Raw genomic sequence first — 72,089 nt, 5'->3', positions numbered from 1 at the left:
TCCTACCTTCCTTTTGTAGATGCAACAAATATGCATCCACAAAAATATTTAAATATCTTGTAAATAGTTCGTCTGGTGAGAAACCTATGGCTTTCCAGGGGTTGATTGTTCCCAGGTGCCTAATTTTGAGGATACTGGATGGCATTATGTAGAATATTCTGAACACAAACTGTTTCTGGTACAGAACTGTTAATTTTGGGTGGTCTGTGCCCAAAGAGTGAAACAACCCTCTATTTTGATGTCTGTTAATTGAAATCTGCTTGTTCTAGTGGTTTGGGGGGTATGGGAAAAAGCAAGGGGACTACCTTGGCAAGAGTTTGTGTGACTATTGGCAGTAGCAGTGCAGGTTGAGAGACAAAGGAGATGGAGGGAGCACAGCAGGCCAATAGGATATGCCATCCTAGGAATCTGTCCCTTAATGCTGTAAGGCAGTGATCCCCAACCCCCGGTCCGCGGACCGGTGCCGGGCCGTGGAGTACCTGGCACCGGGCCGCGCAGCGGCCGGGGGCCATGATCGCTGCAGCGGCCGGGGGCCATGATCGCTGCAGCGGCCGGGGGCCATGATCGCTGCAGCGGCCGGGGGCCATGATCGCTGCAGTGGCCGGGGGCCATGATTGCTGCAGCGGCCGGGGGCCATGATCGCTGCAGCGGCCGGGGGCCATAGTTTCTTTCTGTATGCAAATTAGGGCTAACTGGCACAAGGGGTGTTACTGGACCGCTGGTGGCACTCTGACGTCACCAGCGGCCCACCGCCCCCCTGTGTCCAGCGCCACCCTTCTCATTCCTTTTCAGCGCTTCAGCGCTGGCCGATTCCTGAAAAAAACCTAAGAGCGCCTGCGCAGCTACGTAGGGCTAGCGTAGACAGCTCTAGTAGCGTAGCCTTGCACTTTATATTTATGTAATTGTATTTTATTTTGTAAGGCATGTTTAAATACAATAAAATAAAAGTTGTTTAATCAAAACAATCTGATATATAAACAATCAATGTGTCGTCGCGAACAACGCCCCCCCACCCCTGCGCGCGCTCAGCGGGCCACGGTAAAATTATCAAAGGCTGACTGGTCCGCGGCAATAAAAAGGTTGGGGACCACTGCTGTAAGGAACAACACATAGAACACTACATCTGTGGCAATATGTGGTTTTTACAAATATATTGCAAAAATAAAGAACCGAAGAAATCACATTTTCCTTTGCAGTGTGACTCATTTATGTCAGAAGTTTCACTTTAGTTTATAAAGTTCATTTCCAACAATTGTCTGAACTGAGAAGTGAAATAGAAAAGACTTGTTAAAAAAAGGCAGGAGGGGGTAATTAATTCTACATTATGTAACTTGGGTAGAATTTCCCTCTCTTCTTCCCATCATAATGTCTTCCTTATTTTGCTGCTGTAGTATTGTTTCTTTTTCTTTTGATAGCCATAGACAAAGAAGAGACTGAGTGACAGTCTCAAGTTCTAATAATAGCTATTAAGTTGTTTTAGTGTAGCATGCAATTGAATCTCTTCACCTTTTTGATACTTTTTAGATGTCACTTTTAGTAAGCAATTATCTCAGATATTTTGTTTACAGTATTTTAGATGCCACAATCAGTTGCAATGCTTGTTTCCCGATTCTTCTCATTTTTGTTTATCATAGAAAATCCGTAAGGAGAGAAAGGTAGAGTTGCTGCATTGTTATTTTTAATAGATAGTGCAAGGAGTTGTTCATTTTAAAGCACTTTTTGAATCTGAAAGTTTGAGGCTTTGACTGCTGTTTAAGAATAATCTTTACGCTGCTGCTTTACAGGTGTGTGCATACTACTTATTTATATGAAATTGTAATTGACTTGGTCTTCTGGGAATACTTTAAACAAAAATATCTCTACCAGAATGAAGACAAGATTCAGGGGCTTAAAATAGTTGTAACATATCTAAATCATGACTTCAAGTTTTGATAAAATTAAGGTTTTTTTAAAAACGTTCTTACAATTTTTTAGTTTAGTTTTTTTAGTTTTTCACTTTATTTGTATGCCGCCCTTTTCCCTGGGGGGACTCAGGGCGGCTCACAGTTCAAAGGGGGGGGGGGAAGGACAAACAATTTACAAACAATCCAGCTGTGGCACACAACTGAATTAGTCAAATGGACTTTCATCAAAATTACCATATTTTTCAAACTGTAAGATGCACCGGAGTATAAGACACACCAAGATTTTGAATAGGTAAATTTTAAAAAAAGGTTTTGCCCTCCCCAGACCCCAGGAGTTCTCTTTTGTGAAAAATGGGGCATACAGAGAGTTTGCGAGGCCTGCAAAGTATTCCTGGGTGCCAGGGAGGGCAAAAACATGATGCATTTGGGGGGGGGGGTTGGGGCTCGTTTTCTGCAAAAATGGGGTGTGCAGAGGGTTTGTGAGGCCTGTAAAGTGCTTCTGGGGGCTAGGGAGGGCAAAACACCCCCATTTTTGTAAAAAACATGTCTTTTTTCACTCATTTTTGCCCTCACCAGCCCCCAGGAACACTCTACAGATCTCCCAAACCCTCTGCACGTCCATTTTTGAGAAAAATGGGATGCGCTGATTTCAGGAGGCCAAAAATGCTGTATTCAGTGTTCAAGACACACCCAGATTTTCACCCTCTTTGGGGGGGGGGAGATGCATCTTATACTCCCCAAAACACGGTAACTAAAGTTGATGGATATATAATGTCAGAAGACAAGTATATCAGATAACCACAAGAAATTGCTTTTTAGTGAAACACATCCATACCATAACTAGTCTATCTTGTGCAGCTTTCCAACAGATTCTTTTCTTATTCTATCTGGAAAGATTGTGGGTTGAGTTTGGACCTTCTAATAAAAAAGTATCTGCTACACTACAGTTCTTCCCTAAGAATTTACAAGTAAAATGTTATAACTTTCAGGAAAGATTTGTCAGAATCCATGTGTGGTAAATATTTTGCAATATTATTATTGAAAGCATTCAGCTTTAACACAGAACTCAATAAATCAAAATCCTGTAATTACACACAGCCACCTAGAAATGCATTATCTGAGCTGTTCCAGAATACTGGATTATACTGTGGTTTATATCAATTCTCTTGTAGATCTTGCCATATTACTGTGTATACAAAATTGAATGGAATTCTTAGCCCTGTATGGTACCGGAACTTTTTAATGAAAAGCTGCACACTGTTCTCTACACTCAACACTGTTCATTGTACACTGTTCTCTACACTCAACAAACATTAATTTCAATGTTATTGTCAATACAGTAATATATATCTAAGTAACAGAATTTGCAGTAACTATGACTGAAGTAAAGCAAACAAACAACTAAAAATTAACACAGAAGTAGAACATATCATTGATTTACTTTTTTGCATCAGGTGGAATGACTTGCTATATATTTATTCCTTATATATTTCTTTCCTCATGAGCATTGTATCAACATGTCAAGGAAGGTTTGAAATTCCACAGAATTGGACCAGATGACTGCATGGAAAGAACGTGTATCATGTACTAGTCATAAGCTATTGGCCCATGGAATTGGGGTGGGGCAGAACAATACCAAAGAGTGATATATAAATAAGCTACAGCCCCAAGGTGATTTTTTTTCCAGGAAAACATTGGTTGTAGGATGGTTGGGCCTACAAAAGATGAAACTGTAGAAACAGTTTTGAAATTAATTTAACCTGGGAAAAATTGCTAAGGCAGCAGAGTAGTTCAGTATTACAAAGATAAGATTCTGCAAATGGATAGGATAGAATAGAATAGAATTCTTTATTGGCCAAATGTGATTGGACACACAAGGAATTTGTCTTTGATGCATATGCTCAGTGTACATAAAAGGAAAAAAAGAAGAAAGGGAAAAATACATTTATCAAGAATCATAAGATACAACATTTAGTGAAAGTCATAGGTTACTGTTAAGCAATCAAATCATACCAGGAAACAAACAGAACAATATAAATAGAAAAGATACAGGCAACATGGTTATAGTATGAGTGGGAAGAGATAGGTAATAGGAAGGATAATAAAAATAATGGTAATAAAGTCTTAGTAAATAGTTAACAGAGTTGTGGGAATTAGTTGTTTAGCAGAGTGTTGGCATTTGGGGAAAAAACTCCTTGTGTCTAGTTGTTCTGGTGTGCAGTGCCCTATAGCGTTGTTTTGAGGGTAGAAGTTGAAACAATTTATGTCCAGGATGTGAGGGGTCTGTAGATATTTTCTCAGCCCTCTTTTTGACTCCTGCAATATACAGGTCCTCAATGGTTGCAGAGTCAAACCAGACAGTTATAGAGGTGCAGATGACAGACTCAATAATTCCTCTGTAGAACTGAATCAGCAGCTCCTTGGGCAGTTTGAGCTTTCTGAGTTGGCGCAAAAAGAACATGCCATAATATACTATGGTATAGTATGGCATAGTATATATGCCATAGTAATCATAATTCATGTGATACAGCTCAGTGGATTCACAAATTTAACTATACAATGCATTGCCAAAAATCTGAGAATATAGTATGCCTCATTTGATTGATTGTCAAGGGCACACTTGGCTTTTCAGGAAAATAGGCCATTTAATTCAATCATGCTACCTAGCTTTAAAAAGAACAAATAAAGATTTGAGAATTAAAATTTGTACACATTTTAGCATAAATGGAATTAATTTTATTCAGTGATAATATGTAGCAAATGGGCAAATGCCTTTTATGAATGTGTTGAATATCATTATTAATCCCACCACCATGATACAATTAGAATCTGCTAGAAGAGATTCCTTGCTATACTTCTATCCTCACAAGTTAATATCACTGATAGAAAAGAAAATTTGTAGCTCAGGGTTGAACTGTGGAGTCCTTGGTGCTCTTTGGGTTTGGTTGTTTTCTTGCAGACATTTCATTACCATACTAGGTAATATAATTATTGCAGTTTAGTATCAGTTTAGTATCGACATTTCAGTGACAGGTGAGGATGGCCTAATCCTTGATCACTTTCTAGATATTATGGATGACATATTCCCTGATTTCAAGGACAATTGAGAATGATAGCCTTTAAGAAGTTGAACCTTTGCATTTAGCTTTCAAAGAATACTCAGCCTTTGAAATGGAAAAAAACCCATCAGTAATGCCCTTAAGAAGATCAAAAACTTAGATTAACAAAGATATAAATCTTTGTTATAAATAATATTTGGGATTGTAAAGTGAAGAGTACAATTGGATTCCTTTATTACCAGACTAGAGTTTATTATAAGAACATTTAAGAACATTGTTTCAAAGGATTAATATCCCATTTAAAATGAAACTAGATAATCCATGACTTGTTGGGTTATTGTTTCAGAGATATTTCCTAAATAGAATAACCATGAGTGGACAAAAAAGCAGTGGGACTGGGAGCAACTTCCTGCTGGCTTCCCAGTTGATTTTCCTTGTGGAAAGCTGGCAGGGAATATTGGAAGTGATGATCATGTGACTGAAATTTGCCAAAGTTCAGTCCCATGGGAAAAATGGGTCCTGGATTTTGGATGCATTCTTTAAATTAGTCCATTTCAGGTACATTGATTCAAAAATTGTTGTCCTATGACGCACCATTTTGCCCAATTAAAGGTTACAAACAGATAAACAGAGTTTTAGTAGTAGACAGACATCGATGGCCCAACTTCTATCTCTTATAGCTTCTATCTCTTTAGTGTAATTGAATTTTCAGTAACTGAATTTTCACTATAACTGTAGTGAATAAAATTTACAAATGGCTGGACATTTTTGCATTTTCATTTTGAAAGAGATTATGCGACATAGAATAAAACAGTTTCAAGTTTGGGGTGCATGACAGATGCTGAGAAATGTAATATAGCCTGGAGACGTGAAAAGATCTACTGTGACAAATTATGATTTCTCTGTTCTCACCTCCGTTCCTTCTAATTTGTAAGTCACAGGTGTGCTGATTTCCTTTCCAATAGCTCAGAGGGTTTTCATAGAAACCAACCAAGGAAGGCAAGCTATTTCTGTGTATGTTTTTGACCCACTATATTCTATTTATTAGGTACATGGAAACACTGTCAGCTTTCTTTTGAAAATATAGAACAGGTTCTCAATGTAAAGTGTGTATTTCCAGCAAGGTTCTGAGGAAATTTAATAGGAAATTTTTTAGCAGGAAAGTTAACTTGCATGAATGCCTTTTGTATGACACATGAAAAAAGCCAGACTTTTAAATTCAGCTCAGTTAGGATCAGGTAAACACCACACGGTTTGGAGAAATATTTTTTATGTTCTCCCAACTGACTCCAAAACAGATGTTTTATCACATAATTCTATATTGTCATCCAATATTTCCCAGGACAGAGGAGCCAAGCTTTACTTGGAAGAGGCAGTATTTAAAAACCTTCTGATGGAAAGAATAGGGGAGAGTGTTGTTTAACATAATAAGGAATTCCCAGAGTTAAAAGAGCTAATGAAACTTTAAAGCCATCTATCCTGGATTCCTTGGGGGGGGGAGGCATTGGGTAAACAAATCTACTGGAATGAAATTTTAGAAACTGGAGAAAGAACAGAAGGAATTATTCGTGGTTTGGGGACTTGGAAGTAGGCAGCAATTCAGATTTCCCCTGATTTAATAAAAATGAATAGGCGGAAACAAACTTATAAAATGCACTTTCCATTTTATTGTATGGAGAATACACAGCACACATACTACTACTGACAGCTGATTATTCTCTTCATAATATTCTTTCAACATAGGCAACCATCAGCTACATCAGTGTAAAAAAAATAAGTAGTGTTCCTAATGCCAATCTAAATCTAATATTTGATAATATGATGATCTTCCAGTTTCCGGCACATGCATATGGTCTTCTGGTTTCTAGCATGTATACGTCCGTGAAGTCCAGCTGGCCAGTGTGCATGTGGGTGCTGGAAACTGGAAGGGCAGACGCCCGGCACTCCAGAACCCGTAAGAGCAAAGGGTGACAGCTTGCATGCCCTTTCCGGCACGCATGCCATAGATTTGCCATCATGGACTTAGGGATTCCCTCTTGTCCCTAATCCAATGAAAAACTTGCTTAGTTCCCACAACATTATAGAACTTGTTGTTTCTGGGTATCTGCAACAAAAAAAAAATCTAATTATTTTAAAATAAATTTCATTACATTTTATTAAGGATTGCAATCACTATCCTTTTGACATTTGGCATAATGATTTAGATGGTTTGAAAGGGGATTATTAGACGTATTAATAAAAGATTAGGTGGACCATGATTACTAATAATTAGCATTGCATGTTATCTTCTAGAAGTACCAGATCTGAGCTGCCAAAATTCAGAAAATTACAGCTTGGCAGCAAAAAAATACATAAACTAACTCTTTGTGCTGTCTAATTGTCATTTGGATTTTTCAATCCAGATTTGTTAGCCTAACCTAAATTATTAGAGAGAACTGTCAAGCACAGAAAATCAGGAGTCCATGCAGTGCAAAAGAAAATAGGTTTATTGCATGCTAATGTTCTCTACAAGAATCTGAACTACTAACCGCTCTGGCAAATGGGTGGAAGATAAGAGTCAACAGAATTCAAGGTGGGCTGGACTTAAATTCTTGTTGGTAGAAAGGGACTTGAGATTGATGACACATTTGACCCCTCCCTCGGGCACAGCTGCTATTTCCTATATTAACATAACTGAATTACTGTTGGGAAGTATTAATAAAAGAAGGCTATTGCCCTCCTGTCCATGCATGTAAATTTGTGTGGAACTGCAGTATGCTAGATGAGATTTTATTGCACTTGAGGGACTCTCATGAGTTTATCTTTAAGCTCAGTGGATTTGCCCTTCTTAATTGAATTTCAAAACACTATCTTGTACAGTAATTTATATGACAGTTTCATATAAATATAAATGCCAATTACCTCCACACGACCTATTAGATCTCACCGACTAGGCCTCCTCCGAGTTCCATCTGCCGGTCAATGTCGACTGGCAACTACGCGGAGGAGAGCCTTCTCGGTAGCAGCTCCGACCCTGTGGAACGATCTCCCCGTGGAAATTCGTACCCTCACCACCCTCCAGACCTTCCGCACAGCCCTTAGAACTTGGCTATCCCGTCAGGCCTGGGGTTAAGACTACAACCCGCCCGAATAGTATGAATGTTGTGTTTTAATTATGTATTGTTTTATATGTTAAAAGTTTGTCTCCCCCACCCTTTTAAGTTGTGAGCCGCCCTGAGTCCCCCCAGGGAAAAGGGCGGCATATAAATAAACTTTAAATCTAAAAAATCTAAATAATATTTGATCATCAGCTGTAGGTATATGAATTTGGAAACCCAATCAATTGTTCTTAGTTTTTGATTTATAATTTCTATTTGTTTCTACACCCAGAATATAAAAGCACTTAAAAATTGAATTAATGTAATTAATTTCAAGACAATTCCATTGTTCTTTTTGTTTAAGGCAATGTAATTGTTGATGGTAACTTAGATCCATCTCCAATAGCATCACCTGAGATTCATTTCTTAAACGTAGTATTTTTCATTACAGCACTATGCACTGTAGCCTATGCAAAGAGATCAAGATAACAGATTTAAGCACAGCAAAGGAAAATAAGGGGGGGGGGGGCTACATGCTGTCAACCAGATGTTTGAAAATAAAGTTTAACCTGACACTACTAAGTTCTTAGAACTGTAGAATATACTGCATATTATATAATAAATTCTACAAAGCTACAAACTATTTCAGTTTTATTTTAAAACATCACTTACATATCCGGGCAAAACTTTCAAAACATCTAACGTGAGCAACAAATTAAAGCAATATGCCAAACATTCACATTCAAAAAATGAAACTATACATACTATACCAGCACCTCATATTCCTGATTAGTTATTGGAGATAGAGGTCGTTTTTAATATATTTCTCCTTAATTTATTAAATAATTTGAAGCAATTATGTTTGATACATTGTATCTGTGACATATTGTTTGTCTGTCACAGTGTGCACCACAATGGGTTCTACAGGATATTGTACAATATGATGAGATCTGCAGGAAAGGAAATGGGTAATACAGCAGGCCATAATAACTGGGTCAGCCCAGTAGTGCATCTAGGTCAGCTTCCTGTCTCCAGTGGTAACTAAAATCAAATTATTACAGGAAATATAAGTCAGCAGGCAAATAAGGAATGAGCTTTCGGCCAAGAAACCTGAGGCTAAAAATAATTTATCTGATATAAATTAGCTTGGGCAGTTCTCTGTCAAGGAGTTTGAGGGGATGGCAGCTATGATAGGAATGTCAATCACCATTAAAAAATATTGGGGTGCTTTTCAATTGCAATGAAATATTTTTACAGCTTTTCATTAATTAATTCTAACTTGCTGAATTGTTATTTAATTCTTGCACATTTTAGAAACTCCACATCAGTGGTGGGTTTCAATTTATTTTACTACCGGTTCGCTCATGGACATTCATGCGCAGAAGCTTCTGGGCAGGTGGGCGGAGCTTCCCACCACTGCCACTACCAGTTTGCTCGATCCACATCTGCCCCATATGACATCAGAAACAATATTTTGACAATCAAATTCATTATGTTCATTAATCTTCAATGTAACCTGAATTCTCCTGCACTTTCCTACAGTAAAAATGCATGAATCAAGATTTGGGTGTACGAAAAGCCAAGATAAAAACTAGTCATAATCAATGTTTGTAATGATTGAAATCATGCCGGGCTTCATGCCTCATGGGTGTAAATTCTCATTCATGTCATTACAAAACTTATTTAAAACATAATTTTTTGCACAGGAAGAATTAAATATGTTTGATTCTAATATGTATGTTTGCAGTGAAATAATAAACATGAACACGATTGTGCAATGATTTGGATTCAAATAAAAAAGCTGCATTGCAATGTGCAGAGGCCCAAACAGAGCACCTATCTGGAACTCCTGTAACTATAGCTGTTGGGCCATTTCCAGGGGTGGGTTTCAACCGGTTCGCACCGGTCCCTGCGATCCGGTTGGTCGCCGAACCCGGAAGTAAGTAACTTCCGGGAACGGCGAAGCCCCCCCCCCGCGCCCGCGCGTGCCCGCACACCCGCGCCCGCTCCTTACCCGGTTTTTACGAATTCTGCGCTTCCACGCATGCGCAGAATGCATACAGCGCCTGCGCGATCCTCCAGGAGCAGCTGGAGCATCGCGCAGACGCTAGTATGCATGCGTGCGCCGCGTGCGTGCGCGAGGATGCCGCACGCGTGCACGAGGACGCCGCCGGCCTCGTTCCAACCGAACCGGTTGGAATGGGGCGAGAAACCCACCCCTGGCCATTTCCTAGAGTCATATGACTGTTTCCTATAGTTGCTGCACAGTCCTGCGAAAAGGCATGATAAGCTGTTTGAAAAAAGAAAGCAAGGTCATGGCACATACTTGAAAGTAAACCAGAAAACTATAATTCTGGGGTCTTCTGGCAAGAACAAAGAATGCTTATCAACAGGAAATATGCATGTGTAAAACTTCTAGCAATTGTGGGTAGTTAGACAACTTGCAGACCTCAGCTAAAAGTTAGGGATGGCCTGCAGCAAATAAAATGTGTATTAGATAACTCCTGGGGCATTCATTAGCCAAGGCTTAGGAACAGGGACAGCTAGAGACAATAGAACAAATTGTATAATTATTACTAAAATGTTTATTAGATTATATTTGTTATCTCACCTTGTCCCACCTTCTCTTTTAGTGAAAAATGTTTAAAGCTTTCTTAATCCTTTGTTCTTGGTTCTTGGCATTTTGACCAGGAACCCTTTTCCTTGGAGTACTCCAATAAAAAGCAATCAGAAAGGTTGCACCTCATGTCTGGCGTCCTTCATTGGCTTCGGCACGAGGCTCAGACCCGAATTGGGTACAACAGGCATGTAATCTGAAGTGCTGCACATCTCCACTTGCAGTTATTGTTCATCACAATATACATGTTTGCAGAAATCTGCAAGAAGAATTTAAGAAATGTAACCCATTTAAAGTTGCACTAATTGAACGATGGTGTTATTTGTCTATTATGGTAGCCTGCTCCTACATTTAGTTCTGAGCAGTTGTATTTTTAGCCAGCTAGTTTTAGTCTATTCTAAAGTCTAGACTAAAACTATTCTATGGAGCCCATTTAGCTTCACTAGAACACAAAGTCCCAAGTTCATTATCAGGTGAAATTAAAATCAGAAGATCAGAGAGCCAGGAAGTCCATTAGAAAATTTAGATTATCTTTGGATATTTGTTTGCTGTTAAGTGAGAGCTGCTCTGCCATGGCTCCTCTAAGCTTTCAGCCTCATTAACATACAAAATTGCTGCAACAAAATTAATTACAACGCAGGAAGTCCCTTTTCCTGTTCTCATAATCATGGCACAGAAGTGACTAGAAGAACTGCTAGAGCATTCCAACCGCTTGTCTAAATGGCAATATGACACTTAATAAAAACTACAAGGCAGTTAAAATTGCAATTTCTGTCATATTTTGGAAAGGATCATGTGAGCAGTTACATCAAATGTTTTTTGGGGCAAGAATTATTTGGCATAAAAAGTATTTTAAAGGTCTCATTCAGACATGTGTACATCAGTCCCAAATTCAAACCAATGCAGGTATGTATGAATACATGGAAAATCAGCATTGGCCATGAACCTAGCAGGAGGAAAAAAGCAAGATATGATGTTAAGAAGCTAAAACTTCTTGTCTCTAATTCCAGAACTTAGGAGATATAAAATAAGCATCTTCATTATTGAGTATAAGGAAATCTCAATATTTGTTAGTTTATGATTAGTTAGTAAACCTGTTATAGAGTCACTTCAGGAAATAAGAAATGGGATTCCTTCTCCCCTCCATCCCTTTTTTTTGTTCATAGAAGAGTTCAAGGTAGCTAACAAAATTAAAATATTACTTCAATAAATATTACTATCCATAAATTTCAGGAAAAGTTATATCATTCAATTGCTGGTTAATTTTAAAAATTAGACAAATTTAAAATAGTATGTTATAGTCACACATCTGTATTTCTAAAATAATAGGCACTTACCAATTTTTAGGAAGTTAATAATGAAGATTTGTGAAAAAAGTTCCAGTGTATTTGCAACCCTTTTACTAAATGTAGTTTAAGCATCATTAACATGTAATAAAGCTTCTGAATATTATTTAAGTGGGTTAACTGACTGGGATAAGGAAAGAAAGTCCTTCAGATATTTGTGCTTTAAAACATGCAGGGCTTTAAACTTCATCATAGATTTTTCAATTACAACAGAAGACAAATAGGAAACCATTTTAAACATTTAATCAACTAAGGTAAAGATTTTCAAAGCTTGCATTCCTATAATGACCTAAAATGATACATTATTTTAGTGGTGGGATTCAATATTTTTTTACTACCAGTTCTGTGTGGTGTGGTTTTACATGGATACTGTAAAATCTCCTTTCCATCCCCACTCCAGGAGGAAAGTTACTGCAAAATCCCCATTCCCTCCTGATCAACTGGGACTCGGGAGGCAGAGAATAGATGGGGGTGGGGCCAGCCAGAGGTGGTATTTACTGGTTCTCTGAACTACTCAAAATTTCCACTACCAGTTCTCCAGAACTGGCCAGAACCTGCTGAATACCACCTCTGATTATTTAGTGTAGCCTCCCCATAAGTAGGATTACCATAATCACTCCATCTCTGATAGCTTTTATTTGACAGGATGGACAAAGTTTAAGAATTAAAATCACAATTCAAGGACCCTGTCAACATTATTAGGCTATCTGAAGAAAACCAAACCAGTCTTACTAGGTATAATTACCAAGAAGATAAGCTATTAAGTGCAGGTAGTCCCCCACTTATGACCACAATTAAGCTGTTGTTAAGTGAAACATTCATTAAGTGAATTTGTCCCATTTTATGACCTTCTAGCCACAGTTGTTAAGTGAATTCACTTAACTAAATTAGTGATTTGCTTAATTAAATTAGTAAATCAGTCAAACTGTTGTTAAGTGAATCTGGATTCCCTATTGACTTTGCTTGTCAGAAGGTTAGGAATACAAATTGAAATAGGGAAGAAAATGGTAAGTGAGCACCTGTCTACCCTAGACAAGTTCAAATCACCAGGACTGGATGGATTACACCCCAGGGTTCTGAAGGAACTGGCAGATGAGATCTCAGAACCACTGAACTATATCTTTCAGAGATCCTGGAGCACCGGGGAACTGCCAGAGGACTGGAAAAGAGCTGATGTGGTTCCCATCTTTAAAAAAGGAAAAAAAAAACAGATCAAGGAAACTACAGACCTATCAGCTTGACCTCAATACCAGGAAAGATTCTGGAAAAGATAATCAAGCAATGAATTAGCGAACACCTAGAAGTAAACAAAGTAATAGCCAAAAGCCAACATGGGTTTGTCAAAAACAGATCATGCCAGACTAATCTTATTGCATTCTTTGACAAAGTGGCAAAATTAGTGGATCAGAGGAATGCCGTCGATATAGTTTACTTGGACTTCAGTAAGGCATTTGATAAGGTAGACCATAACCTACTACTAGATAAAGTAGAAGAATGTGAGTTAGACAGCATCACCACCAGATGGATTCATAAATGGCTGACCAACCACACTCAATATGTAGTCCTCAATGGAACTGCATCTACATGAAGGGAAATATGCAGTGGAGTACATCTTCATCAATGATTTGGATGAGGGAATAAATGGGGAACTCATCAAATTTGCAGATGACACCAAGCTGGCAGGAATAGCCAACACTCCAGAAAACAGGCTTAAGATACAGAAGGATCTTGACAAACTTGAACATTAGACACTATCTAATAAAATGAAATTCAATGTTGAAAAGAGCAAGGTTCTACATTTAGGCAAGAAAAACAAAATGCACAGGTACAGTATAGGTGACACCTTGCTCAATAGTAGTAACTGTGAGGGGGATCTTGGAGTTCTAGTGGACAACCATTTAAATATGAGCCAGCAGTGTGCAGCAGCTGCCAAAAAAGCCAACACAGTAAGGCCACACTTGGGATACCACATTCAGTTTTGGTTGCCACAATGTAGAAAAGATGTGGAGACTCTAGAAAGAGTGCAGAGAAGAGCAACAAAGATGATTAGGGGACTCGAGGATAAAACATATGAAGAATCTGACTGTTCCCTTGGCAGTGTCTCTTTGCCAAATCACCCAGGTCATTCCCACATACAATTACAAATTGTGTACACTAGCCTGCTAGTTGAAGGCGGATTAAAATCCTAATAGGTTTTCCTTTTAGCATAAACCTGATCTGGTAGTAATCTGTACTTGACCAGGAAACTATATTAAGCTTCAGTGTTGGAGAGAAACAGGCCCAGGTTGTGTATAGCTGAACACATGAGCCAGACATTATCTGAAATGTGCAATGGTTGTCATGGCAACCATGAATAGCTCTAGGCAGGGCAAACAGGTTAGGGTTTCTGATGTTCATAATATAGAATTGGAGCAAGCTATTAATTTCACCCTAAAATATATCAATTATAATGCCCCTCTCATCAGTCTGCAGCTTTCAGAGATACTATTATGATTGTAGGTGAAAAAATGTGAAAATATGATGTACTCCACTAGAAGATTTGAAAAATTTGCATTTCCATACCGTTGTCACCACAGTCACCCTGAATATTCAGATATACCTTGAAATTGACCTGAATTTGTCCTTTCTAATGTACTCAGCTTAATCTGAATTAACTGAGGTGATCTATTCGGAACAACAGCTTTTATTTATCAACTATAACACGCTAGTCAGAACAGAACAGGAAACTCTGGTTTGACAGCTATTTATAGTGCGGCTGTCAAACCGGCAACCAATCAGAACAACGTTAGCTCCCGCTGATGACGCCTACATGAACCAGCCATTCCTGGCACCCGCTGGTACTAATTGACACCTTAACGGTTGCCTTGGTTCAGACACAACACCTCTTTCCCCCAAGCTTGCGCAGGCGCAGTCAGATAGATAGGCCGGACATCTCCGGATTTGCTCGGAATGACGCAGACCATGCGTTGGCGCTTATGGAGGAGAACCTGGTATTTCTTGGCACTCCGGAAAATGACGCTCTTCAGGTAGCCGTAATGACTCCAGCCCAGGAGGAGGTCGTCGTTCCACAGGTAAGTTAACCAGCGGCCGATCAACGGTCAGAAACGCACAGGGAATAAGAGTTGTAGCTGAGCTAGGCCAGCAGGCAGCGTGTAGTCTTTCGTTGTTGGGATGTAGCTCATCAGTACGCCATTCCCTTGGGGCCTTGTGGCGGCGCAGAGGATCAATATGACGCCGCCATTGCTGCCCATCGTTCAGAAGACTCTGTAAGAACAGGGTCTTGTTACTTCGATTACGGTAGCTGGAACCCACTTTGGTTGCCCCCCAAAATTATGTGCAAAAACCTTGTTACCACTAGTGAAATCTCTTGGTTGGTAAGCCCCTGGTAGCGCAGGGGTGCTGTTGTATTGTAGATGTAGCCTGTCAAGGGTGGTCCGGAGCTTCCTGCCCATCAAAAGTTTGGCAGGACTTTGATTTGTGACTGGGCACGGGTGGAATGTTGGTATATCAAGTATTGGCAGTTTTTGTCTTGTATGTTGCCAGAGGTCATCCTCCCCAAAGCTTCTTTAACCGAACGGACCACCCGTTCCACTTGGCCGTTGCTGGCTGGGTGGAAAGGAGCCGTTAGAACCTGCCGGATCCCCAAAACAGCTAAAAATGATTGGAAATTGGCCGAGGTCCACTACTATGTCCGGCAGCCCATGGCATGCAAAAAGCCGTTTCAGAACCCTAATAGAAGCCTCGGAGGTCATAGCAGTCATAAGTACTACCTCCACCCACTTTGAGTAAGCATCTACTATTACCATGATGTGAGTGCCCTGGATAGGGCCAGCAAAATCAAGGTGTAACCTCGACCAGGGCCACTTAGGAGTCTCCCATTCTCTGGGTTCCACAGTCGCCGGAGCTGGCAGGGTAGCCTGACATTCCCGACACCGCCCCACCCATACTTTAATGGCTTCATCCATTCCCAGCCACCACACATAACTGCGGCCAAGGGCCTTCATGTAAATGATCCCTGGGTGGCCCTCATGCAGCCATTGTAACACCTGGTTGCGAAGAGCTATAGGAATCATGACTCGATTCCCCCATAGCAAACATCCCTGAAGTATTGAAAGTTCCACCCGCTGCCTCCCATATGGAACAAACTTGTCATCCAAACCCTCAGCAGGCCATACCCTGCGAACCCAGTCTAAAACCTTGGTGAGGATCGGATCACGGTAGGTATGAGCTGTGATATCAGTGGATGTCAGTGGCAAGTTAAGCTCATCGACTGCCATAACACGATAAATCGGAGCCGGATTCTGGGCCTTTAACAGCAGTGGACAGCAGCTCAGTGCATCAGCGTGCCCTACCTGCTTACCTGGGCGATGCTCCAACCAATAGGAATAAGCAGCCAAAAATTCGGACCATCTCAGCATCCTTGGAAAAAGGATAGGGGGAGTAGGACGATCATCTGATAAAATCCCCAGTAGAGGCTTGTGATGTCACCAGGAGGAAGTGGCGGCTGTATAGGTAGTCATGAAAACGTTTAACCCCTGCTACAGACGCTAATGCCTCCTTATCAACCTGACTATAGTTACATTCAGTAGGCGATAAGGTTCGGGAAAAATAAGCAATAGGGGCTTCTTGACCGGAAGGTAGTAGATGAGCTAGAACAGCCCCAATCCCATAGGGGGAGGCATCACACATCAGTGTCAATGGAAGACTAGGGTTGTATTGTACTAGGGCAGCTGAGGAAGTGAGGAGACACTTAACGTTATCAAATGCCTTAGCTTCCCTCGGTCCCCATTGCCATGTAGCCGAGTTATCGAGGAGTCTATGCAAGGGTTCCGCCACAGAAGCTTTGTGCGGCAAAAACATTGCATAAAAATTCAGCAGACCCAAAAAAGCCTGCAGTTCAGTTTTTGATTGGGGGGTTGGAGCTTGATGGATAGCCTCAACTTTGCTAGGCGTGGGATGGATTCCCTCACCATCGTTCAAAATTCCCAAAAATTCAATGGAGGGAACTCCCAGATGGCATTTACTACACTTAAACTTAAGACCTGCTGCCCTAAATCTTAATAGGACATCCCGTACCTTGACGATGAGATCCGCCCTGCTATTGGCCGCAATCAATACATAATCAAAATACGGAACCACCCCATCCAGTCCATAAGACTTTGAAATAATCCCAGAGCTACAGAAATTCCAAATTATAGCCGGGTGCAATGAAAAGCACCTTTGTGACTAACAATAGTTTGGGCAGCAGGAGAAGTTTGATCTACAGGCAATTGGTGATAAGCCTGGGCTATATCTAATTTTGCAAAAATATACCCACGCCCCAGCGAGTGCAACAGGTGTTGCACTACCAGGACAGGATATGGGTGCGAATTCAGCGCTTTATTTACTGTTGACTTATAGTCCCCGCATTTTCGAATAGACCCACCGGGCTTAATAGGGGTAATGATAGGGGTTTCCCATTGCGAATGGTCAACCGGTTCAAGGATCCCTTGCACTACCAGTTTATCAAGCTCGGCCTTGACCTTGGCTTTCAGAGCAAAGGGAATCCTTCTGGGCTTCAACCTTATTGGGGAAATATTGGGGTCCAGATTCAGAGAACTAGGGGTGCCCTTGTAGTTACCCAAGGTATTGTCAAATACATCAGCAAATTCAACTGTCAAGTTTTCAAAGTCATTTGTGCTGGAAACAGAGTTCACGCCGTCAATGGACAGTCCAAGAGGTTGGAACCAGTCGACACCCAGTAGCATAGCCAGCGGTTTGGCTACCACAACAAGGGAAAGGCTTGCTTTAAAAGACTTGTATTTGATGAGGACCGATGCTAGTGCTAAAACGGAAATCAAGTTCCCTTGATAGTCGTGCAGGTGGCAGGTACAGCCTCGGAATTCAGTTTTGGAAATCGAAGGTAGTAATTGTTGCAGGAACGGCCAGGAGATAATTGACTTAGTGGAACTGGTGTTGATCTCCATTCGGCAAGGTCTCCCCTCAGTGCGAACAGTAATGAAAAATTTGGAGGTTTTTGGATTATTATTATTATTTATTAAATTTATAGGCCGCCCAATCCCGCAGGATATTGTTCGGATGCCGATTGGACGTTCCAGTCATCCGTGCTTTGTTCAATAGTCACAGCAGAGCAGTTAGGAGTAAAAGAATGTTGAGGCTTGGCTAATCTTTTGCCAGGAATCCAGTCACCCTGACAATTTTTATCAGACAAATTTGTATGGCAAACAACAGCTATGTGGCCGAAGTGGCCACAACGCCTGCACACAGCCTGTTTAAAACTGCAGGTAGAGTGGAGGTGTTTGCCTCTGCAACTCAGGCAGCTATCACCCTGTGTTTTGGTGATAGGTCCTGAGGTAAAATTTTGAGTGTACACGGCCAACTTGCTCATAATCACCTGAGTCATCATTTTCCTGGCCAATTTGTTGGGTAACCGAGGAAGGACTAAATGGTGGACTAGCACCATTAAATCTATTGTGAATCTGAGCAGTAGACTTCTCAGCCAGCTCCGCGGCTCTAGCCTCATCTCATTCATTTCATTTCATTTATTGAATTTCTATGCCGCCCAATCCCAAAGGACTCATCTACAACGGCTTGTAATGTTAACTTTGGTTTAGCCAAGAGCTGGTGCTGTAACCTAATATCTCTAACCCCGCACACAAATTGCTCTAACAGGACATTGTCTAGTTCTTTGAAATTGCAAGGAATTGCCTCTTGTCGAAAGGTAGCCATATATTGGCAGACCGACTCATCTTCTCGCTGCAAACATTGTCTGAAAGCCTGTCTTTGTGCTATTTTAGATGATGCGGGGGAATAATGGTGTTTTAATTTAGTTATCAGGACATTCCACAGAACGGTATTCACAGGCATGGGAGCTGATAGTGCCCTGGCCATACTGAACATTTCAGGTCCACAAGCACTGAGGAAAAACCCTCTCTTCCTATCTTCTGTCACCTCAGTGAAATCATGGGCCAGCAAAAAACATTCGAACCTCTCCAAAAAGGCTTCCCATGACTCCTTATGAGCGGAGAAGGGAGCGAAACTAGGAAGAGCAGACATTCTTTATCAGGAGATTAATTTTCTTTTGACAGAATATGAGGCGTGGAGGCTTTCCTACTCCTCGTCGCCAATATTATGTACTCAGCTTAATCTGAATTAACTGAGGTGATCTATTTGGAACAACAGCTTTTACTTATCAACTACAACATGGTAGTCAGAACAGAACAGAGAACTCCGGTTTGACAGCTATTTATAGTGCGGCTGTCAAACCAGCAACCAATCAGAACAATGTTAGCTCCTGCTGACAAAGCCTACGTGAACCAGCCAATCCTGGCACCCGCTAGTGCTGATTGACACCTTGTGGTTGCCTTGGTTCAGACACAACACTTTCTGTTGTTGATCTCAAAATGTTAGAATCATTACATAAGGTGATCCCAGTCACCAGCAGATAAGTGTAAAATATGTACCTCCTTCTGCATGCATTTATGTCTGTTTGGGTACTTTTTTTAAAAAGGACAATTCTAATCTGTTGGTTTAGAGTAATTTTAGCAAACTACTCCTGCTCAACTATTTTTACTATGCAAATTAAGATATTTGCAGTAAAAACAAAATGTAAAGGTACCTGCATGGTTGGGAGGGGGGTAGTACAGAACCAGGGAGGCAGGGAGGCTTTAATATTTCTGAGTATAAATTTGTATTACAGGTATTCCAGAAATAAATTGGTACGGCTGATCCAAAATCAACACAAATGCTACCATGTAGCTGTGTTGAGTTTATTTGAATCACTGATTGCTTTGAAATATAGATTTATACTTGATAAAACATTTCACATTGGGTCAACATTCCAGAGATATTTGCTTATCTGAACAGAGCAATAGAATGACAATGAGTGGCCAAAAGAAAAAAAAAACAGTGGTAGCTAGAGCAACGTCTAACTTTCTACTGGTTTCCCCAGTTTGAATTTGAGTTTCCTTGTGGGAAACTGGCATGAAGCATCAGAAAACTTTCCCCCTCCCTCCCGTCTACTAATGCTGGACTGATTGAGGAGACATGAGATGGTAAGTAGAACAGCGTTTATTTTAACAGAACCAGACAACAGATAACTATATACAAGATTCAGCACCTCACCCTGCTTGACAGCTATTTATGCTGGAGCTGTCGAGCAGGGCGACCAATGGGAACAAAGCAGACAGCCCATGCTTAGTCAGCCGCGCCTTAGCCAATCAGGCACGGCTGAGCTGTTGCCGGCTGTCAATCGTAAGTCGAGGACTTGCAGACAATCATAAGTCAAGGACTTAGCACCATCCTTCTTCCCCCTTCCTGTTCATTATATATTTGTAGAGTCCAAATTTGTACAGGAGGTAACTATAATCAAACACCATAGTTTTGAGACATCCTGGATATTATCTGATTATCCCAGATATAATCTTGAGTTATAATCTGCATCCCCTTCTTTCCCAATGTTGAGTTGATTTGGAAACTTCTAAAATCCTTTCTGACATAGACTAGGGTTTTTCAAATTGTCAAATCCCTGATATAGTCTACAGCTACAAATCAATCCCATTAAATATCTCAGTTGGAAGCAAAGCTACAGACAATAAACCAGTATGTGAAAGTAACAGAGAAAAAAACAGGTAAAAACTATATAAAAACCAGCAAAGAACAACAACAATGAAAGAATGAAGAGAATCTCTTCTCAGAGACCATTGAAATAATTAATGGCTTCAAATATAGTATATTTTCATTTTAAAAAGGACAACTGTGCAATTTTTAATGTACACACAAAAAAGTTAAGGACCAACTTTATAATTGCTATTAATTATATTTTAAAATTAATTCTGTTGATAATATGAAATAGGAAAGCTAATTCCCTATTTTTGGCTCTTATAGAAAACATCAAGAAAATTTGATATTTGGTTAATACTTTGTACAATAACAACTTCTCTTAATATAATTCAATAATTGCCTTTAACAAATTAATCAGCACACTGGTGAGTTCAGCATCCTCTGTCTGAGTTTGCACAACACATTGAACCACAAATGAGTCAAAGACCTTTTAACCTGGCATATTGAGCAAGCCCAGCCTGCCTTTATCATCTAGTGCGTTAGTGGTGTGTAAATCCAGAAAATGAACTTAATTGAATAAATCAATTAAGGTTTCATCTTTAACCGGACAAACGAACGAAGTAGGATCATTAGGCTATTTTCCATATTCCTTCAGGACATGAGAGCCACAAAAAGCAGACAGTGGAATAAGCATATTGTGTAGATACATAGGGTAGTCCCTGAGTTAGTCCAGTGCAAATATAGTCTAACAGGCATCTGAAACAGATTTTATATATATGATGTGATTTATATATATGAGGGTTTTTCACACTTATATGACCATTGCAGCATCTCCATGGTCCTGTGATCCAAATTTTGATACTTGGCAACTGACTCATATTTATGACGGTTGCAGTGTTTCAGGGTCATGTGATCCCCTTTTCTGACCTTCTGACAAGCAAAGTCAGTGGGAAAGCCAGATTCACTTAACAACTGTGTAACTAACTTTACAATTGCAGTGATTCACTTAACAATTGTGGCAAGAAAAGTAATAAAATGAAGCAAATTGTCTTGCTTAGCAACAAAAATTTTGGGCTCTGTGCATACATTGTGCATGCACAATTTGGAGCTTTTTCTTTTTCTTTTCTTTTTTTTACTTTTTTACAAGTCCTGTCATGAGATTATTTAGAGATCTCTTAGGTGCCTACAGGAAGCTCAGCCAGGCTACCTCACAAACAGCCATGGGATTTTCTGAAAATCTTCATATTTTGGATTTCCTTTCCTCATTGAAGAGTACAGTCTTTCAAAACAAGTGGTGATCCGTGCTGTATTAAATTTGCCTTTGCTATGGTTTAGGCAAGCAGCTGGAGGTGTAGGAAAAGGAAATTAGTCAGCAGAAGCAAAGATAGCTGGGCTTAAGGCCAGGGACTGACAGCACACACTTCTAAAATTAATGATGCACCCGGATATCAAGGTAATGGAATAATCATTTATGCATACAGAGAGAATCATGAACACACACAGCCAACCTTATGTACAAGGTTCTGTGAACTTCTCCATCATGGATTTTTGTGGAGTTACAAGATAAATAAAGTTCATTCAATTTCCTTGAAAAAATGTGCATTTTCTAGAAATATATATGTTATTATATAAAAGTAAAAAGTTGAAGTCTATTACTGCCTTATTCTACTGTATCAAAAGAAATTGGACGTCAATGCTTTTCTTTTTCTTTTCCTCTTACCCTACATTTTTGTCTCTTCTTTTTTTCTCCCCTATTTTTCTATTATTTTCATTTTTCTTTGTATTTTATATTTTGATAAACAATATAATATTTGAATAGTTGAAAAATGTGCAATACAAACTTCTTGTTTGACCGATACACTAATTCATATTTTATTTATATATGGTTTCCTGGTTCAAACCAGTTGTCTGTATTTGCACAATATATTGGCTGTGTTTTCCCAGAACACTTTGTTGTGTAAACTCAGTCCATGAATTAGCTTATCTTGCAGTTGTCACCTACAGAGTCTAAGGCAGAGGTGGGTTCCTACCAGTTCGCACCTATTCGGTAGAACCGGTTCATCAAATCTACCAAACCAGTTAGAAGAGGTTCCACCCGTGGACCCGGAAAGCAGGCCACACCTACAGAAGAGGTTCCAAATTTTTTTTGAAACCAACCACTGGTCTAAGGGTTTTTCTCTCTTTGCAATTTTAATTATTTATTTTAAAAGGCTACCTGTGAATCTAGAAACTCCATCTTGGTATACTTATTGGGATAAAATAAAGTAGCATTAATAACCTAAAATGATTAAAAACAGGAGGAAAATCATATTTGTTGTATTTAATTTTGTTTTTATAACTTTACATTAAATAAAAGCAAATTTAGTTGTAATAGTCTACTCTTCTCTTCAAATTTTTAATATTGTTCCCAGGCCAGCATACTACTTGTGGCCAAAACCAATCCCCAATTCAAAAACAGTTTGATATAACTGTAGTAGAGTTTGGAGATGTAATAATATATTTGCATTAATGTTCTAATATTAGTAATAACAAGCTGACATACATTCATGCCTATTATTATAGTAAACATTGGAATTATAACATAACCAGGATTCTAAAAAAGACTAGCTCCCATGGTGATAATAGTTTTGCAGACGGAAGAGTTTAAAATGCAATATATCAGATTATGGTTGTGTATCAACTGCTACCTGCTAAATGTTTTCTATACAAATATTAGCAGAGCAGACTTATTTTCTTTCACATGTGTTTATGTTGTTCTAACTAGCCTGCCAGAATAGGCTCTACATTCAGATAATGTGTCTGTAAAAATCTTTTCATAGATGTAAATGGATTCCAGTGCTATCTGTTTGAGATTCAAAACTAGCAAAGAGGTGAAAATTGCAGCCATGGCAACTATTTTGACAGAGTTTGGATATTTCTGTTCTTGGGAGATTGTCTGTAGAATCTGTCTATCGTAGCTGTTTATGCATTAGTTGAAGTTTTTATGACAGTAATCTGAATTGCTATGTTTTTGCTTTAAAAGAGTAAAACTAAAAAAAGTAAGCAATATACATTTTGGGAATTACAGAGCATGCAGATTTTATTTTTCTGTAGTGCCACATCTTGCCATCCACATTTCAGCTTCCATTCAATTTATGACACTGAATAAAGAGACTTATGGCCAATTTTCACACTTACCCCATTGTAGCATCCTCATGGTCATGTGATTAAAATTCAGATGCATGGCAGTTGACTCATATTTATGATGGTTGCAGTGTCCCGGGGCCATGGGATTTCCTTTTGCAACTTTTTGACAAAGTCAATGGAGAAGTCAAATTCCCTTAACAACAGTTTGACTAATTTAACAACTACAGTGATTCACCTAACAACTGTGGGAAGAAAAGTTGTAAAATGGGACAAACTCACTTAACAAATGTTTCACTTAGCAACTGAAATATTGGGCTCAATTGTGGTCGTAAATCGAGGACTACCTGTACTGAGAGTGGAGCCCTTGACGTGGAAATTCATGCACAAGCATTAGAGGCCACATATACTATTTCTTCTACCAGATTAGCATTTTCCCACAAACCTGTCCTCTTCAGAAGTTACAGTAAGCAAATGGGGTGATAGATTTAAATGCTTAGTATAATCTCTATGACATCAGACGTGTAGGAGGAAGCTTTGCAGAATGTTTACTGACTTGGCTCAGAAAAACTCCAAACTGCTAGGGAACAAACAGATGTTTCAACTGTTTGCCATTCTGCATCAAAGACCTGGCGGAAGGAAATCAGTTCATTGGATTTGCCTTTGGTCAACAAGAAACTAAACTGCTGCTCTTGTATCTTCTCTTTGTTTAGTATTCTGTTCTTCAGGGCTTTGTTATCTCATTGAATCTAACTAAAAGCTTGCTGCTTTATAAAGCTAACTAATTATATTCATGCAAATTGTTTCAATACTATAAAATGTTTAAAAAGCTGTCTCATTTATTTTGGTCAAATGTTTTTATTTTGCTTCACTTTTCAGTGTTTGTTTTAATTTGTTGTGAATCATTCATTCTAAATCATTTATAACTTGTCTGTCATACTTCCCTATTCAAAATAGTTGATGACAACACAAAGAGAAACAAAATTCTGAATCTATTATATAACAAACCTAAAGTAAAATACTTAACCTCAGAAAACCTAACAAAGAAATCGGTTTTTAAGCAAACAATGCTGCACACTAATTTATTGGGCTCTCAAAACACTTGAAAAACAGCCATGTGAATAAAAGGTGAAAAATGAAATGAGTTTCCTACTGAAAAGAGTTAGGGAGTTAGACTCCTATTACTAATTGAAACCTGCAAAATGATAATAAGTGGCTCATAGAAAAGCAACAAGACTTGAGAAATGAAAAGAAGGTCCTAAAGACAATCTCCAAGATCTTCAACATAAACATTTTAAGTTGAACCTATAATCAATATTGGAAGTTAATGAAGAATATGTAAGAATCCTAGCTTGCACTCCATATTGCAAATTATATTTAAAACTATATTTTTAACCTAATAAAGCTTCTAAACATTATTCAAGTGCAGTCCCCTGTTATACCCAATTAGCCAGCATGTTACCAAAGAATATTTGATTGTGGCCAAATTTGTGAAAACAATAAATTTATGGCATTAAAATATTGTAAGGAAAGCTAATTAGAAAAGCAGATTGATTGTGTAGACATACATCTGATGGAAGCACCACATATGTTTTTACATATGGAATTTCTTTGCTAGATTGAGTTGAGACTGTACAAACTAATTTCATAAGGTAAAGAAAAGTTCAGAAAAGAAGGCATGCCTTTTATTCAACAGCTCCTTGATCATATTAAAAATAGGCATTTAGATGTTACTAAATGTTTTTCTAAGCAGATATTTGTATTTTGTCCTATTCCTCTCCTTTTTATAATGTGCAGAGCTCTAGCAACTTATAGAATTAATAAGGGAATCAGTAAATACAAATTTATTAAAAACATGTTACCAACTTTAACAAAGGACTCGGTATATTCCAGAAAATAGATTATGACATTATCCAGGCCTAGAGAAAAACACGATTCAATTACTAAGTACATCTTCTCTTCATCATAACATTTAGTGTTAAATAATGTCTATTTCAAGAAGAGAGAAATATTTGGTGGTCAAAACTAGGAAAAACAATCAGTTATTTTCATAGAGGATGACAGCCCAATAAATCAGTGACACTGGCCATCCTTAGAACTGATACTCAGTTTTTTCTCTCAAGGCATCTGAGCATGCACAAGCCATGAAAATGTGGGCTTTTTCCAATAAGGAGTATATTAGTAGTTTGTTTTCTTTTCCTATTTCTCTGAATTCCTTATTCTGCAGGAAGAACATTTTTCTGCACTCTAATCACAAGCTCGTGAGAAGCAGCTGTTGAGAGCCAGTCACGTTATAAAACCACATCTGGATTTAGCAGAAGAAGGAGGGAGCAGAAAAGGATAGAAGAAAATGTGTATGTCAGACTTGAACAATAAACAGAATCCTTCTAAGAGCATCCTCCTTGTCTAAAGCTGTACATGAAGGAAATGATATGATGAGGTATGGAGCCAAGAAAAAAACTGAAGTAGAAGAATATTTTTCCCTAGAAAATGTCACCCGCATGGACTCAGGAAATATTGTGAGAAAAATTGAAAGGAGAAACAACTAAGGATTTGAAAAATACCAAGAATAAAACGATTTACAGCAGAAAAACCAGATTCCCTGATCAAAATAAAAGACAATTGGGCGGAACATATTGAGCTGTATATATTGGTATCAAGACAAATAAAACATTTGTGTAATTGAAGCATGAATGTGTAACAAACAAATATTTTTGAAGATTCCTTAGCCAGGGCCAAGTTTAACCAATTTATGATGCTGACTACATAGGTGAGAAAGACCAATTGTGAATTAATATATTAAGATTTCTGGTCAAGTGAAAGTAGTGCAGAATATAAATTAATACAGTAGAACAGAGATTCTTCTTCAGTAAGCCATTTCCTCATATAAGTTTTCTAATACAGTATTTCATTATTATCTCCCATTATCTCCTATTATTCCCTCCATTAGCCCAATTAAAAAAAATCAGTCTAAACTGATTGCTGGTAGTGTGTGCAGAATGTGAATCTTGATCACTTAAGCTGAGTCAGGAAATTGGGAGATTAGATCAGTGAACAGATTCAAAACAAATTCAAGGAAAATAATAGCAGTCAACCATATAGGCCCCAAATCTCCCATCTCTGTTATAGGAGAATTTCCAAGTCCTTCTAGATTTCCCCAGATTGATGCCAACCCATCAGGCCAACAGTAGAAGTTATTTTTAAAATATGAAAATCATATTTATATATTCAGAGACAGAGGTTGAATCTGTACCCCGTATATTCTGTTAGTATCTACTATATGTGCAATGGTAAGGTGACCAGACATCCCGATTTCAGCAGGACAGTCACGATTTATAACAATTTGTCCCGTGTCCTGGGGCGTTTTTAAAAAGTCCCGATTTTCTGGCTTCATGTTGAAAGCCCAGTGGATTTGCTTAAGAAATCCTAACCGGAGCAAGACAAAAGACACTCTGTCTAACTAACCTCTCTCTCTGTCTCAGTACTTTCATTGAAGATATTAAAACGTTAAAGCAACAAAACGGACCCCCCACCCCTTTTACCTCATTTTATATGAAAAAATGACCAAATACCATAGAGCTGCAGCCCTATGAAGCGGTATATAAGTCTAACTGCTATTGCTACTGCTATTAATTTGAGTTCTGGATTTGAAGCTGATTGAAAGTATATACCAGGAAAGCAGTTCAAAAATGAAGTTTTATGAAGTAAATGTAGATGCAATGACTATATGCAGAAACCCTTTTGGATTTCTTAGAATAACAGAGTTGGAAGGGACCTTGGAGGTCTTCTAGCCCAACCCCCTGCCTAGACAGGAAACCCTATACCATTCCAGACAAATGGTTATCCAACATCTTCTTGAAAACTTCCAGTGTTGGAGCATTCACAACTTCTGGAGGCAAGCTGTTCCACTGATTAATTGTTCTAACTGTCAGGAAATTTCTCCTCAGTTCTAAGTTGCTTTTCTCCTTGATTAGTTTCCACCCATTGCTTCTTGTTCTACCCTCAGGTGCTTTGGAGAATAGTTTGACTCCCTCTTCCTTGTGGCAACCCCTGAGATATTGGAACACTGCTATCATGTCTCCCCAGTCCTTCTTTTCATTAAACTAGACAAACCCAGTCCCTGCAACCGTTCTTCATATGTTTTAGTCTCCAGTCCCCTAATCATCTTTGTTGTTCTTCTCTGCACTCCTTCTAGTCTCCACATCTTTTTACACCATGGCGACCAGAACTGAATGCAGTATTCCAAGTGTGGTTGAAGGATTCATCTAATCCAGCATTCCAGGATACACAGAAGCCAACCAAATAATTCTACTCAGAAAAATGAGCAAGAAGGTGATAGTTTTTTCTCCTTATTGTTGTCTGATATAGCAGGAAAATGCCATTGTCCTATTGTTAAGGAGTACATATTGTATCTGGAATGCAAAAGGCTGGATAAGCTACATATATGACATGAAAAGCTACAAAAAGCCCTAACATTTTGCTGTCATGTAATGGTTATTGCAATTTTTGCAGCATAAATACAGTGCCCCTATTATGTGCTTTCATTCACGTCCTGTCCCTTCTATGACTGGATCTTAAAATCCCACTAAGATTTTTTTTCAACAAAGCCAATGTAGCAATATTGCTTCTAAATGCTTTGTTAGTATTGTTTTAAAATGCATGCTTGGACAGCTTGGCCTTGTTCACTTGGCTAATCTAATTTTAGCTGCCTCCTAAAATGTGGCATGTTGTAATCAGCTTACTAGGCAAGACAGTATTAAGTAAGAGCAGCTAGATTAATCATCTATTGGTTCCTAGATTCTAACCAAGCTAGTTTGCTGTAAAAATGTGGAAGGACAAGGTGCAGGGGATAGTGGAAAAGATACTAATACTATATTTTTTGCAGTTTGTTAAAGACAATTGCACAGTAAAATGGCACAGGAAGTAATATGGTTTTATGTGCATCACAATCATTAGCACAGCAGTCTCCTCAAAGCCTTAAGTGCAAAGACCATCTTCTATCAATATATTCTCTGTTGAAAAATTTGGCCTCGTTCGGGGGTGAGGGGGGCTAAAATGACATTTTATGAGTAGTTTTATGGGTTTTTATTTTTTTAGGAGCTATAAAGCATGGAGACCTTAAAGATATGGAAGGCCAATACTGGAATCAAGATGAGAAAGTCTTTAATCTCTTGCATTATTTCGCCAGAAAAATGTATCTTTCCACATACCGTGCAGGCTGGTTTTACCAAACTCACTGCCAAGAAAAGATGTGACTGTGTGTATGTGTACTGTGATGTCCAGGAGTAAAAATATGCTGGAGATATGTTTGTCATTCTTGCAGAAAAATGGCTTCAGAGGAAATAGTTCAGATATCCCTTTCCAATGCCAATCTTCTGTTTGAAATCTTTATTTTTATACACACACACACACAAACAAATTCTAAAATTTCATAGAGACAAATGAACTGAATAATTTATCTTTAAGTAAGATGATAAAACTGTAAGTCAGTCCATTTGGTAATAACTTGCATGCTAAATAAACATTCTTTTATATACTGGGAAAAAAGTGAACGCAGAAAACAAGGTATAAGTTAGTGATGGCTCACCTTTTTGTCCTTGCGTGCTGAAAACTTGCTCATGTGCGCAACCGTGTGCGTGTGTGCCCACAACTATAATGCAATGCAACCTGCCCCCTCTGCGCATGCGCACAGGACCACCACCACCGTGTGCATGTGCACAACCCCCTCTGTCCTGTTTTGGGCATAGCAGGCCTCCCTGAAGCCTCCTGGGACCAAAAATGGGCCATGGAGGAGCACTGCACCCCCATGCTCCCTCTGCCCTGTGTATGCACACACAAATCCCTGTGCATGCATGCATGACCCCGCACATGCATGCACATCTCCTGCATGTGCAGCAGAGACCCGAAAATCAGCTGGCCGGTGGGAGGCGGGCGCATATGCATGGTGGATCTGAGCTGGGTGACGGCTCACATGCCCGTAGAGAGGGCTCTGTGTGCCACCTGTGACATGCGTGCCATAGGTTCACCATCATGGGTATAAGTGAAGGGTTCTAAATTAGTCCATTCCTTGCCATACCAATTTTTTCAAGCCTTACGTCTTGCTCTGAAATGGAATTTCACCCCATGAGCCTTCACCTGCAACCTGAATTGATTGTCAGTTTAAATTATACCTTCTGTCAGATGGCTGGGCTAGGAAGGAAAAAGTGGAGTGTATTGCATTACCAATGCCTTTTCTTCCTTTATTTGCTTGAGTTACAGCAGATGGTATTTTACCTTCTACTAATAATACTCATTCATTTCACAAATTAATATCAGATCACTGGGCAACGCATGACTAGAACTCTCCATCACTCTCAGGAAGAAATTTCTCAAGTGGGTGGATCATAACTACTGTTCATCATTCAGGACCATTTTGTCTTCATCTCTTTTTTTGCTTTTCCTCTTGCCTAGCCATCTGTTGCTCCGTAATTGTACATTGTACATCTAATAACTCCTTCACTGCAATGCCTCAAATGGCACCATATTGCTAAACCAGTATCTGATGGCAGGATGTTAAAAGTAGAAACCAACATTTATAGTCTTTCAGCCTTATCCCTGTTCACAAGCCCCAGATATGCTTCAACAAAATGTAATTCTTGTACTTTGGTTTTACATACTGATTCAGCTAGACGGACATTCTTTTTCTTTTAATTCCACAAGCCCTATGAAATATATATATGTATGTATGTATGTATGTATGTATGTATGTATGTATGTATGTATGTGACTTTAAGTATATATATAGATTTTTACAACCCCTGGTAAGCCCCAATTATGGGAGGAAGCTAACTGCTTCCATCATCTGTCCTTCGGCTCGTCACAAGAGTCCATCACGACAGAAACCCAATATTTTTACTGTTGCCTTTGTTATATTTGTGTTTTTTTATTTTTTATTTTTTATTTGTGCTGATAAATAAATAAAGGGAGACTAGTATATATATATATATATATATATATATATATATATATATATATATATATATATATATATATATATATATATATATATACACACACACACACACACACACACACACACACACACATAACATCTCATTCTTGACCTCTCCCATTTTTTAGTCATAATTTTACAGCAGTTTCCAGATTGTAACCCAGATCTCAGGTATTGAAAGAAAGAAATCTATTTAACTTTCAGAATGTTTTGTACCTGGCTTTGTTTTAATAGGCAATAAATGATCATGAATTATATTTTAGTTTGTGAACCATGATTTATAGAAACTTAGTGAATGCAAATAGCTGATGTATTAGCAGTAGTTATCATTAACTGGAAAAAGGAACAATCTGTAATTGGTTTATTAAATGAAATGATGTAAAGATTACAATCATGACTGTGCAGAAGACGTGTACTAATTGTAACATTAGAGAAGAAAAGAGAAAAAGAAAGAAAACTTCATTTTGGTAATCATAGAAATGTTATCTGAAATATAATGAAAGTCCAGCACCAAAATAAATTAATTATATGCCTAGGTAAGTTCATATCAGTGCAGCTCAACATTTGGTAATTGGGCAATAATTTCTTTTCCACATAGGATGAACATAAATTACTTGCATCTGCCCCCAAGTAATTCAATGGCAATAACTCTGGGATTATGAACCCTGTTAGATATATCAAGAGACAAAGGCCATGGTATAGATTTTGCCTTCAGTTAGACTTTTGTTATAGAATGTGAGCAATATAGCATAATTTCTATTTAGTAAGTATAATATAAAATCCTCTCTGTATAGTTCTGAATGTGCAGGGGGGAATAGAGGTTTGACTTTTTAAATGAAACACATGACTGAAGCAGGAGACAAACATCTGAGCCAAGACTCAGGAAAGAGTTTCCGCCTCATTGCCTAAGCAGTGACAGATACAAGGATACGTCAAGCAGGCTAGATTTGAAGATTTGCACTTGGTGCCAGGTTGCTGACGTCTTCCCAGGCGTGCTACCACAGCACAGGATTCTCCTGTAGCTAACATTTGCTCTCATGTTCCAGACAATAACAGTTCTTTGCTTTTTAAAAAATGGAGATAAGGCACATTTAGAAGGCTCCTGCATGGATTGCAATGCCTGACACGTTGGAAAAGTATTGAGTTATACACTTTGGAAATTGGGGGGAAGTGGAGAGAAAAGTGTTGGGGAAAGAATGTTTTTTCCTCAAGGTTTATAATAATCTTCTATGACAAAGAATCATTTTCTCTGACTCATATATGCTCTATTTCTCCAATGTATACAGAAAATATATTTCATGGGTCTGCAGTTTATTGTGCTAAGATGAGAGCTGAGGGTAAAAAATCTCAGCAACAGGCAAGCAAGCAGTAATTAAGAGTAGGAAACCACATAAATGAGGACGGTGGCGGTTGCAGAGGAAGTAGGGAGATTAGGTTATGCTAATGCTGAATGGGCATTTCAGTAATAACTGGGCTGGGTGTCTGTCTCATGATTATAACTCTGTTGCATGTTTTCAGGTAGAGGCTCAATTAATTCTAGAAATAAGAAACCACAGTTTGGCCTGCTTGGATGAGATCCTTAACTGCTCGTTTGCTTCTGATTCCTCACACTGTCTTGTAAGAAAGCCAGAAATGACTACGGTATATCTGGAATCAGTAGTGGGGCTCACACTGCTAGGTGCCCTGCAAATCATCCCAGTTATTATGCTGCACTGATTGTTTTCCAAGTGTAATTCAAGGTTAAGGTTTTCATTTTTAAAGCCTTACGTGACATAGGACCTGGCTATTTTCAGGACTGCCTCTCTACAAAGTCATCTACTCATCCTATTAGGTCAGATAGGGCGAGCATACTCAAGGTCCCTTTCCCTGAATGTTGCCATCTGATGAGACCTTGGAGGTGCACCTTCTCTGTAGCACCCCAGTCCTTTGGAATAGTTTCCCACCTGAGATTAGAGGGCTCCCTATTTTTAGTCTCCTGAAAGACCATAAAGTCTTGGCTCCCCCCCCCCCCAAGCATTGGGTTAGAATAGAGTTGACTCAGCAGATTACTAGTTTAGCTGTTCTGGCACCACTTGGGAAAAGTAGTTATGTTTTTATTTTATTTGTTGTTATTATTGTTGTTAGGAAATGCCTAGGAGCACTATGTGAAATAGGTGGCCATATAAGTTCTTCAAATAACTAAATACATACATTTCAGCAGAACTGGAAGATGTCACTTCATTTGCCTGAAATTTTTCTACCCGTTATGACAATCCATCTGTGCCAGGGACAGCTCAACTCATAAAACCTTATTTAGGCCTGAGCCATGCTCTGAATATGGTAAATTCAGTTCAGTGACTTATGGACAAGTGATTACCAGCTTTTGGTTAAGATCAAGTGTAGTAGTTTATGAACAAGTTCAGATATAATCAGTTTGTTAGTATTCTACTATATAACTATGATTCTGCAGGGCAATTGGATTGTGAATAAAGTTAGAAGGATATATCTACATCCCTACATTTCTTTTAATAAGATGAAAATAATAGGCTGAAGTTACAGAAGTCTCAGGAACTGAGCAGATTTCACTTTTAGAACCTAATTTACAGCTCAGTTAAAATTACCCTCTGAACTTTAATGGTATTTTTTTCCTAGAATAATCTTTTGGCTAATTACAAGTAACACTTCATTCTTTTTAGTCATTTCTCTCCCGCACATTTTTTTCTATAAGGCTTTCTGATTAGGAGCCATATCTAATATTAGCTTCATGGTTCCTCAAATGTTTGTTACGGAATTTGTACTATATTTGATGTGTTAAAATTAATATGTTTTTTTCCAAACTTTGATGTTTATATTTGATATCTTTACAAATGAACAACAGACAATAGAATGTGATAGGTACCTTCTTAATTGTTTATTCTTTTACTTTTGTGTCATTTTAACCATCCTTGGGTTTAGAAGTGAGTAGCCATCCTCAATCTACTGCTTTCCAGATGTCTTGTATTGCTACTCGTATTAGCTCCAATCTGCTAGCAAGGCGCTTAACCTCTCTGCAAGCAATACTCATGATTATTTAATTTGTTTAAGAGACAAGCTTATCATACTGGATTGTCTTAAATTGTGATCTAAACTCATCCAGTAACCTACATATTAGTCTGAAGCAGGATATATTGAAATTGCAACTAAATTAGGCACTTCAGGGTGTTTCCTGCAAGGAGACAGTATATAATTGCTGTGGCTAGTCTTACTGGCTGCTTTGGTCATATAATTGAATAGAAAAATTGCAGGCTAAAAAATAAAGCAAAAGTCACAGGAAGTTTTTATATATGTTCCAAACGTAACAGCTGCTTGACATTTCTTAAAATTTTGTATTACAAAAGCTTTGATAGATTATTTAAACAAAATCACACAAAAATAAAGATACAAAAAGCAAAGTAGAAGATAACTGACTACCAGTAAAATACAAGTAAAAGCATTGTCATCAGATACCAGGTTCATATTACCATATGTGGTGGACGTATGCAGAAGCTAAAAAATACTGGACTAAAATCCACACATGGTTGGAAAAAATGATAGAAAAACATATCGACTTTAAACCAGAGATATTTTTACTGGGGATTTTACCGGAAACATATAGTAGAGAATTGAAATATTTGATTGTAAATGTGTTAACAGTGGCTAGAATTGTATTTGCTAAAAACTGGAAAAATGAAAAAATACCAACACAGGAGGAAGTTCTTCATAAAATAATGGAATGTGCTGAAATAAGTAAATTGACATTTGAAATTAGAGAACAAGAAGATAAATGATTTTATAAGATATGGGATTTATTTTATTAATTGTTAGACAAAAAACATGGAAATGAAATATGATGAGACTTTTACAATACAGGGACAATGGAATGACACAGAATATAACATAAAGATGTACTATTGTTGGATGGATTTAGGAGGACGTAATGAATTGTTATAATCTGAATTAATTCAAAATTTACAATATCTCGTATAAAATGAAAGAATAATAGTTATAGTCAAATAAAAGATTAATAATGATAATAATGTATACATATATATTAGATTTATAATATGAGATTTTATATAAATTGTAAGTGAGGACTATGAAGAGGATGCACAAAAGTTTTGTAACCAACCGACACGCTGGATGTAATTGGAAGATGTTTTTACGCTTTATGTTTTGTATGTGTAAGTTTGTCTTTAAAAAATAAAAATTCTTTTAATAACAAAAAAGAAAGTTAAACACTGGAGGTTATTGTTAGTTATCTAACTCATTTCATCTATTTTTTTATTGATCTCTTTGCTATTTTCCTAAAAACATGTTCCAAATTTATGAATTAAAGGTATTGTATATTTTATTTATGTATGTATACATTTACTTATTTATTAAATTTAAATGCATCTCATCTCAATATCAAAATGGGTGATATACAGAGAAGTCATTCTTGTTTGAAGTTAGCTAGCTTTCTGTTATGGATATATACTGTCAATTTTGCCCTTGCTGCTTATTCTTCAGTTTTGGTCCTCCAATCTCCCAATTGATAGACCAATTTCACCCTGATTTTCTGCAGGGATATTATCTGTAATTGTTTTAAACTAAGCCACTGCTTTAATTGGTATTATATACATAACTGAACTAGTTTTATGACCACTGAATAAAGGTTTGGAGCCCTGTTGCACATTTAAACTCTCACAACGATTCAATAATTGGTCTCAGGGTATTTTTTGATACTAAGTTAAGTATGTATGTGTACTAGGTTTCCAGATTTAAAGACACAAGCATGGGGGTGCAAATGTAACAGGTCTGCCACTTCTTAAAACAGTGGTTCATTTTCATGGGATTTGTTTTGCAAAGCCAAAATCTCTCTTATCAAGAGTTATGCCTTTGTTCTATTCAAGTAAACATTCTAGTTCAAGAAGTGGTCTGATATTACATTTCTTCAGTTCTGTGTAGCACTGCATTCAGAGTTTTTGTCTGGCAATTATTCAGATCAGAACAGGACAAACTTAACTGTTCTCAATTCATTTTTAAAGATAGGAATACAAAATATACTGGAGTTAAGACAGTATACCATCGCATCAGTCCTAGTAGCTTATTCAACACATTAGATGAATGAATTTAGATTCATTTGATACCAGGTATAAGTAAGTTAAATGTTGGACTGATCAATTGGATCCCATGCCATAGAGGAATTTGAAACTTCAGTTTAGATATTGATTCCATCTGGACAATACTAATGACTGGGTCATCCACTTTCTATCATGATTTGATCAGGTAACTAACATCCATTTTTGCATACTTTCTAGCTGCTGCAAAATTGACTTGGGAGAAATTACTTCTTGCATTCCATAAATTAAAAAAATTGTAAAGTTATATATTATCAAAATCAAGAGTGGTTCCCAAAATAAAATAATGATATTTCAATAGGACATTGAACAGTATCTAAACAATTTCAGAAAAACTATTTCCCTTTGTTAAATTTTTAACTGATGTTGAAAACTTTGAATTTTAATTAGAACCTGGTATATCTGAAAAGAATGAAAACAAATCTGAATAAAGAAGTAGCTCAAATCCTATTTATGAGTTTATGGCTTTCAAATATCCTTGCCATCAGATGAGCACTTGTTATGAATGGAAAATTCAGCATACAGCATACAGTAATTCAGGTATAAAAGAGAGAGAAAGAGAGCTCTTGACTCTATGCAAACAAGCAGTCTAATCCTTTCACATATGCTAGCCTAAAGAAAACAATCAAAAGCAAAAGGGTCAAAAACTTGAAAGTTTCTCTTGCATCAGTCAGCTCTTATAAGGTAGCCAAACTGATGCTGCTTCTTCATTATATAGGATAAAATGTGCTTGTAGCACATAATTAACATGCAGCTTCGAAGAGACGAATTATTTCCCCATTTCCAAAGGAAGAACTGCCACATTAATTCAAGACACAAAATGTAGCATTTTAATTACATCCTATTTAGCCATGTCTATTATCAGTTCTTCATATATGATAATCAGAATGTTCCAAATAGTGCAGAACCTTGTCACTCTCTGAGTTGTCTTTCTGAATAGTAATTCCCATCTGGAGGCTAAACTACTTAATTTTCAGGAATAGGGTTAAAGGGAATTAAAGCGAGAGAAAATAACAAAGAAAGCCAGGGAGACAATAAAAGGGAGTGATAGTTGCTATGTTCTCAGAAATGACATTATCAATATCTAATAGACAAAAAGAATCATCTTGCACAACCAGGTGATCTATTATTATAATTTAATCTTTATTCCATTCTTCTCCCAAGCAATTCAGAATAGCAATCTATGTAACCTTTCTTATCCTGCAAGAAATGTAGTATTTTAGCAAAAGATCCAGTGTCAATTAGTAAGCTTACTAGCTAAATAGAGATTTGAACTCAAGTTCCCAATTCTAATCAAGCATAGAAGTGATTAAAATAAAAGTCCTGTAAAGAAACTTTCAATATTTATGTTACACATGATCTCAGTTTAGTCTACTCCAATCATGACTAAACCTGGATATAATCTGATAGATACCTACCTTATGCCTTCTAGTCAATGTGTGATGGTTAAACTGGTTAGGAACTCAACCATCCATGCAGGTCCCACCTGCATATTTTTCTGGCTCTCCTAAATGGAAATCTGCATAACATGCTTCAAAGGAGAAAATGTAACCTTAAAGACAAAAGAACATGAAATTGCAACCTCATATTCAGCTTAGCATTTGGACATTCACTAAAATATGTGAAAAATTCAAAAGCTGTACATTTCATCAACCATTTTTTATAATGAGTATTTTTATTAAATAACATATTACATTTGTCATCTTTTGTATTATGTTTCTACAAGAGCAAGATCATTTCAAGAGATGTACAAGATATGATTCAATAATTTTTAACAAACACATTTCAAAGTGCTCACCTTAACAAAACCCAGGTGAAATGTCACAGATGGGAGAAATTCACTAAGCAATAATGTGGATTCTGTTTTGTTTGGTTTGGTTTGATATGGTTGTAATATATAAACCATGGGGTATATTATGAGCATTAGCATTATGAAACCCAACTGTTTCAACAGAACCTAGTTATCAAAATGGTTAGCCTGAGTTGTACAAAGGACTGGCTATTATATATGAAGGGTACGTGGGTTAGCTTTTCAAATTTGAGGTTAGCAATGCACAAGAGAAATGTACTGATCTTAATTTTCATTCTTGCTAGCTCAGCATGGTCTAGTTAGAATAATTCATTTTAATTTTGGCTTGTTAAACAAGTTACAAGAGCTGGTTAGCCATAAACAATGAACCACAATAGTTAGGGTCATATTTCACAATGAACAAGAAAATCAAAGTGCCATCTGAACCAAGCCATTGGTTGCATGTATTTCAGTGGTGTGTTGCTAGCCAGTTTACTACCGGTTTGCTTGTGCTCGTGCATGTGCTCGTGCGCATGTGCAATACTTTTGCGCATGCACAGAAGCATTCAGGTGGGTAGGTAGAGCCTCCCGCCGCCGCCACTACCAGTTCTGCGGAACTGGGCTGAACTGGGAGCAACCCATCCCTGATGTATTTGTTGCTACTCTGGAAACTCCACAAGGAGCCAACTCAGCTTGAGATACTGTATGGCCAGAACTCAGGACTCATTGTGCTGTTCAGAATAACCCACCTTTCTGTTTTCCTTTAATAGCAGTAGCAGTAGACTTATATACCGCTTCATAGGGCTTTCAGCCCTCTCTAAGCGGTTTACAGAGAGTCAGCATATTGCCCCCAACAATCTGGGTCCTCATTTTACCCACCTCGGAAGGATGGAAGGCTGAGTCAACCCTGAGCCGGTGGGATTTGAACCGCTGAACTGCTGATCTAGCAGTAGCCTGCAGTGCTGCATTTAACCACTGCACCACCTTGGCTCTTAAACAACAGTTCTGTAGGATATTCTGTTTCACAGAAGAAGATCATAGGTAAGAGATATTATTTTGCTTAAGGCTATCAAAGAATTCAGGGCCAAGCTGAACTGTAAGATATAACCAGAGCCTTATACCAAATTTTATATACTTAAATACAAGTGCCATGGGTTTTATTGCTTTCAAAAGGAATCACTATTCATTAGAAAGTAAAGCATTGTATTGCGTTGCATATATAGAAAAAAATAGAATCGACACCCATAATTATAGTTACTTTTTGAGCAAGCATTAAGCCTGAAAAAGGAGGCTGTACATAAGCCCTTCATGCTTACTTTTAAATCAATGGCCGCAATTCTCATCAGCTGGGATGCACATGATACAAGATTTAACATTTTAAGTAGCAAACAGCATGCATCATGTGTTAATTCTATTGCTATGGCAACATTTGCTATATGCTTGATAAAGGCAGTAAAATTGTACATATTATATCAATACAAGCAATTGCATGGCTGAAGGGGAGGAAAAGCAGAAAAAAGAATACATATTTATGTTTTGAATGGCCTTTTTAATACATCCCCATAACTAATGATACGTTTTCATATTATGACCAAGCACAAACTAGGAATAGCTTTTTCACCTATCTCTTCATTTCACCCTGTCTATGGCATGGGGGCAGAATAAAAATGGAATCAGCAAATCAAAGTGGAATTGATATTTTTCCTATAAAAATGAGTTCTGAAAACATGGCTGTCTTTGTCCTTTGCAAGACTCTATATAGCTTCACAGCATACAGTATATGGATGACCAATTAATGAAAATTAACTTAAGAACCCCATTTCCTTTGCAATTATCATATTGAGGTGGCAAATAATTTAATAAGAAGGTTACTGCCAAAGATGTAATGCCACCTCTTTGAAGCTTGGGAACAGAGGCTTTCTATCCCTGCTTCCAGACATTTTAGGCCATTCTTCAACACTTGGTTCCTTCCAGATTGCTGGTTAAAATCTGGGAGTTCTGAAAGCTGCAGAGCATTACTTCGTGCAGTGTTTGCATTGCTCCCAAATTAGTTCTGCATTCATGTGATCCCACAACACTGCATATGTTTAGCAATATAGTTTGTTTGTTTATTTATTTATTTATTTGTTTGTTTGTTTGTTTATATAGCTGCCCATTTCACCAAAAACAACTTTGTTTTAGAACTGGTGAAATATTGCAGAACTTGGACTGTTCTCGCCGTAGTAGAAATTCTTGCCTCATTGCCTCTCTCAACTCTTAGATTTTTCTTCCTTGTCTGACACAGCTTGGTGCTATTGTTTCTCTGCTGTTTTAATAAACTGAGCAGAGGATTGGGAATTTAGCAGTTTTGCACTGAACCCTGTTTGCAAATGGTTTAAAGGCCAAACAAAATGAGCTGTAGATTAAAGGGCACTAGCTGGATAACATTGTTTGCTCTTGGAGAATACACAGGTCTCCTCATGTGGCTCATTCTGTATTTTCAGCTCAGCAGCAGTGACTTCAGTCTCAAATTGTTCCTGATGTTTTGAGGAGTGAGAGGAACAGTGGCATACTAATAAGCTCTGCTCCTTCTCAAAGTATATTTATTTTTGCCCACGTAAAAATGCTCTGCACATAATATATTCAATATGTTCTTTAAAAAAGTAACCCTAGAAACAATCCTGACTGAAACTTAATTTATTCATCAGGTAAAATTCAATCTTCCCCATGTATAAGTATGCATACCTGCATGCATAAATGTGTCTGTTTCAGTGATAGAAATGCAGTAGCAATATGGAAGATACCAACATACTAGAAATACATGAGCTATGTATACTTACATTTTTAAATAATATTTAAACATATTAATATTTCATATTTTGTAGATTTTTGCAGGGCGATTTGTCCAGATAGTGCTAACATAGGAAAAGTATGGAAAGTCAAATGATGTTTATGGCTAGGTGACTTAGTCTGAAGTGATCCAGTTTGACTTGTGATAGATATACTATTCTGCCCAAATTCTTTGTCAGGAAAATCACAGAATAAGGAAAAATAATCAGATCATCTCTCGACATGCTAACAATTTCCTTAGCAAGTGGGTAATAAGTAAAAATATTTTTTAAGAAAACAATTTGCTTGCATTCTCCTGAAGTTCTTCTTTGATATTGAGTCTAAATTTCCTTTCTTGTAATTTGAATTTGATAATTCAAATGATCAAGATTATCATCTTCAATCCTTCCATTTTTGTCTTTTAATAATGCTTAATTTTAAATGTTATGTTTCTTATGATGGTCTAAAATTACCAAGAAACATCTTTTTTATGGCAGTTCCTTCTGCAGAATTTGAAGAGTGTTATTGTCAATCCCTTGAAGTAAATATCCTGCTCCTGAATGAAAGATGGGCAAGCAATAGTCTTGGATGACTATTGAGAATAATTTGAAGATATGTTTCTCTTATAGATTTGTCTTCTAGGTTTTTAGGATTTTTCTGACAGCATCACTGGCAAGGGTGGGGATGTGGAGCTATGTTAGTCATCTTTATGTTAAACAGAACATTCCTAAATTATCCAGAATGGAACTTTTTATGCTTACAGTGGATAACTATGATGAAGTTTGGAGATGATGATGTGCACCATGTGTTTGCTATATATTGCCATATAATTATGGCCCTTCCTTAGTTAATACCTGTATGTCAGGACATATACTGGATCTGGTATTTTCTGCTTATTTTAGAGAATGATCTGGAGGTAGAGAAATGTACTTTTACTATTTTATCAGATAATGATTTAATGGAGTTACATTCTTTGGAATGGAAAATCTCTGAAGTAATGGGGATCAATCAGATTGATTTGTATTAATTCCTAAATCTGAAGATTATGTAGACAATATATCTTATTCAATCAAGACTGTTTTGTATTACCAGAACTTAAAGCTAAGATGCATTGTACATCCACCGGTGGTGGATGGTGCACTTTGCCAAACTGTAAAACAAATATTGTTTCTTCATTTCTTGAGTACATCAAAGAAGCAAACACTTTTGTCAAAAGAAAGCTGGCAACCACTTGGCCTCAATCTGGAGAATATTTGAATCGGTTCTTGTGAGTATTTAAAAACATTCAGTTTATTATTTCTGCTATGTCAAGATTTTCTTGATATCTCTTCACATTGGACCCCAAATTCTTCAGATTAACTATATTATAAATATACAGCTACACATGAATTAAGTATATATTAATTCAACCCAATTATTTTTCTTCTGGTTGGTCAAAGTTCTTTATTTTGCTTCTTTATGTCTTTTGAGTATCTTTATGACTAAAATACCACATCTCCTGATAACTGTATTTCATTTTATGTAGGATAGGAGTGATTCAGGAGTTATTTTGCTAGATGTCTCCTTCCATTAGAAACATAATTAAAGGAGAGCAGTGCAAATTGCGTAGATTCTCAGTATGAGCTAGTTCTGACTGCATGGAAAATTTTTGTATCCTTGGCTCCATTCATGTGCTGAACCTTTACAACAGGATCATGAGATAAAGCTTGGAAAAAGTAGCCTTCACTATGCTGAGAATTAAAAGGTTCGTCTTTGTAATCTTTTTTTAAAATATGATGAACCATTCATGTGCATCCATTTATCATGTGGGAATCTCTGATTTTTGCTGTGCCAATGAACTCCTCATAACAAGTTGCCTATGGCTGTGCATGAATGATTCTCCAAATAGAACAACCCCATGTGATTGCATATTCAGATGAATTGGTGTTTTGTCTTTTTAGACTACAGTTGTGTTATTTCTGGAGGGCTGTCAGAAGCCATGTAAACTTCTTGGAAATCTACTTTTTTATGTTGGTGAGGCAGGGCTGGGTGACAGGAAATTCTCAATATTTTCTTGTAATATTTTCTTATACTATATTCTTCAGAATATAGCAGAAAGCCCCAATTGGTTTAAAAGAGTAGATTCTAAAGACAAGTTATAAATTGCTGGAATTAAGAAAACTCATTGCTGGGATTTTCAGCTATCCCAGTTATAAAAGAGTGAAATTTAGGGTGGAACTAAAAAAAGTGTCAGATCTTTCAGTTCTCTCCTCCTCCTCCCTTCTTAGTTGTGACTCATCCCTTCAAAAATACAGTGTTGACTTAAGCATTAATCCAACTCTTTAGATCTGCTAACAGTACTACTGTATGAGGATAATACCCAGATTTTTCCCTCAGCATGATAACCAAGAACTAACGCACAGAATTACCACATTGATATTCAGTGGGAATCCTAGCAACAGTATATACTATTTATTGCTATGTTTTGTTATAGCTGCCTAGAATCACTCCAGACACCAAGATGGGGAGTATAGAGTCACTAGATAATGAGATGGGCAGCATATACATTTAATTAAATATACAGTATGTATATGTATGTATGTGTGTATGTACACAGTATACGTATATGTATAAAATGTTTATATATGTGCATGTATAAAATGATTGTATATGTATATATACAAACATTAAGAAAATAAATAATGTGAATCATGATATGTCAATAAGTCGATTACATGACTGGGAGAGGAGGCAGTAATGGTTTTTTATTCTGTGTTTATAAATGCCAATCAAATCTTAGGCAAATGGAGCATATACATGAAAATCAAATGTATTTAATCATTTACAGCCCCAATAAAGTAAGACAGCTAATAACACCAACCCTCATTGGTGCAATTGATATCTGGGCTACAAAAATCTCAGCCAGCACAAAAATTTCAGCCTTCAATTATTCATCTTCTTTTTTGTAGCTTAGATACTATACTGTTACCAAAATTTATCTTTACCAAACAATACAATACTGTATGGCGATATTTCATTAGAGCAGGAAAGGATAGACAGTAAATATTCCTTTCCCATGTGCCATCACTTTCCCCTTTCCCACACAATTACCACCACTTTTCCCCCCTTGAATCATAAATACTTTAGGGGGAAAACATCTGACCTACTCAGTTGATAAGTCATTGAAACCTCTAGCTTGGAATCTATACTGGTGCTCTGTGTATTAATTAACAAAACATATTGTTCGGAGGTTAGTCACATTTTTTTTTTAAAGCCATAATGCTTTTTTATAACCACAGGAATTGTATTAGCATTCCAGATATTACTGATCAGCAATTCCCAGTATCCTTCACAATTGGGATAATGAGCTGCTGGGAACTGGGACTCTTCCATATCTGCTGCCCATCTTAACTAGTTGCCTCTAGATGAAATGGGCAGCATATAAACAAAATAAAATAAAATATTGGGATTCCCATAGGTCCTCCACTTCTGACCAGAGATTTTCTTACCAACGTAGTAAAGGAAATAATAGCTTTTTAGATTATTTTTTTTTAGATTCCCATTCCCCCTTGGAAATATTATTTTTCTGTACAATGTAGACCTTTGTAGTCTTGCTATATCTCTTTGCCAATTGCAAAAAGGTGGAGCTGAACAAAGCAAAAGTATATGCCAGCTGTGAAGTTGAGCCATATCATCATGGGTGAAGTGAAGTCATTGCTATTCACCACCAAAGATTGTTTTTGTGCAGTTTCTGGCCCCCCTACCGTATACACACGCACATACTGCACAGCTCACCTGAATGAGTCATCTCATTCTTTTGCTTCTCCACTTCCTGTTTTATTCAGAACTGACACGCTCCACTCAATTATTTTATACATTCAGATGTTCCTACCCATCAATTTATTTTTCTGTGTTTTTCTACATCACGTTAGCTTATTGTTCCAATTCTTAATTTGGAACACCATAAAAATGAACTTTAGGCAAACCAATTCAAAATGTGCTAAAATGTGATGTGGGCTGTATTGAATATTTGCAGTTCTGTTCACAGCTATAAGCACTTATGGGCATTTGCTATTTAATCATCTTTTTTATCAGCCATGAAATCTGATAACCCCCCCACCCCCCCGGTCTATCTGCCTTTATTGCAGCTGTTAACATTGTAGAAGAGCCATGTTAGTCTATGTTAGCCAAAAATCAGTCAGTTGCCGGCAGCAACTTTTCTACCTAACAATTTTTATTAATTTAATATTAGTTAGAAAAGACTCCTAATTTAAAGAATCTGATGTGGTTCTATGTCCAATGGTACAAATTATGCCTGTTAAGTTAAACAATTGTTTAAGCCTTTGCTTTTTCTGCCTCTGCCTCCTTGGACATCACCTGTCAATGGCAAAACTTCCACCAGTCATTGCAGTGGTACAGGAATGCATGGCTGAGCTTCTTTCTTTAGATAAATGAAGCTTATATATTGAGAATTGACCATGTTCATGAAAAGAGCCAAGTGACATAGGCATAGTTCCACAATGGAGCAAATCCCAACTCCTTCCATTCTGCTTGGAGTGAATGGTCCATGTGAACATCAAAACTTTGGCTCTGAATGAAACTTTTCTCGGTTGGTGAAGGAAGTACACTTTTAGTGGATGAGGTGAAGGAGTCTACCCCAATGCAGTCAAGGGTGAGCTTAACTCCAAATTGAAGCCAAGGCAGGTTATGTGCTACTACTTCCTTTCCTTGTTCTACAGTTAACTGTTAACATGTTCACTCATTCACTCACCTACCTATCCACTCTCTCCTACCTGACTTTTCTGTTGCCTTCCAGTCCCTTCCTTTCCACTCTTTTCCCTCTTCGCCATCATAGAAATGAAAAAGCTAACACAAATTGCTGCTCCCCCCCCCCTATTTTTACTGAAATGATAAAAAAATTCTGAAGCAAATTGTTCTCGTCCTCAATTTCCAGGACTTCACCAGCTTCTTGGAGATTCCCACCATCAATCCAAGACTGCTGGCATTGAGGGAAACCCAGCCTCTCTATTTGGATTTCTATACACATTCACCCCCCCAAAAGAAAGCCCTTGATTTTTCCATTGGAGGGAGGCACAATCAAAAATTGACTCTGGATCTTTATTCACGGCAGAACAATCTTTCATTGTGGGTGTGTGGATTATGACAGTCTGCAACATGACATGGAGGGTACATTGACAGCAGTTGTCATTTTGCATTGGCATTCACTACATGAAATCACATTTCCCTATTCAAGCATCAACCAGATACAAGAATAAGCCACTTTCCTAAACCCCTAAGGACATCACTGTGGAATAGTGAAAGAAATAATAGGATGCCAATGATGGAACTATACTATCTGATAAGCTCTGAGAAGTACAGCTCTAAGTGCTGAAAACATTTGAGGATGAACTATTGCTTCTATTGCTTATATTAAATCTACTGCTTTTGTAAGGGGATAAATAATCATGAACATGAATAATCACAGGAATTATATCTGGAATCTGTTGGGTGGCAATGGTTACCAACACAACCTTTTCTATAGCTTAGACTTACTGCCATCTCTCTGTGTCAAATATTCTTTTTCATAGACAAATTTGGGAAGAAACGCCTGCCATTCTAAATTAGTTGTGCAAATTAGTTGTGATACAATGCATCCCTCTCACAAGTTCAGAGATGACACATATCTGAAATAGGATGCACACATATTAATTTTTATTGTTTATTATTGTATTGTGTATCAAAATAACAAAAGAAAATCACTTTCTAACTTACTGTGTCTCTACCCTGTCTCTACAGTTTCTATAGGCTATTTTATTTTGCCTCTTTTGTCATCCCTATTCTGAATTCCATTTTCCTAGTTTTCTGTAACTTCCTACATTCTAACTATCTAACTTTTATCTTTTACTTTTTATCTATAACTCTGTAATGCCCTTAACCTTCAGATTTCTATATCTGCATCAGGTCTTATTTATCCTGGTCTCATCCCAGACATTACTATCAACTGTTCCCAATGCCTTTACTAATGAATTGGTCTCTGCTATCATCTCATCCAGACAAAACTAATATGAGGTTGGAACTGATCCTATGTTTGATTGATCTTGCCACCAATATCATCTAAATCTGATGATGCTTGCTTCATGAAATTCTGGCTTTTCTGACTTTGTAATGACAGTCCTCCCAGTGTTGATGTCTTGATCCCTTGGTGCATCTGACTCACTCTGGTTTGGCTCTTTCTTTGGCCTACTTCCTTCTGTCTTAAGTTGTCACTGAACTTCTTACAAAGTCCCTCTCACCATTATTCTTGCCTCTGCTACTAACTCTGTTGACCTGTGTTGCCTCTTTCTCTTTTTATTTGGTATAGTTGCCAGAGAGCCTGGTTTCTGATGTTATGGTTAGTTGTTGCCTCTGAAAGATTGTGGCTACAGTACAATCAGCCCGGCTTTTAGGCTATTAAACTAAGACTCCATAGTTTTCTTCATCCTCACACCCTGGTACTCTAAAGTGGAGCAAAGTAATCATCTTCTCCTCTTTTTCTTGCTTGATCCCTTCTCTAGGGATACAGCCCATCACTACTAGGTTCTGCTGCTCTTTGGCAATCAGAGAACTTATTGTACTTGGTTTTTTCTTGGCAGCTTTTGTTTCTCTTCTTTGCAGCATTGAGATGGACCTTCTGCAGCCATATTTCTCTGGAATCTCTTCCCTGACTCCCAAGGCCTTTGTCTCCCCATCTCCTCTGCTACAAAACAGTTCTCCAACAGCCCTAGGAAATCCAAATGCACACACTACATGCTGTGTTTGTAGAGTCCTTTTTCGTAGAGTTGGGTTTTGACTTCCTTTTTCTCTTTCTTTGGTTTTTCTTTTAAAGGGAATGACTCCCTTTTTTTCTGAGTAGAGTTCCTCCTGAACATTCAGAAAAAAAGTAAAGTGAAATAGCTTACTATCTATTGCTTCCACAACCAATGTCTCATAATCCTACTTTAGTATATTACTCCTGGTTTACTTTTACTTCCATTATTGCACAAGAACAATTAGTTGATAGAGCTTCTGTTAAAAAAATATTGATAATTTCATAATTTAAAATAAACTTACATGGCATTAACAATGACCGATAGATGCTAAGGGAAGTCTGGATCAGCCACAAAAATTCGGATGGACATGTGTCTATGGATCGCAAAGGACGCTATTATATAATCAGTGGTTATAAAAAATAAGCTATTTCTGTCAGCCAGTCAGATCTGGAGATGGAATGATCTTTCCGTCCAGACCAGGCAGCCAATGTTCTGAACTCACATTAAAAACAAGGTTCTGTTCAGGCACTTCTTTTTTTTCTGTATTATTTTTTTTAATGAAAATTTTAAAAAACAAACTTTTACAAATATTTACTTCCCTTCCCCCCCCCAACCCCCCCCCACCTCCCCCCCCCGGACTTCCCAGAACCAATACAGGGTATAAATCTTTAATAAAAACATTCTAAAATAAGCTTAAAAAGAAAAAAAAGTTAATAACATCTTACACTTGAACTTTAACTCCTCCTTGCTAGTCTAGCTCTAAACAATTTATATCATTCCTGGTTTCTTTAATCATAAGCTATCTGAAATTTCTTAGTCCCGTATTTATTTTGAGTATAATCAATCCCTCTTTTCCACTCCAGTTTATATCTCTCGTTTGAATGGTCCTTAAGATATGCAGATATTTTAGCCATCTCAGCTAGGTTTGTTACTTTCAATGTCCATTCTTGAATAGTAGGCAAATCTTCCTTCTTCCAGTATTGCGCCACCAATAGTCTAGCTGCAGTTATTAAATGCAAAATCAGGTTACCGTATTTTCACGACCATAAGCCGCACTAAAAATCCTAAATTTTGATCCAAAATCGGCAGTGCGGCTTATAACCCGGTGCGCTTTATATGTGGAAAAAGATCTCCCAGCTGCTTTGCTCCTCGCGACTGCAATAGATGTCCAGAGGCGGCTTTTGGGGCTGGTGGGGATTGGATTTCCGGCTCGGTGGCCCCTGTCGCTTCTGGACGTTGTGGGGAGCCGAGGAGAGTGTGGGGGGGAGCGCGCGGCGGTTCTTGGCGCTCTGGGAGGCGGGAGAGGCGCGCGGTTTGGTTTCTCCTCCCTGGGCGTCGCGGCGGCGGCCCCGGGCGCGCCGATCCCCGTGTTTTTCGCATCGGGGCATGCTCTTGCAGCACGCCCCGATGCGAAAAACACAGAGATCGGTGAGCCCGGGGCCGCCGCTGCGACGTCCAGGGAGGAGAAACCAAGCCGCGCGCCCCTCCCAGCCGCCCTCGGCGCCCCCCGGAGCGCCAAGAACCCTCATGCCGCTCCTCGCGATGTCCAGAAGCGTCGGGAAATGTGCGGCTTATAACCCGGTGCGCTTTATATGTGGAAAAAGTTAAAAAAATTAACGTTAATTGATACTGCGGCTTTTAATCCGGTGCGGCTTTTGGTCGTGAAAATACGGTAATCTCTACAACTGTACAATCAGTAATTATACCTAACAAAAATAACTGAGGGGTAAACTTTATCCTTTTTTTAAGAACATTTTGCATAACCTTTTTACAAGTCCACCATATATGAAAGTAAGTAGCATCAGCACATTCACATTCTCCAGAATTTAGGTTGTAAATTCAGATACATAGAAGTCAGTTTTTTAGGATCTACGTGCCATCTATAAAACATCTTATAAAAGTTTTCTCTCAAATTTTGGGCTTGTGTAAATTTTACATTTCTTACCCAAATCTTTTCCCATGTATCCAACATTATTGGTTCTTCAAAATTTTGAGCCCACTTTATCAAACAGTCTTTAACTAGTTCTGTTTCCGAATCCATTTCTATTAATACATTATATAATCTCTTTATATGCATTGGACTTTGATCTCTAATTTGTTTGAGTAAATTATCCTCAACTTGCATAAAGCCGACTTTTTGATCTATTTTCCATCTGGCCTGTAACTGCCCATACTGAAACCATGATTGAATTGCCTTTTCTTCTTTTAGTACATTCAAAGGTTTTAACTGTAATACACCTTTTTCTTAGGTAAGAAGCTGTCTGTATGTAATTACATCCTGTTTTTGTACTATATTTATATTTTCTTTTGCGTGTCTAGGAATTGCCCACATGGGTATCTTATCACCTAATTTGTATTGATATTTTTTCCAGACCCGCAGTAGAGCATTCCTTAAAATATGACTTTTAAAGTTCTTACCTACCTTTTTGTTATATAACAAATAAGCATGCCATCCATATACCAAATCATACCCTTCGATATTAAGTATTCTGTCATCTGTTAAGTTAATCCAATCACTAATTACCGATAAAACTACTGCTTCATAATATAGTTTTAAATTGGGTAATTTCAAGCCTCCTCTCTCACGCACATCTTGCATTATTTTTAGTTTTATTCTCGGCTTCTTTCCTGCCCATACAAATTTATTAATGCCCTTCTGCCATTCTAGGAAATTCACATCGTTTTAAAGTATTGGTATCATTTGAAAAAGAAATAAAAATTTAGGTAGAATATTCATTTTCACAGCTGCTATTCTTCCCAGCAACGATAATTGTAATTTCTCCCAATTTTTCATCTCTATCTGTATACTATGCCATAGTGATTCATAATTATACTTATATAGCTTCCCATTTGAGGTTGAGATATAAACTCCTAAATATTTGACCTTTTTAACTATTTCACATCCTGTCATTCCTTCTAATTCTTCCCTTTGTTTAGTGTTCATATTTGTAACTAGCATCTTTGTTTTCCCTAAATTTATTTTAAATCCTGACACTTGGCCATATTGATTAATCATGTTCATTAAAACCTTACTAGATTCCTGTGGTTGGGTTAATGTTATAACCAAGTCATCCGCAAAAGCACGTACTCTATATTCTTGCTGCCTAATCTTGATTCCCTGTAAATCATCTGAGCCCCGTATTTTATTCAACAATAGTTCCAAAGTTATGATAAACAATAATGGGGATAAGGGGCAACCCTGCCTTGTACCTCTCAATTTTAAATGAGTCTGTTAAACTTCCATTAACTATGATTTGAGCTGTTTGTTCCTGATATATTGCTTTAATTGATTGTAAAAAGTGCTCTCCTATTTGCATTTTTTGCAATATTTTCAATAAGAATTGCCAATTCACTCGATCAAAGGCTTTCTCAGCATCTAAAAATATAAGTGCAGCAGGAATTTGGTTATTCTTTCCCAAATATTCCAATGTATTAACAATTAGTCTTACATTACTTCTCATTTGTCTCCCTTGAATAAAACCTGTTTGGTCATTATGAATCAATTGCTGAATAGCCAACATTAACCTATTCGCCAGTATTTTAGTAAAAATTTTATAATCTATATTGAGTAATGATATGGGTCTATAGTTTTTTGGTAGAGTAAGATCTTGATCCTCTTTTGGTATCAAGGATATGAAAGCTGTCTTCCAAGATGGGGGTACCCTCCCTTCCGTTTGGATCTTATTGAATAATTCCTTGAGAGGTTCTACCATTTCTAATTATAAATTTTTGTAATAAGCTGATGTCAGGCCATCTGTACCCGGTGTTCAGGCACTTCTTATCTCCAGATAATTATTATTAAGTGGAGAGAAGCAAGAACAAATGTGTTGACATTACTTCCCCCACTTTGGCTGTCCCAATGTTTCTCCATAATAGTTAGCCACACTTACCACATGACCCTTTGTTGTCCTCCTACTCATGGAAGTTGATAATTGGTATAGATATGCATGGGAACTGGATTGTAATTTTATTTCCTTATGAGAAAGATTGCATTGCTATTTTGAATGAAGAGCTTTTCCAAATTGTGTTGGAAAATATTAATTGATCAAAGGCCGACACACTAATTTCTTCTGTGGGTTTCCCTAATTATCTAACAGATTTTACTCTAGGCACCCCCCCCCTTGTGTATGTACACATACATTATACATACATATTAAAATTCTACATATAACAGGTGGCATCTACCCCCGACGAGAATCAAGAATAAATCAGAAAAGTGTTGGAAATGTCATCAGATACCGGGCTCATATTACGATATGTGGTGGACTTGCGCAGAAGCTAAAAGATATTGGACTAAGATCCACACGTGGTTGGAGAAAATGACACAAAAACATATAGATTTTAAACCAGAGACTTTTTTATTGGGAATTATACCAGAAACATATAATAGAGACTTGAATATTTGATTGTAAATGTTCTAACAGCAGCTAGAATTGTATTTGCAAAAAATTGGAAAAATGAGAAAATACCAGTGCAGGAGGAAATTATTCAAAAAAAATTATGGAATGTGCGGAAATGAGTAAATTGACATTTGAAATTAGAGAACAAGAAGATGAACAATTTTATAAGGTTTGGGATTTGTTTTATCAAAGTTTAGATAAAAAATCATGGTAATGGAAAAAGTGGGAGAACTTTTCATATTTTAAGAATAATAGAATGATATATGCAAAACTATGAGGGTTTAGCACTGTTAAACAGAGTAGAACAATGGAATGATGTTGTATGTATGATTTCAATATATTTTGTTTAAATTGTAGGAATAACAACTGGAGTTGAACTATTGATGCAAAATGATGTTGTATGAATGGATTCAATATTTAGAATATTTTGTTTAAAATTAAGGAATAATAATTATAGTTGAAAAATTAACATATAACAAAAATGTACTTATGTTTATCTAATGAACAATTTGTGATTCGATATATAACTGTAAGTGGTGACCATGGAAAGGATGCACAAAATCTTGTAACCAAACGACACGCTATATGAAATGGAAGAATGTGTGTGAAATGGAAGAATTGTATGTGTTTTATGTTTTTGTTTGTTTTTGTTTGTTTCAAAATTAAAAAATCTTTATAAAAATTATACATATAAACATAAAAATACACATATATTGAAACATGAATCAGCAAATACAAAACTCTTTTTAACTAGGTTTACTGAGAAATTGAGTGATATATTGATCTTTGTAATAAAGATTTGAATCTGCATTTGAGTGGAGGTATTTGTTCTGTCTATGTATTGTTCTGCTGTTTTCCTAGCATTAACACCCATTCTCTTTTCTCAGGATTGTGGAAATATGAATCTTGACACCTGGTTAAAACCTCGTTGAGCTTTCCTACTTCACACAGACTACCAAAGTAGACATCTGATGATGCCGTCTTTTGTTATTATCCTGAAAGGAACTATTTAATTGGAATTTCTAACAAAGAGTTTGCCTAAATAAATGTGAGGAAGTAGAAGCATTTTATCACATTACTTTCCAGAGGAATTAAGTAACTTCAGATACATGATGTCAAAATTTAACCTTCATAATTTAAACTGCCTGATCTACATTAATTTCAATCCATTCTGTCTAAAGTCTATTATAGCGATGGAAAAATTCAAAGATATGAAAGCAGACTATTAAAGTTTGGGGTTTCGTTCATTCTTTTAAAAAAATGTATAATTAAGGATCAACAAAGATATATAAGTTTTGCCTGATATTTAGAGAGAATCATTTTTCTCATCTTTCATAATTATCATTTGGTACTCATCCATGGAAACTGATAATAGGTTTAGGACAATCTATTGCTTTACCAAATGTTTTCAATCATGTATCTCATTGCCACAAATTGGACTAATTTTAGACTTAGGGTAGCAATGAGTATTAGCAAAAATAATGATGCAGAATAGGATTAGAGGCATAGAGTTGGCTATGACCCGACAAAAGTGCGCACGACAAAAGCGTGCTGACAAAACCGTGTCACTAAAACCGCAATGTCATCAACGTGCCGACAACAGCGCATCGACAACAGTGTGTCGACAGAAGGGCGATTTACAACAGCGCGTCAGCAGAAGGGCGATTTAAGTTAAGGTAAGAGTTAGGTTTAGTGTTAGGTTTAGGGTTAGGTTTAGGGTTAGGTTTAGGGGTAGGTTTGGGGTTAGGTTTCGGGTTAGGGTTAGGTTTCGGGTTAGCATTAGCGTTACGTTTAGGGTTAGGGTTAGTGTTAGGATTAGGGTTAGCGTTAGCGTTAGCGTTAGGATTAGGGTTAGCGTTAGCGTTAGGTTTAGGGTTAGGGTTAGGGTTAGGGTTAGGGTTAGCATTAGGGTTAGGGTTAGGTTTACAGCACCCTTCTGTTGGCACGCTGTTGTCGGCGCGATTCAGCGCTCCTTCGTCGGCACAGTTCAGAACTCGCGGTTTTGTCACTGCAGTTTAGTCAGGCGCGCTTTTATCGGGCACGCTTTTGTCAGTGAACCAGAGTTGGCCACTACAGGTCAATCTGTCTCCTCCAGAAATGTTGGTCCTATAAATCCTAGAGTCCTCAATCAGTACTACTAAAGCATATTTCAGTCAGCAGAGAAGCCAAAATAGGATTGCAAATGATCTTCCTGTGGTATTTTGTTCCTCTTCACAAATCATCAGCTTCAAAACCTCTTCCTTTCTAAGCACATAGAAATGAAACTAAACTGAGAAAAGACATAAGGAGAAAATCTCCCTTTAGTCATAGGGGACACCTGGTAATTTCATGGGCATTCATGTGATTTTATTGGTAATAATGTGGACATTGTTGTCTTTTCCTGCCTATTTTTTCATTTCCCAAACCCAAGTTTATCCTATGGCTCTGAAGTAAGGAACAGCTTACTTCAGAAACTAAGAGGATCAAGATGGGGAGCCTCAGTCTCTACTTTCAGAATAGCAGCACTAGTGTTGGTCTACTCCACAGCTGAATATTGCGCACCTGTTTGGCTTAATAGCTGCCACACCAGCATGATCGATGCTAGACTAAATGATACAATGAGGATCATAAGTGGTTGCATAAAATCTACTCCAACTTTCTGGCTCCCTGTCTTGAGCCACATTGTACCACCAGCCCTACAAAGGCAAGAAGCCTTAGTGAAGGAGCACAACAAAATTATTAGAAACCCACTTCTTCCTGTGCATGCTGATCTTCCTTATCTATTAATTGGCAGGCTTAAATTCAGGAAGCCCTCTCTGGCACTTGTTTAACAGCTTTCTAACAATTTTGATGTCAGCACACAGTGGAAAGCCAAATGGGCTGCTGAATGCCCAGATACAGGCAGTTACATAGATGACCGTACACAAAAGGTGCCAGGTTTTGACCTTCCTTGCCAGCATTGGTCAATTCTGAACAGGATCCGTACCCAACATGGTGTCTGCCAGGACTCATTGTTTAAATGGGGTCTTATCTCTACCCCTGATTGTGGTGCTCTTTGACAAAATATCCACCACATTGTGTCCGAATGTCCATCAAGAACTTACACCAGCCCAATGTCAGATTTTTTTTCAACATACACTACCTTGTCCTTGAATGACTGGGTGAACTGGACGTTAACATTTGAACTACTATAAGTCCATGTATTTGCCATACAATAAATAAATAAATAAATAAATAAATAAATAAATAAATAAATAAATAAATAAATAAATAAATAAATAAATAAATAAATAAATAAATAAATAAATAAATAAATAAATAAATAAATAAATAAATAAATAAATAAATAAATAAATAAATAAATAAATAAATAAATCCTATGACTTTGATATTTCCGGGTGGTCTCCATGTCCTTATCAAGTCTGACCCTGCTTATCTTTTTTAAAATCAGTCAATGACTTCTAGAGGTTGCCATCTAGCTGAACAAGGGAGAGAGAATTGGATTTAGATTTGGATTTAGGTTTATTGGATTTATATGCCGCCTTTCTCCCAAGGACTCAGGCTGCAGACCAATTATAATCTTTTAATTAAGAATAGCTGTGATTTCTCATAGTTGTGTGGAGTCCAAATATTTGTAAACTTTCAAAGCCATAATATAGACAGGTTATGTCATTTTTTACACCAAATCTTTTTGGTCAAAAGCCACCACCCACAGTCTGAGAAATCAATGGGTATATGCGGTAATCTCCGTTCACACACCCACACTTACCGGTCTTTTGCTAAGACTGCAATAAACATCTCCCTGCTGACTCGTTAGCAGCTGAAGATGTTTCCATATGTTTCTCCCACCACAAGACAACATAAAGGGAAGCATATACATGGGAAATAAATCAGTAGACTTCACTTATTGCAACTATCACATAATCGTAAATGGAATATATCCTTCTTGTTTTTTCAGGAGGCCATAGCTATAAAAGGGTTGCTTCTGAAGAATGCTATGCTGTGATTCACAGAGATTGCTGGAGTCTTCTCTACAGTTATGAGGATGGCTCAAGTTTAGGAACTAGGCTAACCTAATGTTATGTCATCAAAATAAATTTAGGGATCAAAAATTGATGCCAGACAGGAAGATTTGCCTGGGACACCCAGAAGCCATCTCAGACTTTGAACTGTAGTTATAGTAAAACATTAATTGCTGTGCAATTGTTTTTAGCTTTAGGGAAAAATGGAATTAATTACAAACATATACAATCATTTTCAAAGCCTTGAAAATAAGGTTGGTCCAGTGTAGCTCAGAATTTTTCAATACTGAAATGAATAATTTTTCAATACTACAAATGAATAATGCAAGAGGAAAGGGACCTGAGCCAATGTACTATGCATATTCAGAGAGTCCAGTTCAATCCATGGGTAGGCATCTAGTGTAAATATAACCCCACTTTTTCCGCTTGTAAAATATACACAGGGGTAACTTATTTAGGAAACATGTGCCATTATTATCCTAAACAAATTGCAGAAAGATTAGATTGAGGATGAAACAAATGAGAGGGGGGGGGAGATGCTTCTTGTAGGATTTTTGTTATTTAATAGATACAAAATAAAGAGAAAATTAGTATATATAGCTTTTGCTTTTCATGCTGCTATTTGCTATGTAAAATTCTTTACATAGTTTTATCCCTGGAGGCTTAAATTTAAAAAAAAGATTTCAAAGATTTAGTTTAATTAAGATTGTATTATTTATTCTAGGTAACATGTAGAGTGACATATAGATTAAATATATAAAGTTCAAAAAATCTGGATGATCACAAATGATAGTAAATGACTGTCTGTGTTCTTTATCTCTTTGTTTCTTTGTAGTGAACATTGGGACTTTTGCACCTAGTTATGGCAACCCTGTTAATTACCCTGGCCTGAAGGCATTGCTACATATTTTTCTTCACTGGGCACCTGTATCTTTATCATCTACCATAAAGGTCACAAAAAAGGAGTTTTCCAAAAGAAAAATGCAGCAACTGGTGTTAGAACCAGCATTTCTAGACCTCAGTAACTTTAAGCTAGGTGGACTTTAACTCCCAGAATTCCCTAGGCACCCAGGGAGATAGGGATAAAGCTGCATTAAAGTTTGAAAAACAAAAGAACTCGGGGCGGGAGGGGGGGGGATAGATCTGCATACTAAGGTAATCTTCCTGTTGGTGATTTCAGACTTCTTCATAAAAGTACCTAGCTACCTCTGAGGCAACATGAAGCATTACTTTTATTTCGGCACAGCAATGACTGAACAACTTCATAAAATGCTTTAAGTTGTTAGAAGGGAAATGATCTAATTGGTAATAACTCTTATCATTATATCAATGTTTCCTGGTCTGTTTACTTTCCAAAAGCATTGTTCTCTTACATTTGCGTAGCCTTATAATTACAGTCATATAGGCAATGCATTGAATATTTCCAACAGAGAAAGCTTGAGATAAGTATTAAAAATAAAATTGTGACCCTAACCTATAGGGTTAGAAAACCCATTTTCTAAATTGCAAGAAACAATGAGAAGGAAGTTAACATATATAATCTGCAAACTAATTAGTAGGAAATATATTGACATCATAATTATTGTATTATAATACTACTGGGCTTCAGATATGGGGAAAATTCCACAGACTGGTAGACAATGTAAAAGAAAGAAACAAGGATTTCTGCTGTATCCATAGCAAAGAGATTAACATACATTACGAGCTTGGAATTTGAATATTTTAAAAATCTGTCAGACAAATTTAAAGTGCTGAATTTGAAAAAAAAGAAAAGGAAACATTTAGTATTGAATGTTTTGCTTTATTGCTCTAATGTATTTTTATTCTTTTCATTTGTTTTATTCAGCCACAGACAAACAATACTGGTGTTGGCAGAGATAAACAATTCAATTCAATTTATTAGATTTATAGGCTGCCCAATCCCGGGGGACTCTGGGCGGCTTACAAGAACAAGAAAAGAAAAAGAAAAACAAAGTAAAAATAAAAAATAATTTAAAAATTCACCAACATGCATACATTCTGATCGGGGCTGGACCCTACATAATAAGGTCAACAGCCCCTGGCCTGCTGGAACAGCCAGGTTTTAACAGCTTTTCTGAAGGCCATGAGGGTTGGTGAGGTCCGGACCTCTGGGGGTAGCTGATTCCACAGGGTCAGAGCAGCCACAGATAAGGCTCTCCTCCGAGGCCCTGCCAGCCTCTGTGGGATCTTATCGGCCGTTGGGAGGTATGTAGCAGTAGGAGGTCTTGCAAATACGCTGGTCCTGAGCCATGTAGGGCTTTAAAGGTAATGACCAACACCTTGAATTGTGTTCGGAGACCAATTGGCAGCCAGTGTAGCTCGCGGAGGATAGGTATAATATGGGTGTATCTCGATACACCCAATATCGCTCGCGCGACTGCATTCTGGACTAGCTGTAGTCTCCGAACGCTTTTCAAGGATAGCCCCATGTAGAGCGCATTGCAATAATCCAGCCTTGAGGTGACAAGGGCGTGAGTGACTGTTTGAAGTCCACCGCGATTCAAGTAGGGCCGCAATTGATGCACCAGGTGAACCCCCTGGTCACAGCCGACAAATGGTGTTCCAGTGTCAGCTGTGGATCCAGGAGGACCCCCAAATTGCGGGCCCTCTCTGAGGGGTGTAAATTTTCACCCCCCAGGATCAAGGATGGACTGTCTGAACTGTTCTTTGGGGGCAGCATCGACAGCCACTCAGTCTTGTCGGGATTGAGCACAAGTTTGTTTACCCCCATCCAGATCCTGACAGTTTCCAGGCATCGGCACATCACGTCCGCCGCTACATTGAGCTGGCATGGGGCAGATAGATACAATTACGTATCATCTGCATATTGATGGTACTTTATCCCGTGACGTCATATGATCTCACCCAGCGGTTTCATGTAGATGTTGAATAGGAGGGGGGATAGGACCGAACCCTGCGGCACCCCACAATTGAAGGGCCTAGGGATCGACCTCTGTCCCCCGACCAACACCGACTGCGACCTACTGGAGAGGTAAGAGGAGAACCACCGTAGAATGGTGCCTCCCACTCCTACCTTCTCCAGACGTCGCAGAAGGATACCATGGTCGGTTCCACCACAATTCCGCGAAGCCCTTATCCGCGGAGATATAAGCACGTAGTACTAATCCGCGCCGTCTGAATCGCTAAAGCAAATGCGACGCTAGCGCGGCGTCATCACCGCGCGCAGACACAATCGTGCTAACATGTTGCAGCTGTCAAATTCAAATGGCAAACCATCGCGCGCTGTCAAACCATCACGTGCACTTTGCAACTGTCAAACCTTTCAACGTTAAATAGCAGCTACCCTCATAGGTTCAAAGTGGAATCACCAACAGTCAACCAGGCAGCAAATCTAAATATATACAACTTTCAAGACATCTTGGTGCAATTCTGCCAACATATGCAGGGCGTGAACGTACAGATTATCTACGTGCAATATCTCATAATATTGACTTCTAAATTAATTGATTTGTTGACATAATTTTGAGTAATTTAAAACTTAATGTATTTTATCTTACTTAGTGACATAATATGCTTCTACTATTGACTTTTTATCTTAGTGACATAATAAGCTTCTAGTTCTCTTTTTATCTTATTTAATGACATAATAAACTGAATTATTGATTCTGTAATCGATATCTTTATTCCATTTGATGCAACATAATAAACTTTTAGTAGTACATTTTACTGTCTTTATTCTGTAACCCCTAACCCCTAACCCTAACCCTAAACAAAACAAAACCCCTAAACCTAACTGATTTAGTGACATAATAAACTTAATAACACAAAATAATAAATAAATAATAATAAAACTAGTCAACAAAACTGATTGATTTGATGCAACAAAATAAACTTTTATTTACATTTCACTGTTTCAAAACATTCAAAAGCTGCATTTTACATTTAAAACAAACATTAAAAAAACATTCAAAAGCTGCATTTTACATTTAAAACAAACGTTAATTTTTACTGTGGTTAAAACAAACGTTAACCTTTCCTAGCATTCAAAAGCTTCAAAATACAAAATCCTTTCAAGATTCATAGCATTCAAAACAAATGTTAACTTTTCCTAGCATTCAAAAGCTTCAAAATACAAAAACCTTTCAAAATTCAAAGCATTCACTTTTTCGCACTGCCGTCGTCGCGCTGATATCGACGCGGTAATGTGGGCGCGCTAATGACGACGCGTACTTGTCGACGCTTATTTGTCGGCGCTCTTTTGACTAGCGCGGTTTTGTCGTGCCATGACCATGGTCGATGGTATCGAAAGCCGCTGAGAGGTCAAGAAGCACCAGGATAGAGGAATGCCCTCTATCCCTAGCCTGCCAGAGATCATCGGTCAGTGCGACCAAAGCGGTTTCTGTGCTGTACCCAGGCCTGAAACCAGACTGAAAGGAATCCAGACTAGCACTTTGTGGCCTAGATAATCTACTCAGAGAATGATGAAGGGGAAGCAATGAGTCATGAGCATCCTTTGTGTATTATTTTTATTTTGTATTTTATAACCAATTATTGGCTCCCTCCCACCTCCCTATTTTCTGACCATCGTGAAATTGATTCTGATTAGTGAAGAGGAGGAAGAGCAAGAGTCAGCCAAGCCAAAGGAAAACTCAGTAAAAATAGCAAGAGTTAGCTGAGGGATGATGTTTGCCCTAGGAAAAGCAGAGTAAGGAGTAACACCTTCTGTGTTTTAGTTATTGGAAATGAACTACCATATTTTTCAGAATATAAGACGCATCAGAATATAAGACTCACCAAGGGTTTTTTTTAATAATTTTTTTTTATTTTTTATTTTCAAAACAAACATCCTTCTTTACATGCTGTAGAAAGTATATCAGTTGGTTATAAAAAGACTTTCGTGCATCTCTTCCACAGTCTTCAAACATAATTCATATTAACTCAAGTATTTTAACTCAGACTTTTATACATATTACCATCATCATATCCCCATTTTCATTTGACTATAATTATTTAAACGTCCTTCATCATAAAATATACCAAAATTTAATACATAACCACATACTGGCCTTTCATTTACTATTGCTAAAATCCTCCATTGACACTGAATCCTTATGTCCTGTTCTAGCTAAACATCCATAATATTTAATAACAAAATTTCTAGTACTCCTTTCCAAATCACTGTTTACAATTTACATCCAGTTTCCTTATGTTGTACCCATATCTATATATATGCTGTTATCCTTATCTCTCCTTTATTTAACTATATCCTGCATCATAACATTTTCCCCCTAATAATCAAAGCTTTAACTGTATCTAACTTAGTTCTTTTTTATTAACCTTTATATATAATCCAAAGGGATTTCTAATCTTCCTTTCATGGGTACCATTCAATATTCATATCCAATTATTACTCATCACTATACACTACACATTACTCATCACTATACACTACACATTGTATAAAATAGTAACATTATCAATTATTTATTTAACTATATCTATTGTCACTAAATTTCACTAAGTTTAACTAGTTGTAAATTATACTCTTCCATCTATCAATCTGTATCTTTCCAGTAGCAAAACAGTCTCATATCTTCTGCCATTTGTGGTGTCATCTCCTTAATCAACTTTGTATGGACTCCTCTTAGCAACTCCTTGCTTATAAAATCTATCATGTAATCTCGATGCCCTTCTTCTGTTTCCTTAATCAGCTTATCTTTGATTATCAGTGGTGTTATCAATGATATTGCTAATAAAATTTCTCTCTTTAAGTCCATAAATTCTTTGGTTTTTTCTTCTTCTGTATCTTGCCATCTGGGATAAATTTCCCCTCCATTTAATTCCTCTTTCAGTATCCCACTCTTTCCATTTTCAGAGATAAACCATAAATATCAGCAAATTTAATTTCTTTATATTCAGTTTCCACTTCAGTTTTTGGGGTTTTAACCACCACGTTTTCCACTTGATAAACATCCTCAACTTCATCATATTTTGCTGTTAGATGCTCTAAGTCTTCCAGCTTCTTCTCTATCCTCTCATATGTATTTGATAGTTTCAGTATTTCTGACACTATCTTTTGCAGACTTAAGGTTTCTTTCTGCTGTTGAAATTGTGCCATTATCTCTAGCTAACAAACGCAGCTGCTCTGGCTTGGAAGGTTAATAAAATTAAGCATAGATTCACAATAACGTTTTGTTTTCACTTTTCTCTGATTAAAGATATACTTCAAAGGGACATCTGTATGCTTCGGCCTTCCTCTGCCCATGCTACCACCCCCAGCAGCCCTTTGTCTTAGAGGGCAGACCGCAATAAATTGCTTCTGCCCCAGGAGGTCATAGTTTGAGGCCAGAGGGAGGAAGTGGCATATGGGCATAGGCCTGAAGCAAAGCCGGAGCTGGGGAATTGCGCATTCTTCGACCCGGCTGAGTTAAAGGACAAATGGGTAGTGGTTCTGGGGCAAGGCTGGAGCCAGGAAATGGTGCATTCCCTGACTCAGCTGAGGCAGGTGGCGAGCAGAAAGCAGCTCTGGGGCAAGGCTGGAGCTGGAGAATGGCATGTCCCTGGGCCCCAACCTGAGACGAAGGACGAGCGGGCAGCATGCTTACCTTTGGTGAGCATAGCAGATGAAGCCCAGAGATCAGTGGATGGCTTGGACCACGTGGTGAAGGGAAGATAATATACAGGGCGGGGTGGGATGGGCGGGGGTAGCCAATGGTCGATTTTACTGGTTCTCTGAACTGTGCAAAATCATAACAACTGATTCGCCCAAACCGGTCTGAACCACTTAAATCTCACCCCTGCACTGAGTGAAAGTAGAACTGTCCTCATGATCTTCAGCTTTCCTTTCCTTTGCAGACTTGCAAAGTTCCTAAACAAGGGCTTTGTTCACAGTTACTTTTCATCACCATTGTAACTGTGCTATAACATATAAAATGCTATATGAGGCAGTCGCTAAAGGAGGACTACTTATAATGAAAATTATGCTTGGGTTTTTCAAACTTTCCAAAGTATTCCTTTAATGGAAACTCCAAGTGGCACTTAAGTGCTGCATTTGTGCTTTATAAATTTATTTAAAATAACCGCATATTTCTGAAGAAGTACTGCTAAAGCTTTGATTCACTTATTTAACCAGATAAAGCAGGTTTTATAATCAACATTTATTATTTTGTTTTACTATTTTATTTGTTATTCTTATTTGTTCACCAGTTCTCCTTCTGAATGCCAGACTCCAGAGAGATATTTAATATCTGACATGTTTTTCTGTCTCATTTTGTTTTTTTCAGTCTGACAATTGATGAGCATGGGGTGTTATTTTCTTCAGTGATCCAATGACTGTATGCTGCCCTCTGATCCTTAGCCTCAGGTAAAGGAAAAACAGAAGTGAAAAAAATAATCTCTATCATGCTTGGAATGTACATTCCCCAATGAGGAAGTTCCAGTGACTCAAAAAAAAGAAAAGAAAAGGGGAAGAGAAACTGTTGAGGCTATAACCTGTTTTTCCAGTTTTAGAAGCAACATAGGGGACAAAGACTCATCACCTATACCTATGAAAACAAAATAGGAAAGTGTCAATCATATGGATTTTTAATCAACTCGAACATTGTTTCTAATTCATACTTTCATAACATCATGATTTAGGAACTGAATGATAGAAAAGTAACTATTTTTCTAGGAAGAAATATTTAAATCAAATTTCCTACAACAGGGAAAGAACCAGTTTAGTGTAGTGGTTAAGGCATCAAGCTAGAATATAGCACTTAGACTTATATACTGCTTCATAGTGCTTTTACAGCCCTAAGCGGTTTACAGAGTTAGCATATTGCCCCCAACAATCTGGATCCTCATTTTACCCACCTTGGAAGGATGAAGGCTGAGTCAATCTTGAGCCTGGTGAGATGCGATCTGTCAAACTGCTGGCAGCTGGTGATCTGCAGAAGTAATCTGCAGTACCGCATTCTAACCACTGCGCCACCTTGGCTGTAAGGATACTGTGAGTTTAAGTCTTGCCTTAGGCACAAAGCCAGTTGAGTGACTTGTGCCAGTCACTCTCACTCAACTTGAGGAAGCAGACAATGGTAAACCATTTTGGAAAAACCTTGCCCAGGAAACGGCAGGGACAGGCAGTCCAGGCAGTCACCAGCAGTCAAAACTGACTCAAAGACACACACACACACACTCACTCACTCACTACAAATACACACAGACAGCCCAGGGATAGGGAAACTGCAGCTCTCCAATACTCAACCTTAGATACATGAATAGAAATCAAAATCAGATTTATAATTTTTTTAATTAGCCAGCTTGCTTAATAGTTTTGGGAAATACTATAGCGATACTATAATGTGACTTAACCGCATCATTTGACAAAATATGATATCATATACTGATTAGCAAACTAGTGAAGGTGGATTTATAACTGATTTATAAGCTATATAAATGATTTCTCATCAATGGTTTCTTAAACTAGAACAGGTTGTCAAGTACATTCTCATAAGGCTTTGGTCCTGATTCTAGTACTCTAACATTTTCCTGAATAGTTTCATTGATAAGATGAGTAGCCAGAGTTCTAATAAGATAAGCCCATGACTTCAAACTGGAAGATTCTCAATGTTCTAGCAAGTGCTTAAGAAGACAAAAACAAAATTTAAAGAACTTGTTCAACCAGAGGCAAACTTAAATAAAAGAATGTAATTTAATAGAAGGAATTACAAAATCTCTCAGTAAGTAAAATGAAATTGTATGCATAGTTACAGGATTGCGGATATTTGGTAAGGCTTTGCAGTACTTCATAAATATTGTGGAAAAGGTGTTATGCAATTGCACCAAAAAAGGAAGACTTCACCCTCACTTTGTCAGTATCTTTTAAATGATACTGAAAAACAAGGTAGCAGCTTTTTCTATCTTTCAGCTGCAAGCTCCAGTCTCCAATTTTAAAGACTATTTCGACACTGGAATTCAATTAAGAGGGAGTGACCCCAAAAACCAATCGAATTAGGAAATGCTTGTGATTTTAAAGCCCTTACTCTGTTAGTTGAAGCAATTACAAATTTCTGTAGACACTAAAAATGTTCGTCTGTTAACAAAAATGTCTAAAATAACTGTAATTAACTTCTGGTGAGAACAGGTTAAATTACTCATAATCTGCTGAAAGGCAACATGTCAAAGATTTTGAACTAAGGAAAGGGAATAAAAATAGGCAGGATTAACAAACTTGTCCATTGAGTTTCTTACCCAGCAATAATTTTTGATGAATATTCCTTATAACGAGCCGCAGGGGCATAGTGGATAGACTGCAATACTGCAGGCTATTCTGTTGATTGCTGGCTGCCTGCAATTTGGCTGTTTGAATCTCACCAGGCTCAAGGTTGACTCAGCCTTTCATCCTTCCAAGGTGGGTAAAATGAGGACCCAGATTGTTGGGGGCTATGATTATTTAATGTTAAATCCCCTAGAAGGATGAGGCAGGAGGCGTCTGAGGTAAGTTAAACACAACCGTTTTATTAACAGGCTTTCGCAAGCTATATAAAAGTAGACCGGCACCCCCTCCCTGCTTGACAGCTATTTATATGGAGCTGTCCAGCAGGGAGACCAATAGCCATGCGTTTGACAGCCTGGCAATGGCAGGTCGCACCTGATTGGTTCCGGCGCGCCTGGCTGTTGCCGAGTCATTCGTAAGTCTGAGGACTTAACATCTGTTCCCCCCCCCAACGAGGGCGCATGCGTTGAAAGTGGCACATGCGTACTCTTGCAGGTAGGCGGGTAGATGACGGACATGCCCAGAACGCCTCAGTTGAAGAGGCAGAACTGTAGAGGTAAGACGTCCCTGTAGTAGCTCCTCCCTGGAGGGAGTGGAGCTCTGGGTGACATCACTGCGGCCTAGGCCAGGAGGCGGAATCCTTGGAAAAGGTAGGCTGGGCAGAGGGGGTGTGGCTTGGGCTGGCGGGTTTGTTTGAACAGGCCGGTAGGCGGCCAAGGGGTTTGGGAAGCCTGACAATGGAAGGCCTAACTAGGCGGAACGAGGGAGAGCAAGGGCGGATTGAGCTGCGGGAAAGGGGAGCTGAGTCCCGGCGCCCGGGCAGGGATGGCCTGACTCGGGGAAGGCCATCGATGGTGAGGCTTGTGGAAACAGCAGCAGATCCTGGGCAGGCTGCAAGACGTCGGCGGCTGGCCTCTGCATGTCAGTTTGACTGGAGGCCTCTGGAGGGTGGCGGTGCCTCAGTTGATCCAGGTGGCGCCGCCACTCGCAGCCATTGGGTAAGTGGACCTTGTAGGAAACAGGGCCAGTTACATCGGTGACGGTGGCAGGCACCCACCGGGGGTCCCCTGAGTAGTTCTGGGCCCATAGCAGATCTCCCACAGCAAAGGAACGGGAGGGGTGCCCCAGGTTGCCAGGCTGAATCCCTGAATAGAGGGGGTGTAGCCTATCCAGGGTGGTCCGTAGGCAGCGACCCATCAACAGCTCCGCGGGGCTTTGCAGCATGAGCGGACAAGGAGTGGAGTGCTAAGCCATTAGGTAAGAATCCACCCTTGCCTGTCAATCACCACGGTCCAAGCGGCCCAAAGCCTCCTTGGCCGAGCGGACCGCCCTTTCCACCTGGCCATTGCTGGCTGGATGGTAAGGGGTGACAGGCGCGTGGCGGATCCCTTGGGCAGCCAGGAAAGCCTGGAAGACTGTGGATGAGAATTGTGGGCCGTTGTCGGACACCATGATGTCCGGCAACCCGTGGGTGGCAAACAAGCGCCACAAGACCCGCACCGTACTCTCCGCAGTGGTGGAGCACATAAGCACCAACTCCACCCAGCGAGAGTAGGCATCTACAGCGACCAGGAATACCTGGCCGTGGAAGGGACCCGCAAAATCGAGGTGAAGGCAGGACCAGGGCCCACGAGGCATCTCCCACTCCCTAGTGGAGGGGGAAGCAGGGTGGGACACCTGGCAAGGCTCGCACCTCCCTACCCAGGCCTCGATGTCGTCATCCAGGCAGGTCCACCAGGCATAACTCCGGGCCATCGCTTTCATGCACGCCACCCCAGTGTGGTCTGCATGGGGACGCTGGAGGACCTGGTAGTGGAGGGCAGAAGGGATGAGTCACCCCATAGTAGGCAACCGCAGTGGAGTGACAGCTCCAGCTGACGAGTTTTAAAGGGGCAGCCTTCCGGAGGGACACCCCCCGTAGGCCAGCACCTCATGCCATGACCTGAGAGAGGACAGGGTCACCTTGTGAGTGGCTTGGCTGACCAACACTGCAGGGTGGCAGGAAGGTCTTCTCCCAAGGCGTAGCAGTCGGCTCGGTGGGTCTGCTGGTGACGGGGCAGCTGGTTTCTGGGTGGTGCAGGCGGACCGTAGGCCAGTGGAGACGGGTCGGACTGAGTTGGAGGTGGCAGGGTGGCCCGGCAGACTTGGGCCAGGTGCCCTTTCTTGCCGCAATGGCGGCACATCGAAGCCTTGAAGGGGCAATACGCCTGGGCATGATTGCCGCCACAGCTGAGGCAGGCGGCAGGCGCTGCAGCGGCTTGGGCTTGCGGAGGCTGTTGCCGCCGGGGAATGGCTCGGAGGCGGTCGACCTGGTCCTTGTAGATTGGATCCAGCAAGGGGGCCAGCTCGTCTATCAGGCAGGTCGATTACGGAGAAGGCAGGGGAGGCAAGGATGGTGATGCAGGCAAAGGAGGCAGGTAGCTGGCCATCTCTACCGTTGACTGCTCCGAGAGTTCCACAGCCCTGGCCTCGTCGACTGCCTGTGGCAAGGTGATGTCTGCCCTGGAGAGGAGGCGCCACTTGAGGTGGATGTCCTTCACCCCGCAGACAAATTGCTCTACCAGGTTGTCCTCCAGATCGGGGAATTCACATTGAATGGCGGCAACCCGTAGCGACTGGAGGAACTGGCTGATAAATTCAGAATTCTTTTTGGACACACCGGCGGAAGGCATACCAGCGTGTGATCTTAGAGGGAGTTGGGGCGTAGTGATTCTTTAGCCCCTCCATGAGCTCGTCCCAGCTAAGTTTGTAAACGGGTCTCGGAGCCGCGAAGGAGCGGGCTGTCCCGAACATCTCGGGGCCGCAGGCACTAAGGAAGAAACTGCATTTCTGAGCCTGCGAATACCCCTGCTGGGTATTAGCAGTAAGGAAGCATTCAAAGTGCTCCAAGAAGGCGGCCCATGATTCGCCGGCAGTCCCGAATGGAGCGAACGGAGGCATTGCGGCCATAGTTAGATGCCGTTTAAACGATAGCGAGAATTGTCTGGCAGTGCGGAGTGCCTAACAGACTAAGCTTGCTTGCCTCTGTAGGTTGTGGCTCAGAGCCAAGATCCCTCCAGCCCGTCGCCAGTGTTAAATCCCCTAGAAGGATGAGGCAGGAGGCGTATGAGGTAAGTTAAACACAACCGTTTTATTAACAGGGATTCGCAAGCTATATACAAGTAGACCAGCACCCCCTCCCTGCTTGACAGCTATTTATATGGAGCTGTCAAGCAGGGAGACCAATAGCCATGCGTTTGACAGCCCGGCAACGGCAGGTCGCACCTGATTGGTTCCGGCGCGCCTGGCTGTTGCCGAGCTGTCATTCGTAAGTCCGAGGACTTAACATTTAACACAATATAAAGGCAGACAGCAAGGAGCTTGAACCAGAAGCTTGTCTTTACTCAGCAGCAGCCATTTTACAACAACTTCCTGCCCCCAGATCACATGACTAGAAATGTTAACTGTTTCCTAACATGCATAAAGAACTGGGCATAACAATTGAACTTGAGATATAACATAAAACATACACATCATTACAGGGGCAATATGCTGACTCTGTAAATATTTGCTGACTCTGTAAACGGCTTAAAGTGGGCTGTACAGCACTATAAACGGTATATAAGTCTAAGTGCTATTGCTATTGCTAATGCTATAATGCCAAATCAGATCAATATCTGGGGGGGAAATGTGTAGCTTTGTTTTCATTAAAACCTGAATACCAATTCCAAATAGGGGCATTGTACTTTTTAGAGTTTCATTTTCATTCATTATAGAGAGCTAGTCCATTTTAGATTGGTTTCTCAAAAGTACTGTTCAAAAGTACTGTTCAGTATTTTATCACTGTCAAGACAAACATGGTCTCTGAAATTGAAAAATGAAAAGAGCAGGTTTTTACCAGATGTTGTACTGTTTGTTGTCTTTCCTTAATTCTCCACCAAGAAATTATCAGATCCAGAAACTGCTGAAACATTTGTTTAGTTAAGATCAGGATCAGAAATAAAGCAGCAGTCCATTTAGTTTCTAAATGTTATATGATACGTTTTCCAGTTTTATTTGGTTATATTTAGTGAAAAATGTTTCTCTACTGTAATTTCAAGTATGACCTTTTCAGAAATCTAAATACAAGTAGATTTTTCTCCTTTTTGCAATGTGTCTACACCTCTCATCTTTTTTTCTGTTTCCTCTTGAAAATTTGCTTCTCTTTTATTATGCAATGGAGGGGTTTTTTTGCATTTCAAATTGAAATCATAAAATGGACTGCTACCATTATATTCTCAGATCCCATGTTGAATGCTGTCCTGTTCTGAGCATGGCAAAATTAAGAGATACTGGAACAGATGGAAAGAAGCATAATTCAGTTCAAAAGGGAACCAGAGATAAATCTTAAGAAGAAAAATGAAGGGAAATCAGCATGTTTAGAAAAATAGATGATGGCAGGAGATATTACAGCACTTTTCAAATTCTTGAAAGGGTTTAAAACATAAGAAAATTGAGACCTATCTATGGTCTCAGTAGGTAGAAGATAATATAACAGCCTTATGTTATAGCAAGGAATATTTTGGCTCTTATAAGGAAAATTTCCTAGGGGTAAGGGGAATTTAATAATAGAAGATATAAACAAACAAACCCAGAAAATATCTGGGAAATAAATGCTGAAGTTAGCAATGCAACATTTTACATAGGATTGGCTTCTTTCTATGGATTAATATTCACAGGATAAATACAAATGTTGAACACTACTTTATATAACATGTTCAAGTATAATCTCTGTCCCCATACTATCTACTGGTATAAATATAATCATTTTCTAAGCATTTTGTTGGAGGCCTCCAAGTTCCTTCATAGGGCTTTCCAGACAGGGTGAGGTTCCAATAATAAATCAGAGTGAATACTTTGTTGAATATTTGATACTTCAACCAAACCTTTATAGGTTATATTATAATATTGCTCTACCAACTGCAAAATTTCTACTAAGAAAGGACTTTTGTGTGTGGAAGTATTAAAATATTATTGTCCATGGGAGAATACAGCAGAAAAGTATGCCAGATGCATTTCCAAACATTTCTGCTTTGAAGCTATCACTCTGGGAATCAGAACTGAGCAAAGGAGTCATTCTATTTCTCTCCCACTCTCTCTTGCCAACCATGGATGTGAGGAAAAATAGGAAAAGGTAGGAGGAAAAGTAGATCTTTTGATGCTGGTTTCCCAGCATCCAAAAATGCACTTTCCCTCGTGGAGCTGTGATTGAAGACCCTATGTACTGTATATAACAGAGGCAATATGAATTTAATCAAAAACAACATCAAATTGTGAAGTGCAATATAAGCTAGAGATACTTGTTTCATTGCTAACAGATATAAGGGTTCAGAATAATTGTAATTTTGTGATAATGATTATGTGATTTATGGAAGAATGTTTGTACAAAAGTTGTCATTGGATAGTTGGGGAAATATATTTTGACTAACTCTTCCATATTGGTATTTTTAAAACTATTATACAGTGTTCAGGTAAGGAAATAAGTTAACAAATGTTACGTGTTTTGTATCTTCATTATTAATTATTTCTACTTTATATCATTTTTTCAACATTTTTATTTTTTCTCAGATTCCCTTTTTGTTTGTTTGATTTTTTTTATGGGATATTTCTCTTAAAACATTGAAAAAGAATAGGAAATACATCTTATTTAAAAGGGAAGGAGCTAATGTATAGTTTTCCAAAACATTTGAGAAGCATATGAGATTTTTTCCCCTGCAAATCTTGCCATGACAAAAGGCTTGAATCAATCATTCTTTTCATCAATATATTTTGCTGATGGCAACAGCTTGTTCCAATAATTTTTAACAGTCTGCATCTATTCTATATGTAAAATTGTCCGACCCAGGTGGACTTGGGGAGTGGGACGGAAAGAGGAGCCTGAGGAACCACTAACTGGGGTCACGAGGAGGAGGCCCAGGAAACCAGCTGCTGACTGGCGTGGATCTAAGGAGGAAGACTACAAGATGTCCCAAGCCATAAAACTCCTCGAAGAGGCGTGGGGCGAACGCCGGGCTCGAGAGAGTGGTGCGAAAAGAGGACCAGCGGAGGAACTAGAGAGAAGGTACCCATTGCATAGCTTAAGGGAGCCTGGAGGGGGCCGAAGGGGAATGTGCACAAGAAGACCCAGCACCAACCTCTCCCCCTGCAGCTAGAGTCATTCCGAGAGCGGGGGGGCAGGCGACGTCGGATGGCTAAGGTCCCACCTTTAAGCATAAAATATGATGGAGAACCCAGTGGTTTGGGGTTGTTTATAATTCAGGTCTGGAATTACATGCAAATATATGGGCCTGACCTGGATTTGGATGAAGCTAAAGTAAGAATAGTGTTAATGGCTCTAGAGAAGAAAGCAGCTGAATGGATTGTCGGATTACATAATAGTGATTCCCCTCACCTAAGAGACTTTGATGATTTTATGGCCACAATGAGAAGACGCTTTGATGATCCTCTCACTGAGCGCTGGGCTAGAATCAAATTTACGACCCTCAGACAGGGGAAGAAGACTGTGCCTGAATATGTACAGGAATTTCAAGAATTGTTAGCTTATATGAGAGGATGGTCTGAAGAGGCCTTATTAGATCATTTCGCGGATGGCTTGAACAAAGACATTTACCAGCAATGTGTAAACAGAAGACTCCCCCGCCGCTTAGAACCTTGGTACGAACATGCTGCAGACGTTGAGTGTGACTTGGCTAGGCTCCATTACAAGGAGGAGAAAGAAGCTGAGGATTCCCCCACCACCACCACCAAAACCCTCTTCCCAAAGGTGATAAAGGGAGGGAGAGGAGGAGCTGCAGGCAAGCCCAGGCCTTCCGTCTGTTTCCGCTGTGGGAAGGAGGGGCACTGTGCTGTAAATTGCCGAGTCAAGATGGCCCACACCGCCCACCGCCCCCGAAGAGAGAAAAAAACAGAGAAACCTCCCAGCAAGAAAAGGGAACCTGCTCTGACATGGGAGGAATTGTCTCGTCGCTTCAAAGCTGAGGAAAGAGGGAGCAGAAGCCCCAGTTCGTCTGATGACAGTGACTCTAAGGACACTGACCGCTGGGTAAGTTCCCGTTCGGGGCCCATGCTTGTCCCAGTTGAACTTAGGGCGCCCTCTGGTGGCACACAAGAAAAACTTTTGGCTCTTTTAGACTCTGGTTGCTCACGTTGCATCATAAGCCCAGATATAGTTGAAAAAATGAGGTTAAGACTGAAAGCTTTAAAAATCCCAATTGCATTTTGCCAGTTAGATGCTCTATTGCAGGAGGCATCCCTGCACATTTTGCAATGGAG

General features: G+C 38.7%; 1 long non-coding RNA gene across 1 annotated transcript; it reads left to right on the top strand.

Moving 5' to 3' along the window:
* Positions 1–19,674: 19,674 nt before the first annotated feature.
* Positions 19,675–30,376, top strand: LOC148043651 (uncharacterized). Its single transcript, XR_015697961.1, has 4 exons — positions 19,675–20,057; positions 25,916–26,128; positions 27,884–28,020; positions 28,786–30,376. It is a non-coding gene; the product is annotated as an uncharacterized LOC148043651 (long non-coding RNA).
* Positions 30,377–72,089: the final 41,713 nt, after the last annotated feature.

Source organism: Thamnophis sirtalis, unplaced genomic scaffold (genome assembly GCF_051295495.1).
Source record: "Thamnophis sirtalis isolate CommonGarterSnake01/CBP01778 unplaced genomic scaffold, rThaSir2_p1.2 scaffold_11, whole genome shotgun sequence".
Lineage (NCBI taxonomy): Eukaryota > Metazoa > Chordata > Lepidosauria > Squamata > Natricidae > Thamnophis > Thamnophis sirtalis.
Note: the sequence above shows the minus strand (reverse complement) of the source record. Positions and strands in the feature narration are given on the sequence as shown.